Genomic DNA, 56,434 nt, shown 5'->3' with positions numbered 1-56,434 from the left:
GATGAATTTAGTGCTGAGCGTGTTCAGATGTATCGATACTGTTAAGCTCCTCGGGGACGTCGGGGGCGGGACAGGAAGCAGCAGTCGGTGCAGGAGGACAGCGTCTCCGTCTGACCTCAGCGACTGTCTGCGCCTCCACCTGAAAAAGCAAAGAGCAGCCGTTAGCTTCACTGTGAGACTCTCCACAGGGCTGTGTAAACACGGACAGAGGTTCATCTCTGTCATCAGCCGGGGGTGTGTGTGTCACAAAAACAATGACACACGCGTTGACCGTCTTAGAGTCGAGACATTATGGTTTACACCATTTTTTAAATCTGTTAACTTTCCCATTATTAAGGCTTTCAAAATCTTTTTTTTCCCTTAAATCTCTCAAATGCCACCAAGATTTATTTGCAATTACAGTGACATCTGTTCTGGCTTGAGAGTTGTCAGTCTGGAGGAAAAGTCTGAGTGGAATTTGAATTAATCCTCTCACCAATCTGTTAGAAAACACTCACAGTTAGCAAGTTTACTTTGACAAAGACCGGCTAATGACGAGTTAATGAACTTTCCTCGCTCTATAATCGCTTCATCTCTGCAAGGAAAGAAGACACGAACAAAAAAGCAAAGGCGTGTGGAGGATGTTTTGATGATATAGAAAGTATAAATAAATAAAAAACACAGCTCTATCATATTTTCTCTGCATGATGGAATTAATGCACACTGAGCTGAATTGTTGCTGCGCAGCCAGCCAGTAATTATTTCCTACATTTGCATTTCAAATTTAATTCTCTCTCGCTTCTGACGGAGAGATTATAACATGCAAATGAGTTCATCAGAATGAAGGAAGAAAAAAAAACATGATGAGGAACAGATAGTAGGAAATTTCTTCACGGCATCCAGATAATATTTGGCAACTGGGAGTTTATTTTACTGCAGACAAAGAAGGAGTTCCCGACCGAAATTGTCATGAATCCAGTCTGAGAATCAGTACACAATAAAAACAAATCACAGTTTATTCTTCGTAATTAAATGAGTTGGTCCAAATCACATCCAGAAAATTTCATCTGCTGGTTGAGATAAGATGGAGTAATGAATTTCTTTATTTAAAGGAAGAATACAGAGATGATCTGCTTCCTGAAGCAACAATTGTTTTAACTAGATATTAATCATACACATAAGGTAAGATGTTTCACCTTTGTGAGGAACTGTATTTTTTATTTTATTTCTGTTGCCTATAATTACAAAAATGTGAGCATTAGTTGTGATTTGCCATTACATACAGTTCAAATTCACATGTTTTATGAATGTTGGATCTTACTGACCATCCATAATGGTCTGAACTATAATAATACTCACAGCTTGGTCAGATGATTAGGTCAAGCGCCCCATGTACAGAAGCTGTATTCTTCAGGTTGGAGGACTAGATTTGGTTACCAACTGTGGTCCCTTTTCTATGTCACTCCCCACCCTCTCTTGGCTAGCTGTTCAAAATAAGATCAGATCTGTCCCACAACAGGGAATTCAGTTTTGCTCTCCTATAACCTGTCCTGTAGTTGGTAAAACTTTTTCAGTGAGGCATTGGAGTCTGGCGTTTGCTCCGTTAGCCATGTCACTGTGCATAGCATGATGCTACTCTGCTAGTATTCCCTTTGTCCATCTTTTTGGAGATTGATCTTACATTCTCCATAACGAACGATGGAAGGAGAGGTCGGTATCTTATCTTCTTAGCTCTCACTGCAGCATCAGCACATCGTCCTCACCTCCTTCTCCTTAGCTTATGGCGAACATTTGGCCTAGCACTTGTTAGCATTCAGATGTGAAGGGCTGCTTGGAGCTCATCTTGTGTACAAATCTTGATACCATGGTGAAATGACACACCTGTGGAACAGAAATAGTGAAAACAGGTAACCAATTTGGGGTCCATGGCCAGAAAATGAGCCATAAAAGGTATTTACATATACCGCAGCAGTCTATTCACTGTCCTCTTCAAATATAAGCATCAAAGCCCAAAAATATGACTTAAAAGAAAGATGGATGGAAGTTTCATCCAATGGACAACTGAGTTAAAGATAAGACATCCCTTTTTGTTGTAGTTACTGTTTCTCTATACTGTATGGGCACAGCTTCTGTATTAATCACTTTTAGTCTTACTTAATTTTTGTGAGACGTTTGCATCAGAATCATTGGGCTAAGAAGTCCAACCAGATTAACACGATGTATTTAATTTGCTGTTAACACTTGGACTGTTCTACTGATGATACAAAAAAAAAACACCAAGTTGGTCACAGAGTGCACCAAAATTGACACAAATCAGCCAAAATTGTATACATTTGGTTTGGACTCAACATCATTGATCATGAGAAACTGGCCTGCAGATATACTGTGTGTAAACAGTCTGCTGTTTCACTATTCCCATTAAAGCCTATTAAACTGGCTCCTAAGTGTATATCCTATGCTCTTTCTATTGTAAAAGGGGATTTAAATCAGGAGTAAGTCTACCTTCTTCGACAAACCTTTTGTTGCTTCTTTGCGATTAACAGAGCCCACTCACACATACACACACACAAACACCACAGGGCAGCTCATTGATTACCCCAGCCTCCCAGCTGGTTATAGATTCCTACAGGAACTAACAAACTGATAATTGGCTCTAATTGATAAATGAGTCTTGTTTCTTGCTGCTGCACTCTCAGGTTAGACGCTGGATGACGTGCAAACACTCGACCCAGTTCGCTGTAACTGGAGTCACCTGCTCTCTGCAGACAGAAATAGCTCATGCAGGCTGGATAATGAGGCCTGTTTTTAATAAACACTGACGGAGGATGTCACTGCTCTACATAGATAGACAGACGTCCTCCTCCCTCATCTTGAGTTAACTCTGACCCAGCAGGAACACAATGTGCCCCACAGATACAACCCTCCTCTTCCTCCTTCTTCCAACCTCACCGCCTGCCTCTCGTCACATCACCACTGGGCACTGGCCGAACAAGTTTGAGGCTGTTCTGTATGTGTATCCAATCATATTCCCCCGCCATGACCACAGAGCCCGGCTTCCTTTGGTGTCCAGTTTAATTTTTCCATAGGGCCTCGCTGGTGAAAGCTCTGCGGTTTGGGGTTCAGGAGTGTCACGGAGTTAAGATGTGCAGCCTGGCTGCTGAGCCGTGAGGGTGGATCCTGCTCAGACCAGAGATTTATGATGGGAACCCTGTTATTATGGAAATCTGGGTAGATAGTTAGTGTACTGGTGCTGTATTAAACATTTCTCTGTTCCTGAGTAAAACCATGAAAGTCCGATTTTGTTTTCTCTGTCAGGTTGGGACATTCTTTACCTTTTTCATTTGTTGTTTCTTTCCTTTTATAGTCAGGATTATTATTATGATGGATACAATTTGGTTTGTGGTTTTCATACTGTTTCTTTGGCAAGTGCTTGGTGTCTCAGGAAGAGCTTAACATGCTTCATTCAATGGTAATTGGTTTTAAAACAACGACAAATAGAAGTTGAATGCTGTGATTCTGCTACAAGCTAGTAACGAGGGGAAAAACAACAACCATGGCTCGTATGATTATTGTACTTTGGTAGTCTTGAACAAGCCTACATGCTCAGAGAAAGTAGGCAACAGTACGTTATTTGACATTACGAACAGAAAAGAAGACCAGGTTCCACCTTAATCCACCTGGAGCAGAGCACTTTGCAGCATTTAGCAGGTGGCCGGTGACCATGGCATGGAAAGACTTCCTTTAATGGGCAGAACCAGACTCAAGTGGAACAGCCATCTGCTGAGACTGTGCTGGGCTTGGAAAGAGGATTGAGGGGTTTGCAGAGAGAATAAGAGGAATAGAGATGGAGAAAAACAAAAGCAGCTCATACAGACTTTTGGTGACAGTGCCAATTATAATGATAAATGAATGTTCACTCAGAGTATTAATATAAAAACTTGCCTCAAAAGTGAGGAAATTTGTGTTTTTCATGGGTACAACCCTCATACTCAGCTCTGCTGCTCATCCCACAAATACATGTTCCTTACAAATGTGGTTCTGTTTAAAAGTAAAATAAACATGGTTTCAGTGGTTTGAGATTTATCGCCAAGAAGCATTGTTAGGACAAGAAAATAAGCTAGCAAACAAATTTGGTTTACTTATGAGCAATGTCTAAGCATCTTTGATCACCGGATCTCGTCTTTAAACCGTAGGCGCACATGAATGATGGACACAAATTAAAACCCAAAAATATTAAGATTTTTTTTTCAAAAAGGCAGTTATTTTGTTGTAAATCAGCCATCAGGAGCAGGTTAGTATTAGCCATTAGCTTTAGTATAACTGGATCATGCATTCGTTAGTTAAGTCTTCTAAGTGCGGTGGGGGAAAAACTCGTTTTACGATCTATCAGGAGTTTTTGTTTGGCATTATCAAAATCTGGATTCTTTGTTAATATATATATATATATATATATATATATATATATATATATATATATATATATATATATATATATATATATATATATATATATACACACACATATATATATATATATATATATATATATATATATATATATATATATATATATATATATATATATACACACACATATATATATATATATATATATATATATATATATATTTATCTATAATTTTTTTTGTTTTTAGTTTAATTTCTTCATTTCACTCTTTTTTTAATATAAACTGGATTGGAAAAAAGTTACCACTTTTCTCAAGCAGAGGGCGAACTGTTTCTCTCTGACTCACATGATGTGCATTTTACGGGAAAATATGGCTCCTGATACAGTCTATAGACATTATCATCAGTCAACTTTTTCACATGGTTTGGTGTTAAAAAAGCAAACTAAGAATCGCAAAAGTCATAAATATCGAAGCATCGCAATTTAAATTGAATCGGCACCTGAAAAATCGTAATAGAATCAAATTGCAAGAATAGCATATCGTCCCAGCCCTACTAAATGTAAAGTAGGAAGATTTTTGAAACAACATGTAACAATAATATTTCTCTGAAATTTCCACAAAAAAACTCTGAATGCCCCAATGCTAACACAGGACCTTATGAAAACTCCCCCAATCATGCTAGCTTAAAGCTGGTTTACAATTTGTTAACTTGTACAAAAAGGTAAACCTCCGGACAACAGGAAATGTTTAAAAAAAAAAGGGAATCTGATATGTTTATATCTTTCTTTCAAGCAGAAAAGCTCAGTTGGGATTGATTATAGACTGTATAAAACATGGACGTAGTCTCCCCGATGTCACTCTACTGTTTCTGAAACAGAAAATGAAGCAAATTGGCTGTAGCAGCCATATTGGAAATGGCAAGGGCTCTGCGTACAGCTTTAGGGCGCCTGTTAGTCACGTGACCTAAGCTGTGCCTATGATTGGGTGAGCTTGCGGTCTTAATATCTACTTAACCGCTGAGTTAGAAAAACTTTCACCCACTGTACAGTGTGTGCTGACAGTAAACTTAGCAATTGAGACTGGCAACATTTTTTTAACCAGGCTGTAAATAGGTTAATTTCTGCTTTGAAAACAGCTTTTTTTTGGCTTGGTGTGAATGCGACTTTCGGTATTTTCGGAGCCAGCCTCAAGCGGACACTAGAGAGAAACAGCAGGTTTTAGCACTTCCACATTGTCTCATTTTCTTAGACTTGAGGTTGCCGCTTGGGATTGACATATTTATGAGGCCAGCCTCAGGTGGCCACTTTAGGAACTACAGTTTTTGGTGCTTCATTTTCAAATTCCAGATTTTTGCTACCTCAATGAAGGGATGGATTTTTGCCCGTCATATGGATCCATATGAATCTCTTTGAAAACAGCAAACTGCTGATGTGACAGGTGCTTTTTGGGTGCTTTAGATTTCCCAAGTCCTTTTATATTACTGTTTTTTAAAAGGAGTGTTTATAAAAAACAAGGATTTGATCTGCACCAATGACTTTTTCCAAACAGCTAAATCTTTTCCGCTCCTCCTATTAATTTTTTCTCATATGGTAAGTCGAAAAGCTCATTTATCATGCAGGGAGAGACAAGAACCATCACAGCTTCCAGGAAAACTTGAGGATTTTGCCTCCCCAGCTGATGCCTGGCTTTGTGTGGACACATAAAACCAAATACCTCAAACATCAAATCTGACATCCCAGTCATGCAGATTGAGGACAAACAAGACGACACACATGTATACACGCACGCGAACTCTCTGAGTCACAGCCTCCCTCTGCGGTAGCTTCTTCACCCCACACTGGCTGCTGTCCACATCTGCTTTTAAACGTGGTGACCCTGGGATCAGACCCGCATGCCTTCCACTCTAGCTCAACCCAGATCAAGAAAATACTCTGCATTCTGGGGGCTTTCAGATGGGGCAACTCTGTTAAACATATCAGATTTTGAAAGGGGACGTTTTATACCAAAGAATTTCTCCATTCTTGAACACATATACACACAATAAAACTATTTTCCAAACCGGTTTCATCCCCTGGTATGCTCCCTCTGATCACAAACCCTGTGTATTTTTAATACTCTCTAAGGGAGGCTGTAAAAGCCTGGTGTGCCTTGTCCTTTGTGTGTGATCCCATTATTACTGGGAGTTCAGGCCGAGGTATCCACGGGAACTTTAAAGGTCTGTAAGTGCGAGAGCAGCCACAAGAGACGCAGGTAATGCAGATGAAGAAAGCAGCCATGCTTGCCCGGCCTCCCTTCCTCCTCATTTGAAGCTCCGCCGCTGAACTGTGACCCATCAAGCTGCTCACTTAGGATACATGCTGGTCCCCCAACCCTGACCACCACCACCTGCATACTGAAAGAGAGGAGAGCATCTGTTGTACATCCAATCTTTTGTTAAATATTTGACGAGGTGAGGAATAGTCCAAGAAAGAGATAAGATTAAAACCTTAATTCCTCTGGAGGAAGTGTTGTAACTGTTGTTGAATCTGTAAACTGTGATAAAGCTGTAGCTGATAACAAATGTTTTGTAAACAGTGGATTAAATGTTATCATCCGCTACGATGTAAAGAACAATAATCCTCTTATCCTCTGGAATATTTCTAAAAATACTAAGTTAAGAGATATGGACACATCTACATATCTTTGTTCTTGGCTGGTGGAGACCCAAAAGTGGGTTGGGGTCATTTTTGAATGGGGTTTGGATGTTTGCCGCAGAAAAAAAAAAGTTGCATCTTTATTTTGAAGTACCGTATGTGTTTCCTAAGTTTGCAGTGGTGGAAAAGTTTGTTCCAAAGGTTGGCCTTTGCCAGCCTGGCCGATCATCAATGTCTGATGTTTGCCCCTTGGTTGAGATTTGTTCAGGTTTGATGTCTTGCCCAAGAACTCCCTGACAAGTAGTAGGAGCTGTGGTTAAATGCAGAAGAGACAACCAACTCAACTATGGATCCAACTGTGTCCAGTGGCGATTGCTCTAAGACTGCAAGGGAAGCTTCCCCTAAAATTTCCCCAAAAAAGTGGTGATATTTACTGCTGTGTGTACATTTCATTGACCAAATCTGCGCTAGAATTCCTTCATCTTTTGTTCAGAATCAGCTCCTATCACAGGTAAATGGCTCCACCTCCTTCTCATTCATCCTGTCTCAGTGCTTTAACACAGTCGGACGCTGGGTGTCTTCTGACTTCAGAGGGGAAGCGTAGAGTGGGTTGTTCCACAGTGGAAACTGGACGGTCATTGGATAAACGCTGGGCTTTGTCCCGCCTATTGGACGCTCAGCGTCTCTGGGGGTCTATGAGGCAGTGGGCTGGCCTGGACGCTGGGCTTCTGCATGATGATTGGATGATCTGTCTGAGGCCGAATCCCTTTTTGATTGACAGTGAAATGAGCCAGTCAGCGATCTTGAAGTATAACCCTCCACCGTAGCATCTTCTGAGTTGTTCTGGACTGATCGTGAGGCTTTATCAATCCCCAGCGAGTTTACCTTTCTTAAAAATGACTAGCGTTGAGAGAACACTATTAAAATCCCTGGAAAAAACACCTGGTTGGAACGGAGTGTAGAATTTACGTTTAAATGAATGAACAAATTTATGATGTAGGCTGGTAAAAAATGAGCTCCCCCTCCTTGACTGACCAGCAGCCGCCACTGACTGTGCTTTTCAACCAGAATTTCCAGGAACTATTACATGAAGACCTTAAGAGCTGTGGTAGAGATCAAGTGGTGTTTCGTCGTCAAGAGTGTCCCTGATAACTGCTGAAAAGTGGCTTTAGGTTATAATCAAATCCTTGTAAAATGAGGATATTGTTTGCATTTCTGAGGCCTTTTTCCATGTTTCAATCGCTGTTGTAAACTCAGTACTCACTGATACACTCAAATGAAAGTCTCTACTTGACAGGGTCACTCTTCAAACTGTAACACCAGGAGCTCAAGAAACACATTCACACTATCAGGCTCAAAGAACACGGTTCTTTAAGTGTTTTCAAACACAAGTGAATACCGGTTGTATAATATGTTAGTGTTGACGCATGAAAAAAAAAAAAAGCACTGCTTGCGCTCAGCCAATCAGAAACATTCATCATTGCAGGTCCCAGGCCTCTGGAAAGAACTAAACCCTGAGCAGGAACTTGTCATGGTGGATATAAACTATCTAGAACTTAATCAAGACCCTGGTTCCTGCTGTCCAAATGCACAGCAATCCTCAAAAGGTCCCCACTTCCTGCGGAAAGTTCCTGTGGTTGAAAAGCACCTTTAATGTGTTTGTCATGTAGACCATGACTATGTGCTTAACTTTCAATTTCATTTCATCTGAAACACCTGGCCTAAAACAGCAGAGTAATGATGCTGACAGCATGTCCAGGCTCGGAGCAGCTGTTTACCAAAAGAAGGAATGTGACTCATTTCACCTTCATCCTGTTAACACTCAATAACAACTCTTTATTTTCCATTTGTTATGAAATACTCAGACTTCTATTTAAAGTACTCACAGCTCATTACAAGTAAAAATGATTCCAGCAGCATGTGAAACAAGGAACTGTTTTTTACTTGATTAATTTTTTTTATTTTTTTTTTTCGAGGATTGACTTCTGGTAACAGCGACCGGTGACCAGTTTGTCCTCTGTAGTTTCAGGATGAGCCTCCTGTGTTGGGTCAGAGGTGAACATTGTTTGTTTGTCCTCACCGTGTATCCATGTTATCCAGTGTTGTCGGTGTTGCCCTGTAATTTTCAGCTGAGCTGCTGCAGACTGGCACGGCTCAGCGCCCGATGACATCATCTCTCTCTGGGCACAAAACCCAAAGAGGGTCGGAGTCTAACCAGCAGCCATCGCTCATTCAGCACCACAAAGACCAGTGTACGAGTACAGAATGTGTTCCTCTCTCCTCTGTTTGTGCAGGTATATTAAGTAAGTCTGGGGTGAGCTGTGTTATGCAATGACGTTTGTACAGCAGCCTTATATGGAGCAGAGCTGGAAGGAGTGTTTGTCCAGTTAGCACACATCTCTGGGTTTGAATCACTGCTGAATTGAGGTTTTTGTGACAAAGACGCCAACTGTAGTGGGATTGAAAGGTTTATTATCTCTGAATGTGTACTCAAGTCTCATAAAAACAAGGTAAAGGTGTAATTTGACCGCCGACGTGGACACTGTAACAAGCTATTCATCAGATTCACAAAAGCGTCCATTTATGCCAGGTGAAACATGAGTGATCTCAGGTTTCTTTTTCTGTTGATCCAGACACCTTTGTTGGTTTTAAGTGACTCTCAGATTAAAAAAAATCCCCATGACTGAGCCTTTGTTCTTCAACTTGATGTTATCACTGTTTAATATATTAATTTATCATAAATTTCCACAACTCTCTGCCTGTCTCTCCAGTCTTGAAGTCATCTGCAATTATTAATCGGAGAGGTTTCCTCTGTCATGCTTGAACAAATCCTTCTCTCACCTGGAATGAGACGTTGCACCTGCCCCGACTCTGCCCTTTTGATTAAACTGGCCGAGCATGAAACAGAAGCTGAGCAGAGGTCTCAGAAAGGAAATGCAGTCACTCAGAGGGATTTTTCCCTGCTGGCACATCTGCTTTCACATGTCCATGTCAGTAAACAGTTTCTGGGGAATATATGCTTCTCCTCTGAGGAACAGGCTGACTGTAAAGACGTCAGTACTTTTCTCCAGAATTTCTCTGGAGATTTTGGTTTTGGTTTTAGTTTTAGAAGGAAAACAGCCCCCTGTGTCTAGATTAAAGCAGGACATATGCTAACATTAGCAGGGGAATCCAGTAAGTTGGTTAAAACTTTCCCCCAATCGGACATCTCAGTGATTTTAACGGATTAGTTTGATTTAAAATTCAGGAAATGATTTATTTTTTCTATGACTTCTTTCATTATTGCCTCCTTCAAAAACAGAAGCTGAAGTCAAAAGATCTGCTTCCAATTCCTTAAAACTGCTACGTATCTATTTATTGAGGAAATCTTTAAATCTGTATGAAAACTGCTCAAAATGGTCAGTTCTAAAAACACCATATATCTTCACAAGATCATTAAAAGACTAATCTCTTAACTGTTTAATTACAAATGGGAGGTGTGGGCCTCAAACACCAAGGTTCTGCTCCTAGCTCTGCAATCAGTATGCCTCCAGAGGGCTGGCCTATCAAAGGGAAGGGGGTTTGTGGATCTGGGAGCCTTAAAGACACAGTAGCTAAGAAAAATTGTTACAGACAAAGGCTGGAGTAAGGGTCTTCTTAATTAGTCATGAGAGAAAAAACAAGGATTTTTTTATTTTTTAACTGTAAATTTTGTAAAACTACTACGGGGGCACCAGAGGGACAGTTTAAAGCTCAAAAATAGCACAAAACCCTATCTTTATGGGATTCTAAAACAGAAAACTACATGAAATGAAAAAAAAAAACAAAAAAAACAAACAAACAAACAAAAAAAAACGCTTTTGAAACTTGGTAAAAAGTAAGCCAAAATTAAAAAAAAAAAAAAAAAGTGATTCTGAGGGTTAAACGTCGTGGATTATTAAAGAAGCATGAGGACTTTATGAACTTGTTAACCTGACTTATAAAATTAATGTTCCTTTCTTACTTCCTAAACTCTAAACATTAAGTTTCTTCAGCACCACAGCAACAGTACACAACCAAATAGTCAACAATCGTTAAACCAACTGCATGAAATTACAGGCACCAGTTAAAAGCAGTGCTTGGTACGTCACTGCTTTTGTTGGTGAGGGTTAGCAAACAGTCGAGGCATGTTTTCATTGTGGTTCAGCAGCATTTAACAGGAATAAAGAAATGTTGAGGTAAATGTGTTAACTGTATCCATGTGTTTAGTGGATGAATGGAGTAGATTATGGGAATAGTGACACAGAAATAACTCTAGAGGATTCAGGCCTCCAACAATGACATCACAGCTTTAAATAGAAAAAGTTTTGTTTAGTCTCCCCGCTGCACACTATAATGACTCATCCTAAGTTCAGAGCCCTAATGAATTCAAAGGAAAACTTACTATGTGGCTAAGTCTAAATATTTGCATGGAGTCATACATTTCACTCTGACTAGATAAGCTACACACCCACAGCGTGTTTCAGACTGAGTGAGGACAGAAAAGGAAGACAGGAAGTTGTGGGATGGAGTTTTTCTTACTGTGGGAGCACCCATGGATGCTTATCAGTCTAGATAACATCAGTCAGAGCAAGAAAGGTTACTTCACATCTTACATCAGCCTGACTTTATGAGATGAGACTGTTTTTACAAGATGACTGGATTTAGAAAGATGAGTCATCTTTAAGAAAGAAAGAATCCTTTACCTTCTTAATCAATGAAGACCATTACGCTTTCACAAACATATATACATTGAGGTATACCTACAAGTTTTCTCTATAGCCACAATAATAACACAGCTTTCATTTCATTTTCCCTTGACATTACACGTTACAGGATAAAATTTATACAATAATGCCACTTTTCCCCCCTGAGACATCTGAATTATCAAATTAAAACATAAATAGAAACTCTCTTGCTAACATCAAACAGCTAACTTTAGCATTCAACAAGTTCCCCGCTAACTTTACTGTAAGCTAGCTTATATAGCTGGACCATAACCAGAAATTTACACTTTGTTTTTGACAGTTTCAACATATGATGTTGACTGGGAAAGTGCTCAAAGGGGTATGTCAGCGTTTTGGAAATGGAGTTGTACAAGTTACATCCCACCAGTCATTAGCCACATTTTCACCAAGCAGACCGGTTCGGTTCATCTCCGCTTGGCGCGTTTCCACTGACTTATCCCAGAACAGATCCCCAAAATAACCAAGATGAGCCGCCCCACTTTTTGGGACCCTTTTCTATGGTGCCAGACTGAACCAATCCGCTTTGGGAAGGTGGAGCTACAACACTGCAGACCGTTGATTGGTCAAAAGAATCATCACTTACCCCGATAGCGGCTGCATTCTTCCTGGCGGCACACAGACTTCTCTGAAACAAAGCTTGATTACATTTTGTATCAAAGAGCTACATGCCAATCACAGAGAGGACGAAATGCTGCATGTCTTCCATCAGTGCTCTTTGTTTACTGTGTTGCGTTTTTCTTCTTTGTTGGATTTATTAGCAGGGTAAACTGTGTCGCGCTGCTACAGCATCACACTATTGTTTAACAGCTGCGGCTTTCGGCATCCAGCTTACACGCGGCCTACCACTAGAGGGCACAGTTTGCTGTGGAAACGCAATGGGTGTCTTCTCACCTGCTCTGCAAAATGTGAGCATTGCCGTATCACACAAGTACAGCGCCCCCAACTGGACTGAAAATGGCTGCAATGTGATCAGAGTGAAGAGTTTTGTACAGTCTAACTCAAATTGAGATACTAGTATCTCCAAAGTTACTCCAAAGGGCTTCGGGGTCATGGGAAATTAAATATTTTGAATTTTCAGTGCAAAGTCAAAACAAAAGCAGTCAAGTTTGCATTTTTTTAATTTATACTGAATGGCAGACTGAAATAAAGGTTTTTGCTTGTGATTTAAAACAAAAACCAAAAGAAGTGTAAAGCAAAAACAGACCTAGAAATATGTCAATTGCATTTTTGATTAGGGATGCACTGATCCAACTTTTCTGGTCCCAATACTGATAATGGTACCTGGGCTTTGGGTATCGATTGATACCGATCCGATACCAGTGTTAAATAATAATCCGCATGCCCTACTGTGGGATAAGACTGGTAATGTTTTGAGTAAAAGACAAAAATGAGTACATATGGAATTACTGAAGTTAATATTTGTTTAAACTATAAGTGTTTAAATGTTTAACAGTTGTTTGGTTAAAAAAATGCTTCAGAATTTACAGAAATGGCTTTTTGATTGTAAAATTTTATACCTTGTAGAGTAAATCATAGTTTAGCCTTAGTGTCAAGTTTGAACCGATCCTTTTCCACTGATACATGATCCAGCTTTGATCGATGCATCCCTTTTTTTGATACTTATTTCACATTAACTCGTTTTTTGTTTCTCCTTTACTAAAAAGTTTTCTCTTTGTTTCACTGTTAAGCTGGCATTGTCATTAAAAATGTTGAAATGTCCTTTTTCCTGCATACAGGCATGATTTAAACAGCATTTAGCCTTGACAGCTTTAAATAAACGTCAGCTTTGTTCATGCACAAAGAAGTGAGACAACATCACCCTGCCCACAATGCACCAGAGCACCTTTGTTTATCCAGTGTCCATTCAGTCTGCTCGGCTGATAGGACTCCGACACATTCTTAGCTGCTGATATGAAGGCTGCTGAGGCATTTATCGTCAAATCATTGTCATCCTCTCTCCTAGACTCCTGCCAAACATAAAAACATGAGGGCTCTTATCAGTCGGGGTCTTTTCTGGTAATTCCAAAGCTTTTTGTCACAAACCGTAGACGTCTTATCAGCGGAAACCATAAATGCCTCATGGTTATTTGTTGAGCACTGAGTGCCGACACAGTCCAACGCTTTTCACAGCTTACCTGGGCCTTCATAAAGAGCCCAGTGTCCTTATTGCCCAAGTGTAATCTACACAGCAGCTTTATTTGGGCCACTGTGTTCCCCCTCCTACAGCTGGATCAGTAAGGCCAGATCCCAGACGATGATAGGCCTTTTGGGACTGGATGGTTTTGGCTGCTTGTCTGACTCAAAACGTGCCGAGAGCATTTGTGCTTCTGGAAAAGTTTGGTGTTAAGCTTGTCTGCATCACCCACATACCACTGGCATCCTTCTCCTTATTTCCTTCTGCTTTCCAGACAAGTTATAGTGACCCCAGGAGGGAGATGGGCCTCTGGGGGAAAGTTAAGATGGGGTAAGTGAAGTTTCAGATTCTGGCTGTGTCTCGTATGAATAAAATGGCTTTACTGCTCTACAGGGTAAAAGAAGTATGTGCAGCCTTTGTTTCAGCCTTTATTTATACTGTATGCAGAAAAATCTGCCCTGCAGAAAGACATTTGTGACCAGTGAGCTACTATACTCAGCTTCTCCATCCATTCATTACTTAAGATCAGATTAAAAAGTAAGGAAATTTGTGTTTGGTAGATTATTTCTTTGCTGTGCCCCTTAATGCCCCTTAGCAAAAAATCTTCTATGTGAATGTGCTTCCATGTAAAGCCAATTTAATTATCTTTTAATTGGAGCTACATTTGTATGGAACATGCATTTGTTAATGGCTACTGTTATAATGCTGTAATGCTCTACTACCTGGATGTAAACATACACATACACATATAGTATTAAAGCATGACACAGTTTGATGTTGCTAGCTCTGCTGACTGTAGCTCCACTTGGTAAAACTATTTATCATAGCTTATCTCTTGTGTGGTCCCATGTTGAATAAATGAGTACTTTAAAGTTTTCTGACTGATTTGTTACCGTTGGACTGATTAGTTAGTCAGAATTCATATTTCTAATAACAAATGGGAAGTTTGTCCCCTCTGAGTATCACCACCATGGACATAAGGTTGGCATATTTTGTTTTGTGGAGTCATGTTTCAGGAACTGCATGTGTCAAACTCAAGGCCCATGGGCCAAATATGGCCCGCTACACCATTTTATGTGGCCCTTGAGACTTTAAAAGGTCTGATTGTTTTATCATAGATAAGTCAAAAGGGTGCATTGACCATTAACTATGATTCCTACAATACCTGCCGATTATGCTACCTGCAAAGTGACGGCATCCCACCACTAGAGGGCAGTGTTTTCACATCAGTGCCATTTTCTGAACTATTGTCGGCATTTTGACACCAAACACGGAGCAAAGTTTGCCAAAGTGAGCCTTCATGAAAGACAACATAGTACAATATTTAAAATGCAAACTGCAGTCACAGCAGGATGTGTTCAAGAAAGCAAAAAACAACACGGCAGTAGAAGCTAGCTTTAATGAGGCTGAAGAAATTGCCTGTGCTGCAGTCTTTTTCAGAGGGTGCATTTCAGAAGCAGTTGCATTTATTTTGTATTACATTTGGTTACACTTGGTTACATTTTATACTGTATTAAATGGTGTTGTTCTCAGTGAAAATGAGTTTGACACCCTTGAACAAGTGGTTTGATGCTTACTAACATAAACTAGCATGCTAACATATAAAACTAGAACAGTATTTTTGCAAATATAGGTCTTACAACTATTAGCATTTCAGCAACATGCTTGCTAGCACTCATAAATCTATCTTGATGAACTTGTGGACAATATTCTTTTTTAATTATCATACCTGTAGCTTCAAAAGTAGACTAAGCTCCTTTACTGTTTAAAATAATGAATATTGTAATTCATACATCAGCATGTTAGCATGACCATTATTAGCACAGTATAACTCAGGTGTTTTGTTCACATCTGTAGCCCACCACTGCTTGATAAAGCCTCACAGAGCTGGTTTTGTGGTCTCTTTAGCTTGTTGTGATTTACCCTAATGTCTTTTTAAGTACGCTCTGCAGTGTGGTTACTAGCTTGTTTCCTTTTTACATGTTTATTTTAACCTACAATGAAAAACTCAGGTGATATTCTTCTGGTAAGTGAAAAGAAATGAAACTACACCATTTATGATAAACCCTTTGTTTCAAACAAACATAAACTCTGTGCCCTGAGGACAAGTTTCTCTCAATGAAAGAGCAGATCCTCCCACGTGCAGGAACATGAAGCAGCTCGTCCTCCCTTTAATGACTCACCCACACTGCTCCAGTCCCGAGTCTTAGCTAAACATTTGGAGCTCGTAGTAAAGGTTGTCTGTCATGGGAATTACATTGCCCGAAGCAACATGGATCTCATTCTGGGTTTCCCACAGTTCAACAACATCACTGGTGGTCACTCAACACTTTTTTTGATGTAACCCTTCAAAGAGACAAGATCCCTCTAATCACATAAACCCGGAGCTCTACCATTTGTAGCAATAAATTAACTCTAATGCATAGCTGTAAATCACTTGTGGCATTTTGTTGTCGTTTCCCAGGACACAGAGGGAACTTAAACCCAAAATATCTCCAAGGGGGCATTTTGTTTAGAATAAAGTGCAGAAAAGCTGCACTAATAAAATATACAGGAGTGTTTTGTTTTTATAAATGCAGATAAAACTACGGATCAGGACAGGCAGGTGGTGAACACCTGCCTGCGGAGAGCTATCAAAGGTGAGCCTCGGTAACCCCGCTGCTGAGTCTATGCAAGCTCCTTGTTCTCACTACAAAAGGAATCAGAGCGCCTGCCCCTGAACTCTGTTTGACTTCAGATTTGTGTATCAAACAATAGAGCTCTGCTTTCTTTAAATTTTACTTTTGTCGGGTACACAGTGGGTGCTGATGTGTTTTCAGTCAGTCAGGTCCATCTGTTGTCCAGTAATGCAAAATATTTCAGCAAAGATAACTTTCCCATAACTCACCTGTTTATTTTCCTGTTGTGAGTGGCACAGGTGTTGAAATTCTTGAGCTAAATGAAGTGTCTATGTTGTCTTTGATGGAAGACTGAAATAAAATGGAAATTTAAATGTGATCAAGAGAAAGGCTGCGCAGCTTCTGCTAATTACATTTTTTTCTTTTTTGACACTGTCATAGCCTGTATTGGTCCTCTGAGCTGTCAGTCATTCATTTTTTTAACTCTCAAATAACTAATGAAAACGAAACTTCATTCAAAAATGATCCCTTACACATAAATTGACATGATAGGAAGTAACTAATGAGACAAACAGATGTTTAAGTAAACCATATTTGATGTGTATTTCTGATTTCTAGTTTGACCCATGGTTCATCTGTTAAAATGGAGGAGACAGACTTAAAAACACTAATGAAATCCATCACCAGGGGGAGCTCTTAAAGTTTTGGCTTCATTCAGCTAAGTTGTTCATTCATTTATGCAGACAGAAAATGTTGCGCTTTTATTAATACAGAAAAGTTATCAAAGAAAGAAACATAAGTGAGGATAAAAGATATTACGTGCTGGATTTTGTCATAGAAAAAAAGCATGCTAGCTGTTTTTTCCTCGTAACCAGGCTAAAGTTAGAGCTTAAAGGCGCTCTGAAGACATTACAAATGATCTAGAAATAATCTTACTTCTATTTATTTGGCTGTTCACGATCCATGATGAAAAATGAGATAATCGGTCCCAAAACTAGATAATTCTAAATTTTAACCTCTTAGTATCTGTAATCCAGTTAAGGCATGTGGACCAAAAGTCCCTCTGATGACACAATGCTGGCCTTTAAAGTTTCTGTCATTTCTCTTGAAGAAAACAATTTTTTTAATATATTTGTCAAGAATTTGAGAAATTAGTAATGGCGAAGGAACAATGTCCTTGTTTCTACGGATTTCTGCCACAGATGTCACTGCAATCAACACCAAATGGGAGTCCTCATAGCAACTTTAAGACAAGCTAAAACTCGAAAGATACTTTCACATTTGTGATGCAGATTAGAAGTTTCGATCTTCATGTTTTAATCTTTTTAAGAAAGTATTAAATATTTAGGTATCTTAAAGTCTGGGGAACTGATTTGGTTTGGCTTAGCTTGGTTAAGGTTGCCTTGGTTTGGCTTGGTGGTTTGAGAATGCACCCCCTGTACACGGTCTGTGGTCCTCAAAGCCACTGCTCAGGTTCAATTTAAGCTTGTGAAAGTAAATCTTGTATAGCATCCAGGCCACATAAGAAAATACACCTTTGTTTTTTCAGTGAATTATGTTGTTTAATATCTGTGCTTTCATGCATGTGAGTTTGTTGTTTTGGATTTTAATCTGTTATTTTGTGTAGTTTGAATTCAGCGCAGGCATGACCCAGTTTATTTCTATGAATGGAAAAATGGCCACCCAAATAGAGCAGCGAAGGTAAACAGAAGCAGCCAGAAGAGGACTGCATGTCTGTGTGATAGTAAGGCAGCAGCCCCTTGAGTCATCACAAGGCCGGTTGGTTCCAGTTAGCACCCTCACAGTGACAGGGGTGTTATCCAGATGAGGAGGGACTCTGCCGGTGACTCACCTGAGTCAAGGCCATCGATCTGCCCCAGGGGCCTCAGGGACTGAACAACACGGTGAGAAAGAGAATGACAGAGAGACCTCTGCACCTCCAGATGAAAGAGCTGAGGAGGATTGGGTTACATCAAGGCAAAGTGAACACAATGGGTACAATATACCTTAGATCAAATAAAAAAAACTTCACATAATAGGTCCACAATGCTGCAGGTCCAAGCAGAACCTCGGGGTAAGGACAATGAATCTGTCCAGGATTTGGTGACGGCTCAGGTGACCCTCCCAAAAAACCTATTTCAGACACAAACATTAGTCAAAGCTTCATAATGGGAAAGAAGAGTCACTCAGACCTTATATACAAAAAGTCTCAGACTGACAGTTCAAAAGAAGATGACAGATGTGGTGAAGCCTTTACTCAGTGACACACACACGCACGCAGAGATAATGACAGCAAGTCAAGAGTCAGATTCCAAAGAAAAGTGTCATAAAGCTGAAGGAGGTCACGCTCTGTAGTTTAAATGACACAATGACAACTTGTTGTTTTCTTTTGTAGAGCTCTAAAAATGGACACCATGGTTGGAAAAAAAGAAATCACAGCTCTGTTATGGAAAACTAGAGGAGACTTTGAAAAACAGGGGAAGGATGCCACCTACTGGCCAAATGGAGGGACCAATCAAGTGATCAAAGACAGCACATTCTCAGTCCATGTAATATCACATAGATGGTTTACATGACATTTAATCCAGCTATCTAGCAGAGATCACTAATTATGTTTCAACCTAATTCTACTTTGACCTTTCTTCCAGCGATCAGTCAGTGCCTCATTAAATCTACATGACCCAGACTGTATCTGATATGTTAATAACTTGTTTGTTTTCCTTGCGCTTCTTCTTCAATAAACAGAGCCGCAGTCTCTTGGGGGTGTAAATAAAAAGAAAAATTACCCTTCACTGCTCGTAGTTGTGCTTATTAGCCGAGAGTTATTCAAAAGAATGCAGCATGTGTTTCCCAGATTCACGGACGGAGTCAGATCAGATCGATTCAAAGACGCAGAAAAGCTGTGAGGGAGTCAAAGGACTCTTTCATCCCACTGCTACCACCATTGATGTGTCTGCTCCTTCATCTTCTCCACCCACAGAGCTCCACCTCTGACGGCATGGTTCATGGGACCCCGATGACCCTCTGCATGGGCTGGAGAACATTACATACATTGTCAAGTCATGGAGGTGAATTAGTTAGAGTGATGAAAGTATCGTAATCCTTTCAGATGTATTATAACAAGTGAAAATACTTTGATACAAGTAACCACATATAAGTTGAATATAATCTCTGAAATACTTTTCAATTACTTTTTAACAAATGAAAATACTAAGAGTGTTTTTTGTTTAATGATGGTACAACAATTTAACTTTAACAGTTTCTCTTTCTAAAGATACCATCACTGATCATACTTGGTTTTTCTTTCACTTGTTTTGCCTTTCAGTCTTTCACCAACTTGCCAGTTTCTGCCAGGTTCTCAGGGCAGAAAAAGCTGAAGGAGGATGTGGTGATAAAACCAGCTTTCTGCAGGGTAAGTGTGAAAGAAAATGCATCACACATTGTGGCTGCACTCTTTGGTTTGTGGTATCCTGATGTCTTAACCTGCTGACATCGAGGGAAACATAAAAACACACAGACTCTTCCTCTTCTTCTTCTTCAATTTATCTTCTGAATTGAGGGACACAACAGTCCTTTTGCATGAGTCTGCAAAAAGTTTTATTACATACCAGAGAATAATGACGTGAGATGTGGAAAATATAGTCTGTCAGAGAAGAAAACTCTTAAAATACAGAATTTTTAATTCTAAGGCAAAAAAACTATTGCCATCTGTTTCTCCCTGAAGCTGAATGGTACATTGTCCTGTTAATTGTTTCTGTAAATGCCTCCCTGAGAACAATGGTTCAGCCTGGAGGGAGATGTCATTGTGCATAAATTCCCTCATGATCCAGCAGCCTATTAAAGCCCCTCTGTTAACCTTTGCATTTAGAAATAATCGTGACGCAAAAAGATGTCAAATGTCAGACAACTCCGTACCCTCATACCTCTGAACTGGGGCAAGTCTTAAAATATCACACTCCTCGGAGAAATGCACCAGAACATTTAGTGTCTATGTAACTCTCAGGTTCCCTTGCAGTCTTTCCACATCTGACTTTACTTTTTTATGCTGAACCACGTGAGAATAATGTGTCAGGGAAGTGTCGAGCTTCACACAATTTAAAATAGCTTTCATGTGTTCTCAGACTCTGTCTTAATCCTTTGGGGACTGACATAGCAGTTAAATCAGCACAAAATGTCTTAAGGTAGGTGTTCTGAGAAAAAGAAAAGAGAAGTGCTCTGTGTTCAGGTCTACCTCAACATAAAAGTTTAGGGAACATTTAGACTTACTGGGTCATTCCACCAGAAACATACATTTTCCCTGGAAATGTCTCAAACTTTTCCCTCCCATTATACATGTTTTTTTAACCAATCTAAGTATTAAGGCATAGGCAGGAAATCTTGAACTGCAAGAATTGCATCATTTCCCACCTCAGCATATTTTTACTTTTGAATTAAAAACACCTTTATTTGAAAAAAGTTGCTACCTTGGGCAAAAAGAAAACAAGTTTTATGATAATAGAGTTTAACTTTTTAGTTAACCTACTTGTAAATTAACGACGTAAACTTAATATCATTTTACCCAAAAATATAAATTTCATGACAAAACTACAGATTATGCTGCTTAAGTTTGTCCATTTAAATAAGGATTATAACAAAGAAAAAAATCTTTGAATCAAGCAACAGATGAGCAAGTTACATAAATCTGTCATCTAGTTAGTTTAAGACATTTTTTTGATCACCTGAGTTTTTATTTCAAGTAACAACTCCAGGTCAGAAATTTCTGGTTGAATGTTCCCACTATACTTGCCTTTTAACGGTCAGTGTATCATACATTTGATTAAAAGTCCTTCCATTAAATACCACCTTCCTTTTTATCATTGCATAAATGCATTCGTGATATCAGACATTATAATATCAGGCGTTTTGTGGTAACATAGCAGAAGCCAATCAGCACCACGGAGAGCTCCTACATCCACCATTCGTCACGGCTAACGCCCCGGCAGGAACTGGCACGAGCTCATCTGATTGTGTGATGAAATGTTTCATTTTTAGGGGCAATAGTCGCTAAATTAACGCAAAAACATGTGTAGTAAATGCTCATAGTGGTTTGAAGATAATGTTTAAACAAATGGCGTTTTAATTTCAGTTCTACAACATTAGAAATGCTTCAGCCACCTGTGCTTTTAAGCTAGCAGCTACACACAACGGTTTTCTACCTGTCGCTTAGCAACCACGTTGTTTGGCTCCAGGTCAACATACGTAAAAGCTAAAACGATATTTTATTTTGACCGGTACCAAATTTGTGGACGGAGATAACTGTATGTTTAAAGCTGAATCTACACTATTATTTCATTATTTTTCCTTTATCGATTAAATGACTTCATTATTGCGTTGTAACGTAAAAACGTTGTTTAACTACGCACACGTTTCTATCCGGCCTTTGTTCCCCATTCATGAAGCGACGTCAGTATCATGGAGATGTGTCAACGTAAACTGTAAACCCCCCTCCTCCACTGAACAGGCGACTGGCCCTTTAAGGGTTATGTAGCCGGGCTAGCCGATGTAGGACGAGCCGACCGTGCGTCTGCCTGCCTGCGCTCCCGCTGCCATCCTCATCATGGCCTCCGCACAGCCGCCACCGACGCCACCGAGGATGAACCGACCAGCCAGCGGCCCTTCCCTTCCCGCAGCGGAGACGGACGTCAAGCCGAAACAGAGGCACCGGTAGAGGCGAGCCGCGCCGGGGAGAGCCGCCTCACATCCCATGCCACCCCGGTCTCCTCCATGCCTTCGTCTAAAGCCAAGTACAGCTATTCGATAAAGAGGGGTGCGAACCCGGGCGGCGGCGGGGGCAGCAGCGGCGGCAGAAACATGACAACGAACAGGGATTATTCTGTTAATCTGTCGGTGCAGCAAGTGCTGAGCCTTTGGGTGCAAGGCACGACGCTGCAGCACTTCACAGGTATGCGGAATGAATGCTGTTTTCATGTACACACACACACACACACACACACACACACACACACACACACACACACACACACACACACACACACACACACAAGTCATCATCACCATCAGCTGTGGTGCCTGTAACGGTCGCTGCTGGCGTTTTTTGCGCGTCCATTTTAAAGCGGACTACATGTGTGATATTTCATCTCACATGCTTAGTGAGCAGAAAGGGCAGAGCTGGTCCCACAGAAAGGGGGTAGCACCTCAGCCGTCCCACTCCCACTCCCAGCTGGTGAATTCAAGCTTGTGGAAAAAATGCCACTCCTCTATCCACGCCTCAGGAGTCAGTGTATGGTTTAGAAATAATCACAACATGCGGCTAATTAATCTTTCTGCTGCGTGAATGCGCCTTGACTGTGTAGTAAATCAAGTATCCCTGCCTCCTCCTTCTCCTCCTCCCCTCCTCCTTTTGTCTTGCAGTCCAGTTATGAAGGGGCAATTAGAGGCAGCATCCTTAACTCTGGGCAGGATGTGTGTCTGGGACAGTCTAGACTCCAGTAATAGTGAGGATGAGTAAAATCAATGCTATTATTATTGTTGTTTTGAATGGGAGGGGCAGGCTTTGTCGGCTTTCCTGTGTGGATCTTGAAACTTCATGCACAAAAAATGGATGAATGTTGGATTTCATCGTCCCTTTTCTGTTATTTTATGAGGATGTGATTGACAGGTGCTGTGCTGGATGTTCTTTCACAGGTAGATGTGATTGTACACCTTTTTTTTCTGAGGATATCTGTAGAAGAGCTTCTTGGAAGGGAGGTTAACGCGCTCAGTCTTGTCCACATGAAATAAAAGAAGATGAGTGGTGTGTGGGCATTTTATCTTTTCCTCCCCAGGCGGGCCAAACTTCCTCAGCAAGAAGTTGACGCTACAAAATTTCTGGCCACCATACCACTGTTTATCATTTTCCTCTTGTGTATGTATGAAAACCAGAGTTTGTTTGGGGGGAGTGAGTGAACAATGTGACCACTCTGTGATATAAACACAAGATTATAGACATTCTGAAAATCCTCCCTGCAGAGCCGGGTCACGGCCGAGCTGGCGCAGATCCATCCTATGAAGCGCAGCTGACATCCTGAGTTGGGAAACACATCATGCAAGAACATAAAAAGAGGTAGTTAATGATGCTGACTCAGCAGGAAGCTGCAGCGCTTGTGGAAGTTTGCGGAAGCAGAGCTGCAGCAGTGAGCAGAGAGATGTGAGAAGCTGATGCACAGACTTTAATGTGAAGGGTGCATGAAAGAAAAAAAAAGCCTTGTGACCCCATCGCCCACAAACCACGTAAAACAACCTCTCAGGACGTAAATAAGGTCAGAGGAAGAGTGTGAGTCGTGAAGAACAAGACCAGTGCTCCTCAGAAACAGATGTAAACTTTAAGAGACCTCAGCCCCCTGCCCTTTCTTTCTGAGGCTCTGGGGAGTAGCCTTAACAAATGGATTTCCTGTTTATAGTTTTTATGCTCGCAGCAGTTTCACTTCAGCAAACCATATAAAGAACTTACCTCTCATTATGAAAATGAGTGTGCAAAAGGAAACAGTGGAACTAAAGTCTTAAAAAATGACTTTTCACCTACAGAAGATTTGAGCATAGATAAGCTTGACGTTAGTGCACCCAAACCATGACAGAAACATTAAAATGTCCATAAAAGAACTGATTTAGATCTTACTGCGCTTCAAAGTAAAATACATGAACTGTTGTTTTAATTGTTAATACTGTTTGTTGTTTCTGTTATGTACACTGGGTACAAAATAAATTTACAAGTTTTTACTGGGTAGTGTTGTCTTGTCAAACACTGCTGCTTCGCACTCACTGGAAAGGATGATCGCGTTTGTTCTTCTATTTGTTAATTGCAGCCATCATATATCATTTGATCTGCCGCTTCCACTTTGTAGCCAAGGTGGTGACCACTGAGGAAGAAAATGTCCAGAGTTCTGGACTCATCATTTTGACTGTTTGAGTGTGAAAGCGACTCAAAGTTTTTCTGTTCCGTCCATGTGAACGCACCTTTACCCTCAAAATAGGAAGTGCAAAAGTACGTGATTTGAGACACAACTATGGTCTCATTAACTTCGTTACCTTTCAATGGTCTGGTCTGTTAGTTTGTTAAATGCATCTCTGGTCCGGTCTAGTCCGTTAGGTGTTGACTGAGTATGTCAACTGGCACCAGCTCCTTGTTCCATCTAGCATGTTGCAGGACTGCCAGACAGCTGGAGTCGCAAGACCAAGGAGTTCCCACGCTTCCCACTCATTTAATGAGCCTCTCCTCGTTCATGTTGGCACGTAAAACCTCAAACCTGTTGACTCCCGGCTGTGCTCATTAAGTCCATCTATTGTTGTAGTCAAGCTAAACACGATCTGGTTTTAGCATGATTTGTTTTATTTTGAAAGTCACTGGTTGTTTTTAGGTGGTTTCCATGCATGGCTTCCTGTCCTGCCCCATCTGCCTTACAGCGAAATGACACTTCACATTTTTGGCATCAGGCAAACATAGGACTGTTGTGTATCTGCTGCAACCTGCTGGAGCAGGGAAGCAGCCAGACTACAACATAGTTAACACATTTACCCTGTCCTTGAATGGAATTCTGTCTGATCTGATGACTGAGCGGAGCCGGACCAGAGACGCATCTGACATATTTTGGCCTTTCCTTAGTTGACCTGTTATGATATCAGATTAATCAACATTTTATTCATTTTCACATCAATAATCTCAGCTAAAAATCTTCACTGAACAAAATTTTTGTTTGAACTAAATGGCTCCAGTTTCTAGAAAAGGTATTCTTTGTTGGGAATAATTTTTACCATCACTTCAAAATTCAACCCTTTTGGGGTACAAGGACTTTTGTGGCATACCAGGATGCTTCACCAGCTGCAAGTATTTTAAATTACAGTTTTTCTCTGTGATTCATAATACTGTGTGGCTTGAAGTACATTACCCTTGGACGGTGGCATGTCTTTTCGTGGGTGCTACATAGCGCTTATTTTTCTGTTTTTGCCAAATCAAAGCTATTCTTACCTAAAGTAACAAAGCTGCTGTACATAGAATTTAAAGCCTCCCAGTAAATTGGATAAATGTATGGTGATGCAGTGATGCAAAGGTTCTTTACAAAAAAAAAAAAAGATGTATCTTCATGTATCTTTTATAAATGTAGTTCCTCTTAAAGCAGCTAGTATCGTATAGCCCTTTGTTTCGTTTCACTGTTTTAACAATTAAGCCTCATTTTTCCTGGCGTAAACAATCTTTTTTTTTTTCAATTTTATTTATTAAACATTTTTCAACAAATAGGACAAACAAAGTAACAATCAGACAGAAGACATATATACAAAGAACATAATGTCTGGTGTAAACAATCTTAAAAGTTTTTTTTACTTCTGATCTATCCAGCACCAAACAATGAAAGGACATAGTTCGAGGGTAATTTTTAGGAAAAGTAGAGCATTTCCCAAAAAAAAGGATGATATGTGTTCCAGGAAGTGGTAGAGACCAAAACCAGAGCCAGGAATAGAACAGATTATAATCTTCATTGACGCAAACTCAGCTGCAGAAAAGATAACGTGTCTGTATCTGCTGAATGTGTAAACAGGAAGATGAGTGTTAGCTCATTTGCTCCTTACAGTATGTTAGCCTAGCTTAAACCTAAACACCTATAACAGTGAGCTCACGTTAACTGAAGTCTTTAAGAGGGTATTCAACTGGATTAAATCTTTTATTGATACTGCAAACCTCAAACATCCCAGCTCTCTGTGCGCAGTGTAAGTCACTTCAGCTCCAGCTGTATTACTACCAGCCGGCCGTATCCCTCCTCCCTGTGTCACCCTATACTGGAACGAATCCATCATTCTTCCTGCTGATGGATGAACTCGACGCCCCTGCAGAGCTCCCACTGTGTCCGCCTGCAGTCATGCCACTTCCTCTCGTTCATGTTGCGCAGCGGCCTGTGCGTTCAGGCAAAAAGAAAAAAAAAACTCTGACCTCTTATTGAGCAACTAAAAATTATGATCCTCTGATATATTTTGTTTTATGCCCCAGGGTTGACGGGTGAGCTTTAAGCTGCTGTGCTGACAAAGACCTGGATCGGTAGTTGGGGATTAGTAGAAGTTAATGCTGTGCTCTGACTCTGTTTTGGCTGCTTGTATCTCTGAACATGACACAGCACTTGAGACGTGCACGTCTCTCAGCTCAGAGGTGTGTTTCTGAGCTGTGACCACCTGCGCTGCTGTCCTCTAAAATTACTTACATCTGAAAAACAACCTGCCAGGAGTCATTTCCATTCTGAGTAAATAACCAGCCGTGAATTCTCATGAAAACATTTCGGCCAAAACAACTCCTGCCTCATGTGGTTTTTAAAATCTTTTAAAAATGACATAAACAGACCCAGCTAACGGAGGCATTGAGCGTCAGAAACAACCCTCTGGCAGATGACTGTGACCATTTATCCACACGGACAGATTTTACTGACATTTGGCTCTCAGTGGGCATCTGCGTCTGACCCCGCCCATCAGGGTTTGCTCAGCAGTGGTTGAAGCAGATCATTTACCTTAGAGTAAAAACCATACTTCAGTGTTTTCAAACTGCTGTGCAGGATTAAGTTACACAAAATAAACGTAATAACTTATTGGTTAAAGTGCTCAATCTGCAGAATAATGTAATCTGTGCCTGATATATTGTTGCTGTAGACTAATAGGCTGTGTTGAAGCCAGGCAAGTTGACGGTAGGTCTGACTCTTAAAATAATCTTTTGGACTTTAATCTAAATCATGATTAGATTATTCCACTGGCCATTAATCCACTCTTTTTGTTCCAGTTTGGGTCTGCAGAGCTGAAGTCAATCTAGGCTTTCTCTGAGACAGCGACAGGGTCCACCTGACCTCAAGAGCCGACTAAAACCTCATTTTTGATATTTTTCATTTGTTCCTTTTCATGACGTAATACGATGTTATTTGTCGTGCAAACCCCTAAATACATATGTGGCTGATATGATAAATTTGCACTTTGTCTTGAATTCATTATTGGTTGAGACAGTGTTTTTTTCTACCTCTACAGTTTTGTAAACCCCTACCTTGAACTAACCTTCCAGCTGTAGCAGTCAGACAAATGGAGCTCAGTACAAACCTCAACTTCCCAACTAAAGTGCTTTAGAAGTATGTAAACTCTGAGTCTACTTAGAGATATATCTCTGCCACCAGTTTCACCACCTGTGAAACACGTCCTCCGGTGGCCTGACATGCTCCTATGTTGAGTGTTGCGTTAATCCGTCCAGGCTTAAGTTGAGCGACAGATGCCCGGTCTGTGTGACCGAGACCTGATGAGGGGTCCTGGTAGAGTCAGGAGGGAAGTCTGGGTGGATATATTTAACAAACCGGCCTATACCTTAAAGCAGTAGTCCCCAAACTATGGCCCAGGGGCTAGATACGGCCCGCCTCCACATTTTGCCCGGCCCCCTGAACAATACCAGAGGCGCATTATGAATTTTTTTTTTTTCAGATTGAGATTTACCCATGCAAAGAACGTAACTTTCTAATCCACCTTTCTGCAGTTTGTGCCCTATCTGAAACCCCTTCCTTAAAAAAAAAAATCCTGTTATACAGCCATACTGTTAGTGACATGTATTGTGCTGGTAGGTGTTGTATCACTTAGTTAGGTTTCTTTGCCTGCTTGCTTTCTGGTTTTCACAGTGAAGTTAATGAGAGAGAGCTGCAAACAGTGGTGTCTACAAGAAAGTTAATATTTCATGGTCTTTTTTTCTGTGAAAAACCTGAGAAGGGTTATTTAGTTATTATTTATTACATAAATAGTGTTATATATTTCATTAATAGTGTTATAATTTATTTTCTGTTTTTTTTTTTACTGTCAAGATCCCAGAAAGGGTTATTAATATTTGGTTATGTGTGGCTTTCTGGGAAACAGTAAATATTTACGTTTGGACACCTCTGCGATCGTCACCCATTTTTTACAAACTGACCCTGGACCCCCGTCAGAGAAGGGAAAAGTTGTTTGGCCCTGATGGGGAAAAAGTTTGGGGACTCTTGCCTTAAAGTAAGAAGAAGTTGTAGTGGATATCATTGCTTATACCTGCATTACATGTGTAGAAGTTATTCAGATTAACAGTTAAATCATGTTTATCACAGAAAGAGCGGAGGGATGTCTGGCAAACCAGAAACAGGGTTCAGTTACTACAGTTGCACTTTAACACACTTAAGTTGAAATAGTGGTAAAATAGAATGTAAAATCAAATCTTGGGTGTCAACCTGGACCTTTTGAAAGCTGTCGATGGTGACAGTATGGTTAGTAATAATTTGATGCCACCACGTCTTTGTAAGAGACATCATGCTAGATTTCCAAAACTCTGTCTGGTTCCTAGTTTGTCCTTAGCTCTTCTATCTTCTGTACCACAGATTTGATGTTGTCTTGAATGGGAGAAGGTAGACAAAATTAAAGAATCCCATGCATCTAAAATATCCAGAGTTCTGGCGAGGTTGCTGTGCAACTGCAACAGAGTGACTCTCTCTAAACACATGTGCAGAGAGGGTAAAACATCGAAAAGTAAATACCAGAGAAAAAAATAAACTTCTGTGTTGGATCTACAGGGGTTTGACACTGAAAAAAAGAACAGTTACTCCAACATGGAAATTCTCGTGTTTGATTCGAAGCTGTCAGTCCCGTCTGAATAATACTCTTAATTAGCCTTTTTAGTTGTTGTGTTGTGTGTTTTGTACTTCTCTACTTTCTCTGCCAAGGTTTGTTGGCCTGTTAGCTGTATTTCAGATACTATTGGCTCCATTTTCATTTACAATGGTGGACGGATGAATAAGGCTGCAAGAGGGAACTCATTCAGCCGAAGCTTTGCTAGAGGCTTGCTGTCTTTGAATCCCCATTAATTAGGTGTTTGGATTCAGGAAAGTTCAACTGTCCTGTTTCACCCTGTTTTCATTCTGTTAACCTGTGAAGACATCAGTGAAGATGGCGGACCTTGATTGATTTCTGAGTCAAAGGCCAGAGGACAGAGATGGAGACTTGGAGGCAGTGTCTTTTCCTCTTCCTCTTTATCCCTGTCTGGTTCCCGTAGCTCTGCCCTCCTGTGAGACGGATGCAGATGGTTGTATAGAGACAGCAGCGGGTGATCTAACAGTGACATGCCCCATCACACAGGACAAAGAGCTGTTGTGTTGCAGTGCTGTCACGTCTCTCTCCAGCCGGCTTGACAGCTGATTACCCGATCAATAGGTAGATGGAGGTGCTCAGCCGGCTGTGGAGCAACCAGAGTAGATAGATATGTTTAAGAGCTCCCTCTGGGCTGAGAAAGCTCTGTTTTCAGATGTTTACACCACGCAACATTGTCACACTTCCTGTTTACGTTTTATCATTCAAACAAAACAGGCTTCGTCTTTTTTACCCAACATTCCTCTGCTTTCGGATCGGTGGTTCCCATCCATGCTGGACGCCCCCCTTTCCTTCAGTCGATCTCTTTTCTTCCAGAATAATCCCAGGGCCAGCTGGCTCCTCTTTGCTCCCACGGTGCCAGTTGTTCAATGCTCGGCCTCTCACTGCTGAAGTGCGATTAGGCCAGAGTTTGTTTTTTAATGTGAAGCTGGAGAGGAAGACAGGTTCTATGTGTAATGCTTAATTAAAAGAAAACCATTGTTGTCTGATAAATTATCCTTATATGACTAAATGATTAATGTTGAAATGAAAAATGGATAACAGAGTGGATATCAGCCTGATAAGAGAGAGGTTAACCCTGTGGCATGAACAAATGGTACTTAATACAGATCAATATTATGGTGTCCCTGAAGTGCAAAACATAACAGACAACAAAACAACAACAGGAAAAAAAAACAATAAATCAACAAAATAGAAAACGCAACATCAGAAATGAATATGCACAAAATAGATAAAAAAACGTAACATGCATTATTTTTTTGTGTCAAATTTATTTTTTTCTGTTGTTTTTGTTCTCTTTTAACTTTGTTTTTATTTTCAGGTGTTTTTTTTTGCACTTCTAAAGCCTTTTTTTCATTCTGTGTAAGAATTTTTGTTCGTGTTCTCTTCTTTTTGTTCCCCTTTTTGTTTTGTTTTTTGCATTCTCTTTGCCTTGTGTTAGTTTTTTGTTAATTTTCTTTTTTTTTTTTTTTTTTTTTCATCTTTAATTTTCTTTTGCGATTTCTTTTTTATTGTTGCATTTCCTTTTTTTGTTCTTGTTTGAATTCTTTTTCATCTTTAATTTTTTCTTGCGTAATCTTTTTTATTGTTGAATTTCCTTTTTTGTTTTGTGTTCTCATGTATGTTTTTTGTTTGTTTCATCTTCCCTCTTTTTATTTTGCATTTTTGTTTTTATTGTTGTTGCATTTTCCAATTTGTTTTTTGTATTTTCTTTGTTGTTACTCCGTTCTCTGTTTTTGCTTTTTTTCTTTTTATTTTAATGTTGTTTGTTTGTTGTGTTTTTGCTTTTTTTTTTACACAGCCTAACACTGCAGAACACTGACCACTTATCATCTGGTATCAAGAGACATTTGAGGGACAGGTGAGGTTTGATTTCATAAGTCTGTAATGATGGCACCTGAATGTTTGTCGCCACCTAGTGACTGTTTTTTCCCCTCACAGAAATCCCTTAAAAGAAATAGTTAGCATTCACATGTCACTTTCACAGTTCATAAATTGGTGCTTTAAAGTCTGGGTCTCCATTGGGGTCAGATGATCAAATCTTCTATTTACTGCTTAATGTCTCACCCGCAGCAGCTTGTCTAGAATCTCATCCAGACCAGTTTTATACAGCTCAACCTCAGGTCCATTACCGCGCTCGGCTGCGTCCTTCATGAGCCTTGACTGAGAAAGTGGGGGCTGTAGATTGAAATCCTCGCTCGCTGAGGATCTGTGGCTGCGATGTGCTTTCTCTCTTACAAGCTGTGGTATGTGTTAATCTGTGAAATGCATCAGGGAATCAGCTGGAGGTCTACGAACAGGATAGCATTTCCTCTGAGAGAAGAAATAACTAAAGCAACGTGGCAGGACGGCGTATCTTTACCTTCACAGGGAGGAGGAATATTCAGGAACGCTGTTTATTTTCCTCCTGTTTCCATTTTGTCTGTCACTATCTGATGGAGCCTCCTGCCTGTGTTTAATGTCTCCCTCTCAGAGATGTGGTACTGGGTGTTCCTGTGGTGTCTCTTCTCCTCGCTCTTCGTCCACGGGGCGGTGGGGCTGCTCATGTTGGTCATGCTGCAGCGCCACAAGTGGGGCCGCCTCATCACCCTGGTGCTGGTCAGCGTGGGTTTCCTGGCCTCGCTGTCCGGAGGCGTCATCACCAGTAAGTGAACTCACTTCTCTTCTTTTTTTTTTTTCTTACGTCCTTTAATAGACTGACCTCAAGAAGAAGAGGGAGGTGACAGAGAGAGAGGGCGGGGGTGTGATGGTTCCTGTCACACAGAGAGGAACAGCAGCTTACACAGAGTCCAACATTTTCCTTCTTTACCTTCATTTTTTTCTTCTTTGTGTAGCAACTATGTCTGGCTATAAGATTTCAAATCATCTTCACTGTTTCTCTGACTCGATTCACACAGAAAGTCTGACAAAACAACACAAAAATCACAGAAAACACTTTTATATATCATGTCTGTCACAACATGAACTGAGGCAGAATATCCACTGGTGCAACTGCTACAGCCCCTGAGGCTCATAGCTTGTGTTAATTGAATTAATCTTTGTTTATTCATGCTTAATGCACAACTCAAACACACAACAATACAAACTGAAGCTGAAAGAAGTCTTCAGCTACAAAAACTATGATGACAAAGAAATAGAGATAAAGATCAAATTCAGGAAGTTTTCCCCTCTGTGGAATCAATGTTAGCATAATTTTTAGATCAATTACATTACAAAGCAACTAAAAATCTTTGTAAATCCAAGTTGCAAAATCAAGCACACACGTATCTTTGAAATAAGAGAACAAACAACATTTCAAACACTTAGAGATTAAAAAAAAAGGCTAATAAAAAAATCATAGACCTACTAGTGTGATCAAACCAGTCAAACAAAAAAACGTGGAGTTGATTTTACTCGACACGATGCTTCAGTTTTATATTTATAATTTACCCAAATGCATCTAAACACATGCACAAAAACAAAAAAATATTTTCTCCTTTGACAACAACTCAACTTACAGAACGTTGCCTAACGTCTCCCTCACCAACCAATCACAATTGAGAAAATGAGAATAGAATATTATTTATTGATCCGCCTTTGGGAAAATGTTGCTGTTACAACATCAGCAGGAAATCAAAGTGCAAAATGCAGTAATAGAAAAAGAAAAAGTCACAAAAATAAGAATTTTAGAATTTATAAATTTACACAATCACAAACAAATTATGCAAGATTAAACAATGAAAGGGGCATGACTTCTGATATATGAACAATAAGTGCAGAAGAAACGCTGGCCAGATTTGTTTTTTTTAGGGTAAATGTCCAGCTTTATATCTCATTCCTCCCCATTGTATGTTACTTTTTCTTTTCAAAAGTAAATTCACGTCACATTATGACATTAAAGGTGCAGTTTGTGGAAGTTAGCAGCATTTATCAGAGCAGAATTGGTGGAAATTGAGTATAATAAAGCTTTTTATTTTTAAATAAGTGGGGCACCCCCTTTTGGACATCATAAACTGATATGTTATCTACAGTAGTCCTGAATGGACAAAAAAGAGTGAGATGCGTTTTTATTGCCTGACTGATCCCTGGTCCAGAAATTTAACTTAGAAACAGGTGGGGAGGACGAGAGTGGTTGTTATTGGGAGCAAAATAATTCATATCGATACAATTTTAGCTCTGATTAGTATCAGCCTTGAGATGCTTTGCTAGTAGCTCATAACCCCCTTTTTAAAAAGTGTTTTGGAAAACTTAACAACCAAAGATGATCCGATCGGTTCATCCAGATATTGTTGCTGTGATGCTGACCAAACTTTTCATATGGTGGAAATCAAGGTTCAGCGTTTGATAGACATGCACCGATCGATCGGTCAGCTGATCGATGGGTGCCGATTTCCTTAATTTTGGGGGGGATGGTGATCGGCCCATCCATTCATATGAAACTGATCTTAAGCTGCGTTTCCACCAAGCAGTCCGATTCGGTTCAGTACTGTTTGGCACGATCTGGTACAGTTAAGCCTGACCCCATTTGCGTTTCCTCAGCAAAACTGTGCCCTCTTGTGGCAGGCAGTGTGTAAGTCGGATGCCAAAAGCCGCAGCTGTTAAACAATAGCATGACGCTGTAGCAGCGCGACACAGTGGACCCAGCTAATAAGTCCAAAGAAGAAGAAAAACGCGACACAGTAAACAAAGAGCAACGATGGAAGACATGCAGCGTTTCGTCCTCTCTGTGATTGACATGTAGCTCTTTGATACAAAGTGCAATCAAGCTTTGTTTCAGAGAAGACTTTGTGCCACCAGGAGAAATGCAGCCGCTGTTGTGGGATAAGTGATGATTCGTTCGACCAATCAAAGGTCTGCAGTGTTGTAGCTCCACCTTCCGAGAGCGGATCGTTCAGTCTGGCACCCATACGAAAGGGTCCCAAAGAGTGGGACAGCTTGCCTCAGTGATTTGGGGATTTGTCCCGGGATAAGTCAGAGAAAACGCCACAACATGCGCGCCATGCAGAGACGAACTGAACCGGTCTGCTTTGTGGAAACGCGGCTTTATATTCCTTCGGGAAGGTCTGACAGCCAGCCATTGAGACCTTAAACTCAGGACACTTTATTGGTTGTTTAAGTTAAAAAGATTTTTTTGTTTCACAGAAGTATTGTTCAATGATTTTCAATAAAATAAGACTGGAATATTGAAGGTATATGCTGACAGTTATAAAAAACAAAAAATAAAAAATCAGTATCGGCCCAAATCGTTGTCAGCAAATCAGGCTTTTTAAAGATTGGTGAACCCCTAGTATTTAACCCAGCAATCCTAAAATCCAGATTTGACTTGGCAGCTTAAAAAAACTCCTCAGGCTGGAGAGTACTACATGGTACTAAGAAAAAACTACCGTCAAATTAGCCTGAAACACATAAAGAATCACTGTTTTGTCCCAGTTTTACATCCAGCCTTTACCCTTCATTTTCTCAGTCTGTTCACCTTTACCATTGCTTTTACTTTACCTGAGTAGATTTCACAGTTTCTTTCTTTCTTTACCTCTGCGTAAATCACAGACTGAACAGACCTTTATCAATCTCAGAGTGAGGCTGAGATACTTCACGGCTCACTGAGTGAATCACTCCACATCTGAGATGCAGGCCGGGCTCAAACAGAGAGACAGTTTACAATTAATATGTGACAATCAGAGGGACGGACTGTCAACTGCGAGCGCACAACCCTGCTCATATCATGCATTTGTACAGGAGTGTGACATCTGGATTTCTGCTCCTTCATCCCTCGTTTATCCTGTTTTTGTTTCTACTCTAAAATGCTTTATCATAGTTTGCTGTATTCACTTCGTAGTTGAAACGAAGCTAAATTTGTTCAGAATACTCGACTCTGGGCTGGAGGCTCCTCTGATGGATGGAGCAGGAGGAGGAGGAGGATGAGTTTGTCCTCCGTGTGAGCGGACAGTCTGCAGTAACGGTGACAGGCTGTGACAGACAGCTGTGTTTGTGCGCCTGCCCATCTGTTTACTCTCTTTGTGTATTAACGCTGCTGATGTGTGCTTTTCCCCCTCAGGCGCGGCGGTGGCGGGGGTGTACCGCGTGGCAGGGAAGGACATGGCACCGCTGGAGGCGCTGGTGTTCGGTGTGGGACAGACCACCCTCTCCGTCATCATCTCCTTCTCCAGAATCCTCGCCACACTGTGAAGGAGAAATCAGACGCTGAGATGAGAGAGCGGAGGAATCGAGCCAGTCAGAGACTTTTTGATGCTCAGAAACGGCCGAGTTTGAGGAAGGAGAGGAGGCAGAAATCGCTCTCTGGACCTTTGGATGCAGGAGAGAAAAAGAGAGCGCCACCCAGTGTTTCTGCTACAATCACACTGCAGTTCAGAGGAAACTCTGTGTTGTCAGAGAGGGCGCCGTGAACTTGAAAGCCATGTTTCGTGTGTTCACTTCACTTCTTCGTGCCAACAGCCTTCTCTGGACACCCAGACGCCTTTGTGGCCACTGACTCTTGAAGGCTTTCTGTTGCACTTGTTGGGTTGGGAAAAAAAAAAACAGCAAAGTGACGATCTGTTTTGTTGATCAGCATGAGAACAGAAGTACAGCGGTGAGGAGCGTTTGAGAAGTGGCGATCAAACAGTGTTCATCAGCAAAAACACCATTTTCTTCAGTGTTAAACATCAGCCTCACCAGTGTTCGAGTACAGATCATAGCGATCATTCCTAAATGGGTTCGAAGCTGCGACACTCGACCCACGAGTGAGATGCAGCTTTAAATTTTGCACTTTGTAAACGACGGAGAAGCTCTTTGCCTAAGAGGTGTGAAATCACAGAGGAGAAAACCAGCATCAGCGCTACGTTTGGTTTGTCGTGATAAAATATTGATTCTTTGAGTGCCAACGAGAGCAGGAAGAATATTTAAGAAAATCTACTGATTCATTTACTCTTTTAGAGGAGCTGAGGGGACGCCGCTTTTATGTCTGCACTATGAATCTAAAGCTAGACTGGAGCTAGTTAGCTTAGCATGACCACTGGAAACAGAGACGGCTAGCCTAGCATGATCAAAAAACAACAAATCCAAAGCACAGATCTGAAGAAGAAAAAGATATTTGCTGCTTCACTTGGGGGCTTGTGCCTCCGCGATGGGAAAAGCAGTTTTTTTTTCAGTTTATTGAATCAGTAGAATCAGTTCAGTGAAGTGATGCATTCAAGTTCTGTAGTTCTCCACAGCTTTGCCTGTGAAACAGAATTCAATAAGCTGAAAAACGGCCTAACGTTTACCTCTGCTTGCAATGGAGAACAGCCAGTGGTGAAAAATAAGCCATTGAGCTGAATTTAGTGGGATAAAGCTACAGTTTGCAAACTGAAAGCTGCTCAAACAATCATTTCCATGACTGGTCTGTTTACTACGTTTAGTACACAAATCGCTCACTGACTGTCTGACTGAGAGAAAGAGCGACTCAGAGGCAGAGCTCTCATTAATGAACCACTGACTGTTAGTACATATCCCTGACATGAAAAGGAGAGATGGGAGAAAGCAGAGTGCAATTGTAGTTGAGAAACGAATGACTCTTTTTAGTAAGTGATTCAGTTTAGTTCATTCAGCCAGATGATTCATTAATTTTAAATGAATCGTTCACTTTGAACAAATCGTTTAGGAACAACACATCACTGTAGTACCTGATTGTTTCCCCGCCTTGAGCAAAGTGTTTGTTCTGAATCAAAGTCTAAAAGGGAAAGGCTCCAATTACTAAAGCTGTGTTTCCACCAAGCAGACCGGTTCGGTTCAATGCGGTTTGGGACAGTTTGGTACAGTTGAGCCTGATCCCGTTTGCCCTCAAACGGTAGGCGGCTTGTAAGTCGGATGCCGGAAGCCGCAGCTGTTTAACAATAGCATGACGCCGTAGCAGCTTACCCCGCGATTAAATCCAACAAAGAAGAAAAACGCGACACAGTAAACAAAGAGCACGGATGAAAAACATCCAGCATTTCGTCCTCTCTGTGATTGGCATGTGGCTTTCTGTTACAAAGTGCAATCAAGCTTTGTTTCAGAGAAGTCTGTGAGCTGCCGGGAGAAATGCAGCCTCTGTCGCACGGTAAATGACGATCCTTTTGACCAATCAACGATCTGCAGTGTGTTGCTCCACCTTCCGAGAGCGGATCGGTTCAGTCTGGCACCCATTCAGAAGGATCTCAAAAAAGTAGGCTGGCTCGTCTCGGTTTTTAGGGATCCATCCTGGGATAAGTCAGTCGAAACGCCGCAAAATTTGCGCCGTACCAAGACGAACCGAACCGGTCTGCTTGGTGGAATCGCGGCTTAAGTGACTGGATAAGAAGTTAAGATAACGTACAAGTGAACAGACTTGTTTTAAGCCGGGGAATACACCAGATCCGTCTCTGCTCCCTGGCATTGCTCTCTCATTCATCAACTTACACTAGCTGTGTCTTTAGTCCAGCACAAAGCAGAACCTCCAGACAGCTGGAGCCACAAAACTGAGGAGTTTGTAGGCTTCCCACTGCAATAATGACTCTCTCCTAGTTCATGTTGGGCTGTAGACCTCAAAACCTATAGACACATGGTTTAGCTCTGCTTATTTGTTGGTGTATAAAAAATCAAAATAATCTGGTGTTGATGCAGCTTGTTTTATTTTGAAAGTCACCGGATGTTTCAATGCGGTGTCGGTGCACGACTTCCTGTTTTGCTCAATCTGCTGCGTGAGAATTGATGCATCCTGAGTATCTTATCCAGAGGGTCCTGACCCGCCTGATCTATAATAGCCATTACCCAACAAAAGGGAGCTGGGTTGAAACATCAACTTAAATTTCAACCTATAAGACTCGAGGTCTTGACAGTTTTGGGGACGGCTCCTGTGGGTTTTGGCCGCTACTTTTAAATTGCCTAGTTTCAAATCTCTCGAGGTAAAATTTGTGACTCTTTGATAAAACCTTGCTAGCTGTCCATTGTCCAGTTTTTGTGCTAAACTAAACTGAGCCAAGTGAAGCTTCCTGCCCTCTGATTCCTGACACTGCTTTGATTTTTTTGTTTTGTTTTTTATACATATATCTTCTTGTTTTGCAGTAATAGCTGAGTCTCCTTTTCCAGCTTTATGTTTACAGATCAGACATAAAAGTGGCGTCAGTCTTCTCCTCTAACTCTTTGTGAGAAATCCATCACACCTTTTTCCTAAAATGGTGAACTATTCCTTTAAGTAAGAAAAAGAAGGTTCCAGGACGAGCAGACTTGAATCAGGATCAGGGTTCTGTATTTCAGGGTTGAAGAACGATATGAGGGTATGAAAAAGTGTTTTGCTGCTTGAGCGTCAGAGTCTGTGCGTCCTGGTGCAGATCGTTGGTTGTGATGGATCCCAGCCTTCCTTTGCCGGTTTAGTATTACTAACGTCATCTACACTGATACAACATAAATCTCCAGACAGACGGATGAGTTTTGCTGCTCCGACGGCCATTTTTCTATGGCTCCCTCTTTTCTTTTTGATTTATTTACTAACCCATGTTCCTTAAGTTGCTTCTTGCACTGAGATTAATCTGCCTTGTTTTAGCACCACGTGCGATCAAACTATTCTGGTGTGACCAAGCCCAGCATTCAAAAACCTGAAGAGATAAAGTGTTAAGAATGTGCTTGAATCTACTGAAGAAAAGTACGACACACTGGTTTTATTTCAGTTTAACGCTCATTACTCGGCTCTGTGCGCTCTCCTGTGCGCAGCTCTAATGCAGGGTAAGAGGAGTTAGGATGTAATGCCAAAGTAATGCTCCGTTTCTAGCTTTATTTAATCATCTTTGTCTCATTTTATTGCCATGGTTTATTCCTTTTACTCTGAGACATTTGCACATTAAGTATCAAACGCCCCCAATCGCCCTTAAAAACATGAACTGGATGGGAATGAAATCTGATATTGAGTGTGTGTGATGTGTGGTTTTGTAGCTCTAAAGGTAACTGCTGTGTATTTATGAGAGTTATGTAATTGACACAACTCACCTTCAGTACCAGCTCCGCACACATGAGGGCAGTGTTGCACAGGGATTAAGTGGAGGACTGAGTGTTTGGGAGGTGGTTGAGGGTTTGAAAACAGAGTGTGTACAGAGTGTTTTGATACAAACATTTAACAAATAATGTTTTTAGACTAAATTAACTCCTTGAATTAATAATCAGATTGAAGCCCTCTGTTTTTTAGCCGCTCTGCTCATCATCCGTTTTACCTGTTTGAATGTTTAAGCTCAATTTCAGGGACCAAATGTGAGCTGCTGCTGATGACTCACCTGCTGTCATAGCAATGAAATCTCTGTGAAGCTGATTCTGCATGTTCTTACATGTGTGCGTGTGTGTGCGCTTCATAGGAGACGCTTTGTGTGAATGTTGCTGTATTATAGTTGGATATTAATTTATTTTTCTTTAAAGGGGTCGCTCTTGTTTCTTTTTTGGACCCTGAAGCGTCAGAAAGGTTGAAGGTGAAGCTGGAAGCAGCACACTGAGCGATGTCTTACATAATGTGATGGAAACATTTTGATTTGAAGTGTTAGAAACTACTTTCCTGGACTGAAGATGTTAGATTAGTGCACTTACTGTACATGCAGAGCTGTATATAAAGAAGAAGAGTGTGTGCATCGTGACAAACGTGGTACAAACAGCTGATACGAACAAACCATCAGAGTGTTTTTGTTTTCACACCCAGTGCCATGATCGCTCATAGTGAATATTGTTTTTCTGCTCCAGGCTCCGTGATTCAGTGTCTGATGACAGTGTGTGTGTACTGCAATATTAAAGGAGACACCCAGCAACTAATAATCCTCTGTAGACTCTAAGAAAACACACACACTCACCGTCACACTGCAGCTCAATAATCCTTCTCTTTCAGAGGCTCATAACTAAAGCTGCGCCCTCAGTCCGCCGTCGTCCAAAACGCCACATCCTCTCCCCAACCCCTCACCCCCCGGACACATACTATGTACCTGCTGCGGCTGTGTGAGCGGTGCAGCTCAGAAAACGTGTGAATGGACGATAACGGACAATCCAACAAGAGACAATGTTGTACAAAAACCCAAAGTGGCACTTGTAGATAATGTACATTAAGTTCTTTTTTAATTTTGTACCAGCCAAACCGCTGATATTTATAACTATTGCCTATTTATGTACAAACTGTCTGTACATACTCAACAGTTGGTTGAAATAAAAATCTTTTGCAGTATAAACACTCAGGAGTGCTGAATCCTTTTAACGTTGTCTTTTTTTTGTCTCTGCTCTCTTCACCTTCTCCTCTTTACATTAAATTTATCACAGTGAAAGAGCGAGGAAAAACTTAAGCCGAGGACAGAAAATGTTTCCAAATCAGTTGAACCTTTGTACGAAAAGTCAAGGCCAGAGAAGACGACTTTCAGCAAAGTAATCGGACGTCTCTTTCTTTGACTTTGAAAGGAGCTGCAGTTTTTATGAACTGAAAGTGATTGAGAGTAAAATGTTTCTAAGCAGCACATTTTTCAAGATTAATAATGTTATCGCTGGGCTGTGAAGTGGTGCACTGGTTAGCACCGCTGCCTCACAGCAAGATGGTCACCAGTTCAAATCCGAGTTCAGAGTATGTTCCCCCGATGCATGTGTGGTTTCTCTCTGGCTTTCTCTTCCACCGTCCAAAACATGCTTATCAGGTTAAATAGTGATTCTGAATTTCCTGTAGATGTGAGTGTGCGCATTAAAGGCTGTTTGTCTCTGTGTGTCAGCCCTATGGTTGACGGATCAGTTTAGGGTGTACCCCACCTCTCGCCAAAGGGAGCTGGGGTAAACTCCATCCACCCAGGTCCTTAAATAGGATAAGTGGTAAGAGATAAATGTATGAATGTTATTGCATTTCTTACTTTACTGGCTTTAATTTGTGTAACTCTAAGAGGTAGGAATAAAAGGCTAAAACGCCAAATGTAACAACCAGAAAGCGTCTGTAGGGAACTTTTAAATTGCACAGATAAGGGCGCCCCCCTGTGGTGTAACTCTAGTACTTTATGTCTTTGATGATCTTGTCCTGTGCAGATCTAACTCCGACTTTCCAGAAGAAGCACAAGCATCATGTTCTGTTAGCGCCATGCACTGCACAGTCAATTGTTTCCAGTTCCAGTACAATGCTAGTGCTAGCACAGGTTGGCCTCCAGAGCCAACTTTGCCTCAAGTCTTAGGCCATGTTTAAACGGAGGTTCCCGCAACTGCCTTTGCATTTCCAAAAGCCACCCACATTTACATGAGGACGGCGTGAAAACGATCCGTGTTCATACGACTCCAAGAGGACAAGTCACAACGATGTAGTGGCCATGCCAGGCCAGAAGTTGGCATGTGGATATATGTGTGTATATGCTACTTGGACATCAGCCATCATTGTTGAGGTTGTTCTTTCTTTTTCTGCAGTTTTATTGTGTGAGACGGTTGGCAATCCAACCTTGAGGCGCATTACCGCCACCAACTGTACCGGAATGGCTTAACTGGAAGTTGTGGCTGCGCGCGCAACCTTCACCTGAAACTGTGAGTGCGCATGCGCTGACGTCAGCGCTTCACCCTGAAACGTTCTGCTCTGCTCTTCATACGAGGCTGGATGAAGGAATGTTTTGAAAACTCTCCACTCTGGAGAGCGTTTTTAAAAGTTTTCCATTTTCGGACAAAACGCAACGCGATCTCATCGAAATGCTAGGTCAAAACACATCAAAATGTTGACCGTTTTTGGCGTCGTGTAAATGCGGCCTTATTTGACAGTGCCTGTGCTCACCCAGGATCACTCTGGACAGGAAGCTAGGCTTGTGGACAGCATGTTACATCCGCTGGATTTCAAAGTAAAACACCAAGTACGGACTCCTGAAAGTATATCAGCTTAAACTGAAAAAAGATTCCCCTGACAGTTGTTGTTGCAGAAAATCTTGTAGTTACCATTAAAGTATGAGACTTTAATTATGCCAATGGTCTTTTTAAAAAACTTTTGTAGCTCACAGCTTCAGTCAGTTTCACAATCGCAGAGAATAACTCGTCACAAGAGCTTTACAACGTTTATCTCTAGAAAGTTTTATGTTAATCGCAGCCAGCATACTTAGCATACTACCATTTTTGCTTTTACTCATAATACAAATAAAAGCTTGATGCTGATGGGAACAACATTGGCTTTACACATATTTGGGCATCAAAAACTTTAAAAGACTGAGTTTTATTTGGTATAAAAAGGGAAGCTATTACAAATTGTTCCAGGAAAACACAAAAGAAAAACGCCTCAAATTTCATAGAAGTCAAATCAAAAGTTGCTGAAACATTTGATTCTTCTGGGGATCATGCATGCCTGTAAAGTTTGATGATCTGGATCAAAAAGGCAGACCTATGATTTACTTAAAATCTGCAAAAGCTACCTCAAAGTACGAGAATACTAGAGTAACATCAAGTGTTAGACTTGAAATACCACTTAAGAGCTCTACACTCCAGCTGAAGTATTCGTACCCTTCAGAGATCAGCCCTCTTGGCTTCATTCTTGCAGATTATTTCCTCTGTCATGAATCCAAATGGCTGCTCATTTATGATGGTAGAGAAAAACTCATTAGTATTTCCGACTTAGTGTTTCTGCTCTGTGAATGCTATCAGAGGCAGCATCAAGCTGGCACCACGGCGCTCAGTTTGTCAATGAATTATTATTCACTGCCTCAGTCTCCATTGTCCTCGGGGTGGGAGGCGTCATCTGGAGTCACGGCTCGTCTCCTGGTGGCACTGGGTCGGATCATCAGAGAGGTTGGCCTCCACACTGCAGCCTCTGCCCTCCTGGCACTAATATGAGACAATCAGGCTCTTTGCTTTGCTGTACGTGCTTTCTGCAGAAACCTTTTATTGGGAGAAGCAAAAGTTTTGTTTTGTCTGCCTGAAGGGGAGAGGAAGTTGGTGTTTTCTTTTGGTGGCATGATACCCAAAAAAGCTCGCAGTACGTGATGCTTTAAGGTTATAACGACGGGGCAGGACCTCCTGAAACATTCTGATTGTGCTGAGAGACTCCATGACTGAACTTAACACAATTCAGACTCAGACACAATTGTTCATTCTCGTATCTGATTTGACATTTTGTTGCTATTCTAGCTGTGTGATGTGCATTCCTCCTCGGCTTGAAAGAATTTGACTGCCTGTTTTTTCAAGGTTTTCTTTGCATAACATCCGAAGCTCAGCAGCAGCCTGTCTCTGCTGTCCAACGTGCTGAGAAAAGCAGGAGGGGGGACTATGAATGACTGTGATGGAATGTAATCACACTTATAAATTAAAAGGACAAAGGTCCTGAGCTGTTATCACCTTGTTTTTGTTATTTCATTCGTTAATGGGCCTGTTTCTGTGCCTCTGGTTTCCACTCATCAGCAGCTCTGGATGCTGGTTTTATAACCTAAAGGAGGCTGAACAGAGCTGATAAGAAGTAGGGGGCTGCTACGAGAGCAGGAAGTGTTTCATAACAGTCCAGGGAGTGTGGCTTTTGGTATTTATGAGTGTTTGGTAAACTTTGAAAAATGTATAACTGCACTGACAACTCAAACAATAATGTTTATGCTCTTATTTGACCTGAAATCACTCTGAATCACAGCTGTCTGTCAACACTCTGACAATGAAATCTGCTTATTTTAAGCTAACCAGCCAGCCTGTTGGAGCTAAATATTCAAAGCTTTCCTCTCTGTATTACCCACTTACCATACCCATTTAAGCCTACAAACTAGCTCTAAAATTATGTTTTAAACCTCTGTTGAAGTTGGTAAATACTGTAACAAATAACAGTAGCAGTTGAATTTGGCTAGTAGGCTAGCCAAATGGCTAATCTGTGCCATTAAAAGCTTACTTTTAGTCATAGTAACTGTAGTGGAAGCTGCTAGCCAAACAGCTAACAAGCTTAATGAACCAGCTGGTTGTAAAACAGCTCATAGGGAAACAGGCTAATGCTAGGAGCTAACGTTAGCTGTTGTTTCAGTTAAGTGAAAGTCAAAATGTGACTCAAAGACAAAGAAGCATTTAGTAAAACGCAACCTATAGTTCTTCCTTGATACTGTAGATGGTTAGCTTTGTTGATAAGTGGCTAACCAAGGATAGGTGGCTAATCAAGAAGCTAATGTGAATCCTTAAGTCATACTGCAGTAGGTTTATACTTTTTTAAACAAAGAGAATCAGTTTAAATCACATAGCATGTAGCTTTGTTAGCTACTGTCTGTTTTTTTTTTTTTAACATTCAGTAACTCCTTAGCTAACGAAATGTCTACTAGCTAAAGGCTGAATTTGTTTGTGCTAAAGTTTGATTGAGCTATCCGACAGACAAGAGAAAGTAGTTCATTTTGTAAGCTTAGTTTGCAATTGGCAATAGCTAATGTCAGCATTCAGCCTGTTAGGCTAACATTTTCTGTCGCTATGATGTAACGTCAGGCTAATTTAACAATTTGAGAGGGTTGAACAGTTAAGGGTCATTCTGCCTTAAAGCTTGTTACCTCTGATTAACTGTAGGCAAATATTTGTTAAAGTTTGTTTAATAAGCCCAAAAAGTAAACAATCAGCTATATAAGATTGATTTCCACTTAGATAGTAAATAAAACTTTCCACCATGTCTCTGATATAGTATGGTCCTCTTTGGTGCTAAACTCTTACCGTCAGTGGTCTAGTCTCAGTTATGTCACAGTGTCCAAACTATAAGGGGAGCATAGGAAAGGCCTGTCACAATGAAAAACTATCATTGTACTGCCTGTAGTGTTTGTTTACTCTTTCTAACAGCCACTTTGCATATCCAAACAGTCGTGTGGCACTGCAAAGCGTCCTGACCTCTCAGACTTGTCCTTTGAGCCGTCCACTGAGCCACTCGCAGCTATTGTCTCATTGATTCCTCCTCAGGAAATACTCCAGAGTTGAGCACAAGTGCAGACAACAGCATTGCATGCTTGCTTTGAAAAAAAGCACCACCTCAACAATGGCTGGACCCAGGCCAAGTCTTTTGACCCAGTGGATCACTCCACATTATTGACCTCGCCTTTGTGCGGGCCGACTTGACTCCAGTGGTTCATAATGTACAGTATATAAAGCACAGACAACACAAGCACTTCATGTGGCCAGGCTCCATCGGAGCAGTGTCTGCAGTCTGGCTGTGATGTCTGTCTGCGCTTCCTCCTCGACGGTCATATTCTAAACATGGACGTTTTCTCCTACAGTGACCACACAATGAAACCTGAGTGAGGTTTGAGTGTGTTTACGGTTAAGAATGACAAAAATCTGCTTCATGTCTTTATAGTTCCCCAGTCACTCCAGATACAGTGAAGGTCCCTGAATTAATTTTCCCTTAAAGATTTTCCTCCATTGGACACATTATAGAAAAATAAAGCTGTCGGTTATTCAAACTGTACAAAAGTTAAAAATCCAAAAGAAATCAAAATATATTTGTTTCCTGAAATGTAGCAGAATGACTGAATAACTTGAACAGTTGAAGGTTTTAAAGTTTAACCAGGAGATAAAAGAAGGTTCAGTGTCGATTTAAATTCAGAAGCAAATGAAAAAAAAAAAAAAAAAAAGATAGTCTCCAGGTTTTTTTGAAACTAAATTTCTGGAGTAATTAGAGCTACTTTGAAGGCACAATGAGGAGTTTTTAAATGATTTGATCAAACCGTGCACAGCAAAAACGGAAATCGACAAAATTTTCTTAGCATTATAATTACTTCATGTGAGTCAAATACACCTGTCAAGTACAGAAAATGACGAATTTAAAGATATTAAAACACAAATAAGGTTCAAAAAATATCTGCCAATGAGGTTAAAAAATTTGCTAGTTGAGATTCTTGGAATACAAATAATGTATTAACTCTGAGTGGCAACTTTGCTTAGTCTTCAGAAGAAATTAAAGGGTCACTTTTGTCTTTAAATATCTTGAAACATGTCATTTTTTCTGGACTTGTCAGGAGAATGTGTCTTATATAAGGTCATAAGACAATTATTGTTATCATTATCCTTATAATAATAATAATTATTATTATTAGAAAAATATTATCATTTTTATTATTAATGTTATTATTGTTATTACTACAACTACTATTATCATTACTTTTATTGCCATTATTATTATTATTATTATTATTATTATTATTATTATTATTATTATTATTACTTTTATTATTATTATTATTATTATTATTATTATTATTATTATTATTATTATTATTATTATTATTATTATTATTATTTTACCAAAAAAGAGACAAACACTTGCTTAGATTTTAGTTTCTGCATCACATCTCTCTCACAGTGATGCCTCTTCATAAAGTGAAGTCAAATTTGATTAAAATGTGACTTTAGGCTGATTTCGGCATTAATAAAGTGGAATTGACACTTACACTACTTATTTGTTAATTTGATTCAAAGGGACAGTGCACATTAATTAATATTTGTGAAAATATGCCAGTTAGCCACAAAGCTAGTTTCAGTTGTAGTCTCTGCCCAGATGTTAAAACAAGCAACTGACAAGAATCAAACACATAAAACAAAATATAACAAAATTGTCGGGAAAAGAAAAGACTGAGAATACAAAACACACCCTGCAATTAAACGTTACTAAATCTACATCAATTCTCTGAATTCTGAGTTTAGTATCAAAATTCTGGGAATAAAGCCGTCCTCTGTTCCTCACTTCCTCTCTGTCTTTCGTCCTTTGAAATTAAAATCATCGGGATAAAAAATAGCCTCCATTGTTCTTAGCATATCTTCCACACACTCCCCTGCTTCTGCTCTCTGCTGAGAACAATATGAAACTCCTGCTGGGTGTGTTGATGATAACTTTCTGATGAGGGACCATTGTCTCGGCTAACAGTGGTCGCGTGTGACAGACGGTGTGACAAACACAAGCGCACACGCCTGACTCTGAGGCTCTGAGGCTCTGTCTCCAGCAGCAGACAACAAGGTCTTTGAACTCTGAGCAGGAAACCTTGAAAATCCTAAATACAGGGCTTCAAAACTGTAAGGAATTCAGGGTGGGGCCTGTGCTCTGGCAGATTCCTCTGTGCATATCTCATTTTGGGGCCTTTTACGTCCAGCTCAGAAGCATACATAAAAATCAACAATCTTGTCTTATTCACATGATAGTTTGTTTTTTCCTTTAAGAATTCAAAAGCATCAAAAGCTGGAATCAAAAGTGTGTGTTGTCTGTATTTTGTTCAAAAATAGCAAATACAAATGACAAGTGAGCAAGCAAGAAAAATAATCAACTTTGAGAAATCTGCAGCTTCCAAAACCTGCACACAAGTTCCTATTCCCCATAAATGACACTAGAGGGCAGCATCACACCCCTCACTGTGTGTCTTCAGGCTCAGCCTCCATCCCTCTCCAGGATCCCCGCAGTGATTCATCCTCTGAGCCGCTGGGACTGACGACAGAGTCAGAGAGCCCATCACTCATTTATCCGGTCAATATCCCATCCTCGCAGTGATGATCCCTTTAAATCGAGGCATTAGCCTTTTATTCACCTGAGGCACAGAGGGAGAGCAGCTCACAGGGCCACGGCTCAAGAAGGAGGAATGATTTGAAAAACAAACGGGGGTTAGTCCGCCGAGGATTTATTGCTTTGTGCAGTGTTATTTATCCAGAGTGACAGATTCACAAATTACATATTCAGGCCAGCACCGGCTCCAGCATAGCTCAAAGTAACGTGAACTTCAAGTATCAGCGGCTTGAAGAGATGACTGACAGGTAATTATCTATCCACCTGTCCATCTGGTACCTACAGGTCTCCCTGCTGCTTTTTCTGTGCCAGGGTCCCTGTGGGGCTGTGGTCTTTCAAAGGCCAGGTCCATCTGGACTTGTCACTAGTCCATCATAGACACCCAGCAGTTATGAAACACTAAATCGTCACAGGGAGAAAAAAAAGGAAGGGGATTCAAGTCTCACATGTTGAAGGGAGAATTAAAGGAGCTTTTGATGACTTTGTTTATTTCTATTCATACCTGCAGTGAAGATATTCACATCATACAGTTGTTTGTGTAGAAATACTTTAGTTAAACAGAAGCACACTTTAGGTTTGACCTGCTGACCCCAGTTAGGTGTTAAATGAGCCTGTCTGATTAGACTCTAATATATCTAATCAATGTCAACCATTGACTGTATATCGATATGGATGGCGTTCCTTCATCTCCTCCCACTGTGAGAGGTGAAGCCAAAATACTGCCTCAATAAGTGCTGTCGTATTGTCCTGAAGTCACACCCTTTACACTGGAAATACACGAACTGCCTCTTCTCATTTATGCTAGGCTGTAAAACCTCAAACCTGTTGGCTACTGCTCATCGTGTTGGTTTGTTGTTGTGGTCAAGTTAAATGCGACCTGGTTTGGAAACAAAGTATTTTAGTTTGAAAGCCATGTGATTTTTTTTATGTTGTTTCCATGCATGACCTCCTGTCTTTGTCTGCTGCAGCCCGAACAACCATGCCTGCCTACAGTTGCTAACTTTCACTAATGCTAACAAAGAACTGTTTTTGTTGGTGATCAGGTAATGAGCGGAATAATGTATGTTTCACTTCATTATTCAGCATCAGCAGACGCAATTTGGGGAAACCCTGTATTGCTAAAGCAGAAATATTATAAAACTGCAGTTCCTCAACTGTCCACTTGAGGCTGGTTCAAAAAGCTGCAGAAAGCCCTTTAAAGGCTATGTTAAAATGCTTTTTGATTTTCTTTTTTTCCTTCTATTTTCATCTATTTATTTCATTTTATTCTATTTAATTTAATTTGATTTAATTTAGTTTAATTTAGTTTAATTTGATTTAACTTAATTTAATTTAATTTTGTTTTATTTTATTTTGTTTTATTTTATTTTAGTTTGTTTTATTTTATTTTGTTTTGTTTCATTTTATTTTATCTTATTTCATCTTTTTTTTTATTTTACAGAATGATTAAACATGTTTACAGCCTGGTACATGGGGATGAGTACCTTTCACATTTGAAAAGATACGGTACCGATGCCTGGTACCTGGCAATGGGTATCTGTACTGAACGGTACCAATTTTTAGTACTTTTTTGTCTTTATGTGGTATAAAATATACATTCGTTTCATAATAAAAAACTCTTCTTCTTTTTTTCCAATTTAACATATTTATTTTTAAATATATATCCTTGCAATGCTGTGCTCAGGTCCAGCATGGAAATTCACCTACTTTTCCACTCCCTCACAGTCACAAGGATGCATTTAGGTACCTAAACATGACACCTTTTGATGTTACCTGAATCGGTACCTGGTACTTTTGACTGAATTCGGTCGGTACCTATAAAAAGTACCTAATTTGGTACCCATCCCTACTGGTACAAAAACTTTTTTGGTTGTTACACATTACTTTTATATTTCTGAAAAACAAACAAAAAAAAACAAAACCCACATCTGTTTTATTTAATTTAATGTCATAGTTATTTGTATATTTGAATAATTAGAGCCATAGTAGGTTGACTGACTGTTTACCAGGAGACTTAAGGCAGGCCTCAAATCCTCAGTTTGCCTGTTTCTAGTTAAATAAGAAGTAAGAATGAGTCAATTTCTGACTGATACCATCAGGAGGTCTGAAGGCCTGAGACTGGAACCAGCAGCCTGTCTGTAGATACAGTCAGCCACTGGCTGAAAGTCTGCTTCATCCGTACTTTTTCATATCTAATGATTAAAATCTAAGTCTAAAACAAGTTCCTACAAACTTCTCTATCCAGATAATCTCTGACCCAGGCGAGTTGCCAACACACTTATGAAGAGTGAAAGAGAAAGTCAGCTGTGACACATTTTCCACAGAATCAAGATAGCTCTGAGAAACGGTGTGATAAATCATCAGTCTGTCTGACGCTGAGCCTTTTCTCAGGAAAACTGGAAATGTTCTGGAAAACACGCAGCAGACGACTTACTCTTCTCTCTCTTGTTGTATTTTTTTCTTTTTTTTTCAGGAGGACAAAGCGCCGTGCTGCCGTGATAAGAATCTCCATCAGATGTGAAGTGTGTGTTTGTCTGAGAGTGACACGTTTCACTCAGTGTGATGATAAGAGCGGGCATGTCTCACAGCTCAGATAGCATCCCGCCACACACACCGAGCATGTCGGATGCTTTTCAAACACAACACTAAAGGATTTCCACCTTCTTCCACTCCAGTGCTCTGTTATGTAATGCGCTGTTAGAGCTGCACAGTGTTGGCTGCCTTCTTGATCCAAATGAGTTGTGCTATAAACAAGCCTGGTCCTCATCAATAATGGATCCCCACCGTAAAAACGTTTGTCGCCCCTGCTCTTCAGGAGCGCTCCATCTGAGTTGACATTCTTCCAGAACAGTTATGTAACTGCAGGTTCAGAAACTTTTCAAGGGGAGGAGGAGGTCAGGACTTTTACAGGAGGGTGGCACAAATGCACCATGGTGGACAAAAAATGTCCTGTTTCAATAACAAGTAAAGTAGACATGCAGTAATATTTTATTGTGTAGCTTGATAAATAAATGCTAAATTAGAAACTTAGAGGTTGTTTGTCACTTGAGTTGGTCTGCAGTTATAGGTTAAAAAACAGTTGGAGCATTTATACTTTTATACTTTTATACTACTTTCATTGTAAATGAATATGTTAAGCCCTGTTTCCACCAAGCAGTCTGGTTTAGATCAGTACAGTTTGGTACGGGTTGGCTTGGTTAAGCTTGGTCCTATTTGTGTTTACACAGCCAACAGTGCCCCCTTGTGGTAGGCGGCCTGTAAGCTGGATACTGACAGCCGCATCAGTGACATAATAATGTGTGATGCCATAGTAGCTCGACCATAGACTGTATAAAGAATGGACAGTGTGGCTCCACCATTTACCATTGTACGGTTTTGAAGCCAAAATTCCTCCGTCAAAGGTGCAGCCAAAGTCTGTAGAGACTGTGAGAGATTATGGGAAAATCTGAGTGGAGCTGGGTGACAAATTTATTACTTATATTTTTTTTCCTTTCACGAGTCTAAAAATTTTCTGACTCTACCTCCCAAAATATTTTACAGCCCCGTAAAAAAGACACAAAAACGGCAGCTGTCAATCGTCATTAAACGTGATGTAAAACCTTGACTAAAACCTCTTTTAACTACTGAAAACGAAACTTTTCAGAAAAAAGAGGACTTGAATACAAGACAGCCAAATGATATCTCCAAATCCCCACAACAATTGGACGTGAGAAACATTTCTACGAGGTGTATTAATTTCTAAAGTTTGACCACAGCCCATCTGGAATGACTGGGGAGCTGCATATTTTGACTTATATTGCAGGCAGTCACCAGGGGGAGCAGTTTTCCTGGCGACCTCACTTCAAGCTAAGCAACATGATGCAATCAAGTTTTGTTTCAGAGAAGTCTGTGCGCCACCAGGAGAAATTCGGCCACTGTTGCACAGTAGGTGACGATTCTTTTGACCAATCATTGGTCTGCAGTGTTGTAGCTCCACCTTCCGAGATCAGATCGGTTTAGTGTGGTACCTCTATGGCAGGGTGCCAAAAAGTGGGACGGCTTGTCTCAGTTATTTTGGGGATCTGTCCCGAGATTAGTCAGTGGAAACGCAGTAAAATGTGTGCCATGCTGAAACACACCGAACTGACCCACTTGGTGGACTTGGTGGGACTCAACAACATTGACTTTTTTTTTTATTCTAAGGCCTGTGGTTTTGTTTTTGTTTTGTTTTTTGGACATTTTGTAACTCTTTGTCTTGATTGTGGCACCGTAGAGATGGTTTTGCTACTGTCAGTGATAATTGTCTACATTTTTGCATTTTCTTGTAATCAAAAAGTGTCTCTTGAGCTCAAATCTTTTTTTTATAACTTTTTAAAACAAAATTTTACAGGGTATGATAAATACATTTTTGAAAAAAAAAACATCTTTTTGAGTGTATTATTTGTATTAATGATACCTTGTATATCCATTGTACATGTTCAAACATTGTAAAGGAAAGACAGTGCTACAATTTAATAGAGCACAGTTCAAAGGAGTTGGATTAAATAAGTTGATACTTCTTCCTACTCCATTTAGCTCATATAAACTGAGAAACAAAAAAAGTGACTATCTTGTTTTATTTTCTGCCTTGTTCAATGATTTATGACAATCTAACTCCTCTAACTATCCGACCCCTGTATGAGGGGCCTGCCCCCCCTTTGGCCCCCTCTCCGTTCTGCCTCTGTTAAACACACTTGTCACGTTAAATGCTCCTGACAGTAAGGATGGCGTTCTTCAGATGGAAGTGACAATGGTGGACCCCTATCAGCTGTTCTGCAGACCTGCCTGTCTGGACCTCAGCCTTCCTGCAGGTCTGTGACATTTTGATGGAGCACACGGGGTCTGCGGTGGTAACAAGCCCCCATAGAGATGTCACTGCTGATTACGGCTGGCGCTGCCATCCTGTGACTTTCATTAGACGAAAGGAGGGGACAGGAGGACTTTCATCCCACCATTACGCTCAGTCTGCTGGCCGGGACGCTGACCTTTCCACCAGTGTTGGTTTGTGGGTAAATGCTGATTAGTGCGGTTGTACTGAGAAGGATGTGACAGTGATGAGCTGGCAGGTGTGAATGGAGCCTGCAGGTGTGTGATCACAGGATGAGAGGGTTTCAGCAGGTGTAGCGTTATGTAACCACACATAATGCTGGATGTGCTGACTGCAGTCTCTTAAAATAGTCACTATGCACCAAATCTGATCAGGTCTCGTCATCGGTTGAGTGGAGAGGGGCTGGAGTATTCTTTACTGTAAGAAGTAATACTGTAGAAATGTGTGTTTACAGCGTTTAAAGAGTGAGTATTAAAGAGGATATAAAATTACACTGCTGGATATTCGTACTTAACGTGTGCAGATTTTTAAACCTTAACATAATCATAAAACAACTCAAAACAGTCAGTTATTAAAAAAAACACAGGATCTTTAAGGGACTTGCTAAAATGATGATGTAATCTCTTAAGGATCTCCTATTGGTTCATGATAAGTTAGAGTGGTGGCCCTCAAACACCAAGGTCTGCTCAAAGCTCTGCCCCTGTTAGGCCTTCAGAGGGCTGACCAATCAGAAAGAAAGGGGTTTGTGGAGCAGGAGCCTTAGGCTATGTCCACAGGTAGCTGGGTATTTGGGAAACCTCATATATTTTCATATGTTTTGGCCTGTCGTCTACACAGAAACGTGGCTTTATGCCACTGAAAACGATGTTTTCTGAAAACTCCGACCAAAGTTATGATTTTGGAAAACTCTGGTTTAGTGTAAAGGCAGGTAAACAGAGTTTTCCGTTTTCAAACGTCACCGCTGAATGTTTGTGGTTCATTATGATTGGAAGGGATGGCTTTTGGCATGCTTAAGTATTTTCCGAAACAAATAAGGAGGAGATATTCATTTTTGAAAATACCTGACTACACATGTACAAGGCCTTAAAGAAACAGAATAGAATAGAATAGAATAGAACTTTATTGTCATTTTAACAAGTACAACGAAATTGAAGTCACGGCAGCAATCAAGAAAACAAAAGTAAGAAAGTATATAGAAAGTACAAAAAGGTCCATAAGAAAATAGATGATGACAGCTTGTCCATCATTGTCCAGTTCAGCCAGCCTCCACCTCCACAGGGTCCAGGACTGAGCTTCTTCATCAGTCTGTTCAGTCTCTGTCTCCTGGATCCTGTCTGCTCACAGCAGGTGAAGCTCTTCCAATGTGGCGTTGGTGTCTGATGTTAGCTCCGTTAGCCATGTCTGTGAATAGCATGATGCTACTCTGCCCTCTGGTGTGCCCTCTGTTGCTGGGTTAGCATGGCTAGCTCGTCAATCTTATTGGAGATAGATCTTATGTTCCCAATAACGATGGATGGAAGGACAGGTCCATGTCGTCACTTCTTAGCTCACACCTGAGAACCAGCACGTCATCCTCACCTCCTTCTCCTCACCTTCTGGGAAGACATCAGGCCTAGCACCAGTTAGCATTGACATGCTACAGGCTGCTAACAGTTGAGTTCACATGTAAAAAATGCAGCCATGGCTACACGCAGGATCTCCAGACAGACACAGGAGAAAAAGTAGTAAAAATATCACTGAAGCCACAAAAAGTTTGGTGTCCATGACCAACAAATGAGCCAAACAAAGTAATGATCCACTCCAAATACCAAGATTACGAAAAAAAGATGAAAAAATTACAAGAAACGGACAAAGAAGAGAGAGCTGCTTTAAAAGGCAGCCTCAGACAGAGGCTAAAGAAGGGGATTTCGCAAACACCGGTGTGAGAAAAATACAGTATTCTTTGAACTGTAAATAATGTTAAGATACTTCTGGGGTATAAAAGAGACAGTATTAAGTATAGAAAAGTTGGAAAATACCCCCTCTTTGAAGAAAACATTCTTAGTATTCAAATTTAAGGCATGCTTGCTTTGAGGTATAATGTGTAGAAATTGGAGGATGTAACATTATTAATCACTTTTCTTGTCAGTGAAGTGCAGGCACGACAACATATGCTCTCTTCTTAATATTACTCTTAAACTTGATAGCTTTTGTTTGACTATAAAAAAAATAAAAAATAAGATGGCATCTTGTAGGATGTCAGCCTCTGTGGAAGGGAACATGAATATGAAAATATAAAAAGCTCATCCTGATATAAATTTGATTGTTTATAAACTACTTTCAACTTATTATTTTGTGCTAAATATTTGTCAAAATCTGTGCTGCTAAAGATTACAGACTGCACCTTTAAATGTTTGCAAGGAGCCTTTTTTTCTCCTTATTACCTTTACATTTAATCCATAAAGGATTTTAAATAATCTTCATACAAAGGAAAAAGGAATCTTCCAAACTTAGCTCCCCTCTGCAGGAAGACGACATATTGAAACAACAGCAGGTAAAAATAAAAAACAAAGCCTTAGTTTCCAGCTTTAAAAGTCACAGTCGGTGGTCTCAAATCTGCAGCTTTGAGCCGTTCTTCTGAAAGTGAGATCATTTGGTGACGACAGCTAGTTTTTGATGTTCGAACAGTCCCAAAGCACAAAGAAAAACATTTGGCGGAGGATTTATTTTAGCTGAAGGTTTGTGTCATTTCTTGGATTTGATACTTTCAGTCTGAAAAGGCCGCAGCGATTAGAAGTTTGGTGTAAACTTTCAGCATTCTGTTTGGAAATGAATATATTTTCAACATCATTCTTAGAGGAGCATTTTAGTTTGAGGGCAGAGGATGAACAGCACTCTCACTACAGTTTGAAAAGTCTAAACTAATAACATTTCTTCTTCTTCTTCTTCTTGGAAACAGGCAATGGGTGGGTGGGCAGATTGTGGGGTAAAAATAAAGAGCAAAGAGAGTGAGTCACCGTTCCCTCAATCCCAGTCTGGATATAAATACATCCACATACACACTCGCTCCGTTCTCCACGCGTGGCTGACATTACATAAGCGCAGAGCGTGGGAGGTGTGATGCGATCCATGTATAATTCATCAATGTGGGACTCGACTGAGGGGTAGCTCTTAAACCCAGGCGAGACCCCGAACGCATCATGAGATGTTTGGGGTCGAGTTTGATGCACGATTCTGCGTGGACGAACCTGAGAGTCAAACTGGAGTGAGATGAGGAACAGAGGTGGAGAAAAACAGTAGAGACAATTAAATTCATATTCATTTATCATTTATAAATAATCACTCAAGTTAAATCTAATGTAGAAAAAAGGAGAAAATCCTCCTTAAATTAAATTGAAGAAGTGTTGTTTTCTGTTGTTACATCAGGTGGAGAACACTTTACAAATGACTCTTGTGAGAGCATCCTAAATATGTTTTACTTTTGTCCACAGGGGGCGCCAGAGAGCTGAAAACACAGCAGCACTGAGCGCCTCCACTGCAGTTATCTGTTGTTGTTTTTTTTAACTTGTCTATCACAGTGAAAGAGAAAACACATGGACGCTTGAGCGGCAGCCAACATCCGTGTCAGGGGAGCAGTAAAGATTTGGGAAAGCCCTGACAGTGATTCTGATTTTAGTGCAGACTCCTAATCGACCTAAAAAAAGCCTGTTTCTGCTCCACGGAGCTCAGATTAAAGGATTGATCTCACTGCAGATTGAAGAAGAGTTTAAGGATATCGTGCTTTGTTTACGTAAAGGCCTGGAAAATAAGCGTGTTTGTTGTTTTTTGCTATAAAAATGTTTCAATAAAGTTTGATATGTGAAGTATTTGAAGAATCCAGAGTGACCCTGCAGCAGGGCCCCAGGAAACTACATCAGACTGAGCCACAAAAGGCTTCATCACAGGAAATGATCTGATCAGGGCTGTCAAACCATTAATACTAAGATCATCATTAATTTCATCTCCTCTTCTAAATGCCACTTTTATGG

At 40.5% G+C, this 56,434-nt stretch overlaps 1 protein-coding gene across 1 annotated transcript; it reads left to right on the top strand.

Annotated features, from left to right (window-relative positions):
• Positions 1-21,834: 21,834 nt before the first annotated feature.
• On the top strand, positions 21,835-40,307 carry tmem170b (transmembrane protein 170B). The gene is made up of 3 exons (XM_074687635.1): positions 21,835-22,459; positions 31,637-31,807; positions 35,198-40,307. Exons 1-3 carry the CDS (start codon positions 22,282-22,284, stop codon positions 35,326-35,328), a joined length of 480 nt encoding a protein of 159 aa, XP_074543736.1. The 5' UTR covers positions 21,835-22,281; the 3' UTR covers positions 35,329-40,307.
• The last annotated feature ends 16,127 nt before the right edge of the window (positions 40,308-56,434 follow it).

This window comes from Halichoeres trimaculatus, unplaced genomic scaffold, assembly GCF_033239565.1.
Source record: "Halichoeres trimaculatus isolate MK-OKI-2021-1 unplaced genomic scaffold, fHalTri1.1 fHalTri1_scaffold_14, whole genome shotgun sequence".
Lineage (NCBI taxonomy): Eukaryota > Metazoa > Chordata > Actinopteri > Labriformes > Labridae > Halichoeres > Halichoeres trimaculatus.
The sequence above is the reverse complement of the archived record's forward strand: the minus strand, read 5'-3'. Positions and strand labels throughout refer to the sequence as shown.

What these genes read in the sequence shown, in the direction of transcription:
- tmem170b (XM_074687635.1), top strand. Translation starts at nt 22,282, where the DNA reads ATGCCTTCGTCTAAAGCCAAGTACAGCTATTCGATAAAGAGGGGTGCG. An exon ending in GACGCTGCAGCACTTCACAG is followed by an intron (nt 22,460 to 31,636) that starts GTATGCGGAATG and finishes TCTCCCTCTCAG; the next exon opens with AGATGTGGTACTGGGTGTTC. An exon ending in GTCCGGAGGCGTCATCACCA is followed by an intron (nt 31,808 to 35,197) that starts GTAAGTGAACTC and finishes TTTCCCCCTCAG; the next exon opens with GCGCGGCGGTGGCGGGGGTG.